Raw genomic sequence first — 72,089 nt, forward strand, 5'->3', positions numbered from 1 at the left:
GATGTTTCCCAGAGGTACTAAACTAAGCAGAATTAAAACTGCTGTTCAAAAAAGGGTCAAGAGACGATATGGGAAATCATCATCCCACATCTCTTCTTCCAGTCTTGTCAAAAGTATTCGAAAAAGCTGGCATCCAGATTCAAAATGTTATTGAAAACCATAACATTATTTTGAAAAATCAATGTGGCTTCCAGGGTGGAAAAAGAAATGTAGATGCAATTAACAAGTTTGTTGACAAGTTAAGCACATCATCAATAAAAATAAAGTTACAGGGATCCTCTGTGATGTCACAAAATCCTTTGAGTCAGTGTATCTTGCAATTCTTATCTGTAAACTTTATAGATATAGAATTAGCAGTAGTGTTCTGCAGTGGCTTGTTTCATACCTGTGCAATGGGAAACAGAGTGGTTGTCTCTACAAATGCACCAAATTATTCTTCCAAATGGAAGACAGTAATGCAAGATGTCCCTCAAGGTTATATACTAGGACCTATTTTATTTGTATTCTACATTGATAAACTATCAATTAACACTAATGCCCCATCGGTTTTATTTGCAGATGAAATATCCATATTAATTGAAGATCATGAGCCAGAAACTATCCCTATCTGCATCATCAATACTGAACGAGATGATGCAGTAGTTCATACACTGTACTCACATTCTGGAGGACGACAGTTCAAACCCACGTCCTGCCAACCTCTTTTAGGTTTTCTGTGATTCGCCTAAGTCACTTCATGTAAATGCTGAGATGGTTCCTGTGAAAGGGCATGGCCAACTTCCGTCCCCATCATTTCTTAATCTGATGGGACTGATGACCTCACTGTTTGGTCTCCTCCCCCCCAAATCAACCAACCACCCACAATCAATACAACAGATAATTGAGAAACATGGTTTCATCTCACTGGATTAACCCTGGACATTCCAAAAACCCATGGGATCCAGATCAGAACAAATCAGTCAACAGCCCAGGAAATCTAGAAGAAGTGTGTACTGTGAATTTTTTAGTATTAAATCTAGACAAGAATTTAAATTGAAACAGACATCTGGAATATTTAGTTAACAAACTATGTAGCTTTGTGTTTTCAGTGCAAATATTAGCAAAAGCCACTGACATGGATAGAAGGAAAATTGTGTACAATAGCTGCTTCTAGTTAGTTACAAGGTATGGTATTCCTTTTTGTGGAAATTACAGTAACTTAAAGTGCATTCTGAAATTACAGAATGGAATTCTTAGAAACATTTTCGCTATGCATCTGAGGAAATCATGTCGCCCATTATTTAAAAATCTGACATTATTAACTGTACTCCCTCAATATATCTACAACATTATACTTTTCTTGTGTAGCAATTTATAGTTCTGCAAAGACCACTACGTTGATCACACGTATAATAAAGAAATAGAGAAACTTTTGGGTCCTTGCACATTTTTTAAACTTGTATAATCAGACTCTCTAGTAAATGGGAATGAAAACTTACAACAGACTATAAAAGCCAACATCATTCTGAATATGAACCTAGATACCCTGAAAAGAAAGTAGCATGATACTCTACTTCAGCGATGCTATTACTCAGTTGAAGATTACATGAATGATGAACTAAATATTTAGGTAGATATAGTGTATCAGTTGTCTTGTTGTGTGAATATGGGAAGGTAATTATTCATAAAAAAGTTACATTACTGTTTAAATACAACTACATCTTATTACAGTTTTGTATCAGTGAAATTCTATTAAACATATTTTGGTGTGTCTCCTGTACTCTGATTTAATGATTAACATATGCATGTTATGAGACAAATAAATCACATTTGGCATTTCATTGGTTGTAATGGTTTTATCTTAAAAAAGGCCTACTTCTCCTTCATATGACAGCAGGTATTTGACCATGTTGGCCCAACGCCCACTGGCTATACCCCCACTAATTAATTCCTCCAGCCTCCCTTTCCCAACTCTACTGAAGTGCAGACACACCTAGTGCAGCCCCATCTCCCAGTTGTCTCCAGCTGCACCAGTGCAATGTGCATTTGGCCGCCAGTCATCAGCGTGATGTCCAGCTCAGTACTGACTAGTTGTACAGCACTGCCTAGATTAGACCTCTCATTTCATTAAAACAGCTCTACCATTTACAAATGGGTGTCACCTGTTAGAGAAGCTACCTTACTCATCTATGTTGTACGCTCTGTCCCTACCCAAGCTTTTCCCTACCCCACCCACTATCGCTATGTGATCATCCTGTGTGAAAAAACACTAAATCTTCAATCACTTGATCAAACCCATCACTTGGCTTGAAAACACTGGTGATATGATACTACTCCCCTAACTTCTCCTGTAACTGAGGGTCTGTCATGACTGCTACATAGCAGCAGTACTCTCTTTTTCCTAACATATATACCTTTTCCATCCTTCCTACTCATGGGCAGAGTACACTGCACATCCACCATCTTACAGCATATTTAGGCTCCTCTACCCTCACCTCTGGCAGTTGGCACCTATTGCTGGTTTTGCATTGTCAGACCACATCCTGTTCCTGCTAGCCCTTCGGGCAACTGCCAATTCCCAACCATCCAGCTCACCACTGCCTTCTCTCGGCCTCACTAGTTCTTTTCTAGCTTGATCTAAGTGTGCCTGAAGGGCATATACCTTTCCTTCTGCTCATCTATTAATCTATTCCACCTGCATATTTTACAATTCCAGGAAAAGACCTTGGAGACCTCCCCGGAGCTCTCCAAACTGTCTTTCCCCAATGAAATCATTTACTACAGCTTATACAATACATCCCACTAATTAGTTTCATATGGCAGTTCCCACAGTTTCTACTCACAGTCAAATAATACCTACAGCAAAAAAGAAAAACCTAAATATGAAACACTAAATAAATATTACGAAATCTATTACTTTTATCTCACTACAAAAAGAATGTAACCTCCAGTACTGTATTAAATTCGTTAATACTGTAAATTCAGTATTATTCTACAAGGCCAGGTCCATGTAAAAAAACGTCAGAGCTAATAGAAATTTAAAACAACTCAAGATATTTCCTAAACTTAAAAATGGTATTTCATGTCTTCCCTTGTGTAACAAGAAAAAAGGCACTAGCACAGCTGTTCATAGCAAAAGGTCCTATAAAAATTGTGCGAATATCTATAGTCCATTACAAGCAATGAGTTCAGTATGTGAATGGATGTCAGATCTACAAAACGACTACCAGTAAGTCAATGTTTAGACAGACCTACAACAAAATGCACATTAAATATACTGCAAAAGGTGTTCAAAATGTAAAAGAGACAGAAAAGAACAAAAATAAAATCAAAACTTATATTAGTAATGATGTTTATTATTTGTTTTGGAATAAATTTTGTAGTTACTAATGAATTTTATCCACCATCTGAGAATTACTTTTTTCATGTGTATTGTATCTTTTATGCCCTAGATTTGAATCAACAATGTGATACTGTATGATTCATAGGAAGAGAATAGAGAGATTTGGTAAGCAGTTCAAGAAAGAATTCTAGTGAAGGAGATGAAGGTGGACAACTTATCCCATGAAACAAGGACAAGAAACAAGAAAGAAGAAGAAAACTAATTAAATTTTTTACATTTCAATGTCCCCCACAGAAAGCAGACAACTATAGAAGTTAGGGTTGTTTCAAGACAACACAAACAGTGATTTTTTATAGGGCTTTTCGTAACAAATCAACACAAGTACTGACTCTGTTGGGCTTGTCTCAACATAGTTCTAACTCAAATACATGTTAACTTTTTTGTTGCATGGATATTCTGGCAGAGTCTAATGTATAAGTTTCATGTATGAAATTCTGGGGGGGGGGGGGGGGGTCCAGACTCAGGTGTACTGTATGAGTTAATTTGACTAATGTACATGATGTGCTACAATTTCATTACATACTGTATCTTTATTGTCATATCTGTGTTTTCATTTACAGAAATTAGTGTTAAATGGGGCTTAGAAATTGTTTCAATAGGACTTCTGTTCCAGAATTTGCAAAAAGCTGAAGACAATTCTTCATAAAATAAATATGAACTAATTGATAGTATTAAATAAGAGAAGTAATGGTGAAACTTATAAAAAAATAATAAGAATTGTCATATAAAGCTACTACAATTTGTAGGCTAGTGTAAAAAAAATCACGATTAAGCATTGAGGTGTGGGCAGGAAACAGTGAGAAGAACCTTCATATGTGATCGAACTTGGATTTTTTTCGGTCTTAGCTCTCCAGGCAGTTTGCATTGGAACGATCTGACCCCAATTTCGACGTCATACCTAATATATATCCATGTTTCATCACCTGTTATAACCTTCTTTAGAAGTTTGGGATCATTGTTGTTATTCAACAACTTCCCACCAATATCTAAGTGATATCTTTTTTGTTCGAAATTCGACAGTTTCAGAACAAACTTTGCTGCAAAACGTTTCATCCCAAAACATCAGAAAAAAGTACTTGGCATAAGCCAAAAGACGCTTACATCATCAACAACCTCTGACGGTGATTCAGCGATTTTCCAGAACCATTTTCCTTACTTCTTCCAAACTGTAATCAGTAACAGTTGTGCCAGGTCGTCCAGGGTGTTCGTCGTCTTCAGCGTCTTTTCGATCTTCTTTGAAGCGTCTACACAACTCGTAAACTCATGTCTTTCTAATAGCAAATTAGCCAAAAGCAACAGTCAACATTTCGAATGAGGTGCTGCACTTTATTCCCCATTTCCAAGCAAATTTTAATGAAAATTCTTTGATCCATCTTTTTCGAAAGTAAAAATTCGCCATGCACTCAACAATAAACTAAATATGCAAAACAACTGAAAATGCAAACAAACATCAGGAACGTGACGTGTGCTAACAAGATAAAAAATGAAAATAGGATGTATGAAACCTGCAAAATCAAAAAAAATCCTTTACTTTCGATCACACATCGTACATCAAAACGTGAAATATGAAACTAAACATGAAGCATGATACAACTTTTTTCATTTTGCAGATGACAGGCATTAATGTGAACACTGTGGAATATAATATAATCGCTGCAGATAATAGGGTAGTCTGCAACATCAGCATGTGGTTTTTACAGAAAAGATCAATGATTAACTGTAACAAAACGTAATGCATTCAGTTTCTGACATGAAAATCCTGTAGAAACAAAATTTTATTGTCCCAAAATGATCTAACAATCAGTGAAGTCAATTATTTTCAATTCTTGGGACTAAGTGTAGATGGAAGGCTTTCTTGGAAGTATCGTTTTTAATTTCTTGTGCAGAACCTAAATGTTACTATCTTCACTGTAAAAAAAGTACTCCACTGTTTCTGGCACTGAACTCTCAAGACTTGTTTTAATTGCTTACTTTCTCTTTATTGTGTTACAAGATATTGTATACTGGAGCAACTCTGTGCACTCACAAAGAACATTCTTAGCCCACAAAAGGATTTCAAACTGAACTGCAGTGCCAGTTCACGAGCTTCATGGAGGCCAAAATTTGGTGTCTCAGAATTCTAACTCTGCTATCCATGTTCGTCCTATTCATATACTCCACCATGGAAATTGTGGTTGAAAATATTGGTTCACTCATATGAGTCTGCAATATGCATCCAGTGAACACTAAATGGACAAATGATGTGCTCTTGGAATAATACTTTCTTAAGCACTGATCAGAAAGATGTGCATTATTCAGCAGTTTGCATTTTCGATAGGCTCCCATCAGAACTAAGAAAATTGAATTATAAACCCAGCGTATTCCAGTCCACCTTGTAAGGTTTCCTTCTCCTACTATTCCATAGAGGAGTAACTTGTAATGTATTAGTTTTAGTATATTCTTCAAAAACGTCTTTCACGTTTTATTAATTCTTTTGTTTATAAATTTTCTAATCAGCATTCTGTAAACTCGTCCCATGATAAAGTAGTTTTGGCTCACATGATTCCACAAAAACTCGTAAAGAAATAAAACCCCAGCACTTACCACAAGAAATCTAATTAAAGAAAAGAAAACCTAAATTAGGATGAAGAGATGAATATTACAGCTTCCATCCATCCAGATATGAGATCATTATGTTAAAAACCATGCAGCCACATTCTTGCTGTGCTCTGTCAGCTGATATCAAAATGATGAGGATGATGTTTAGTTTCTATTTTATGTGCCACAATTTCATAATGTGCTTGACTGAAAAATTTTGCCTCTATATAATGTGTGAGATGTTGCACTCAAAAAGAGTCTTGCTTTAATATTTTCATGAAAAGAGAAGAAAAGGATTATAGCGAAAAAATATGCTGTCAAGTGAGACAGAGTTTAAATTATTATTTACTTTCGCCACATTTTTTACTGTGCCCCTACTCCATGTTACACTAAAAGAAAAAGAAATTGCAACACCATGAAGGAGTTGTGTGACGTAAACGAAAGTTGATAAGCAAGCTTTTCATTTGAAAGACGATGTCTATTCAAACTTCGCGCCTGTCGCACAAGAGTTGCTCTGGTAGTGTCACTATAAGGATGTGAGTCAGGTTTGCTTTAAATAAACGCTGTAATGGTCATGAGGATTAGTTAATTTTCAGATTGGCCGTGGTGAGTTGATGTTAGTCGAGAATACCCTATAAAGCAACAGAGACGCCATTGTCAACACCTCAGTGTGTTTCAACAAGGTCATGTAATATGACTATGAGAAACTGAATGTTCCTTCTGTGATACTGCAGAAGGATTTGGCAGGCACGTAGCCACTGTATATGTCTGCTGGCAGCGGTGGTCGCGAGAATGTACAGTTGAAGAAGATCAGGCACTGGATGGACACATGTCACTATCGAGAGAGAAGATCATTGTGTTTGGCGTATGGCTCTGGTGCATCTGCAGCTGCACTTTCGAGCAGCAGTTAGAAGCAGAGTGGCACAACGAACTGTTATAAATTAGTTACTTCAAGGACAGCTCTGCGCCAGATGCCCAGTAGCCCAAACCGCCGCCATTTGCGAGTGCAGTGGTGTCAAGCATGAGCTCGCTGGAGGGCAGGGTGGAGATCTTTTATGTTTTCTGATGAATGCTGGTTCTGCTTTGGTGCCAGTGATGGTTAGAAGGAGGCCAGATGAGGGCCTGCCACCAACTTGTCTGCTCGCTAGACACACTGGACCCACACCTGGAGTTTATAGTCTGGTGTGCGATTTCGAATGACAGCAGGAGCACTTTTGTGGTTATCCCATGCATGCTGACTGCAAATCTGTATGTCAGTCTGGTGATTCGACTTGTTATACTGTCATTGATGAACAGCGTTCCACTGGGTGTTTTCGAACAGGATAAAGCTCGCCCACGTTCCACTGTTGCAACCCAACATGCCCTACAGAGTGTCCACATGTTGCCTTGGCCTGCTTCATCACCAGATCTGTCACCAATGAAGCACATATGGGATATCATTGGATGATATCTCCAGCGTCATCCACAACCTGCATTAACTGTCCCTGTACTGACTAGACAAGTGCAGCAGGCATGGACCTCCAACCCACAAAATGCCATCCAGCACCTGTACAACACAATGCATTCACATTTGCATGCTTACATTCAACTTTATGGCGGTTATGGCAGTTATTAATGTACCAGCAATTCACATTTGCAATGGCTTATCTCGAGCTTATGGTGACCTGCGATCTTGCAATGTTAATCACTTAATCATGTTACCAAGACAAATGTATTCCCGGAATTTCTTTACTGTACTCTACATTAATTATTTTTTGGTGTTACAATTTTTCTGTCAGTGTATTTAAGTAATCCTTCACTGCACAGAATGCATTACTTAATAGGAACTTTTTGGTTTTCATGCAACTTAATTTCAGTAAACTCTTTAGGGAATTAGTTGTATAATTTTATTTCTGAAGAGAAAACGCTATTTTGAGTTTTATGTTTATTTTTTCTTGGTACACACAAGTTCAGCATAGATCTTAGTCCATGGTCAGGAACAGAGCAGTTTGTGCAGTAATACGAGGGTGGTCTGAAAAGTTCTTAGAATGGATTAAAAAAAAAAAGTTACTTGCATCACTGAAACCTTTTTTTATTCTTCAATGTAGTCTCCTTGTAGATTAATGCATGTGGTCCAACGATGTTCCAGTGCCTTGATCCCATCTCGAAAACGAGTTTCATCCAGGCCAGCAAATAGTTGTCAACTCCAGCTAACAATTCTTCGTTGGAAGTCAATCAACGTCCACCAAGAAAAATTTTCTGATTTGGGAAGAAATGGAAGTCTGACAGAGCCATACAGGTGAAAAAGGTGGGCATAGCAACAATTCATACCTTAGTTCGTGTAATTTTGCCGTGGCAACGGAAGACGTTTTTGATCATCATCAAGAGTCACAGCACCCATCTTGCAGATAATCTTTTCATTTCTAATTCTTCAGTTAAAATGTGTTGCGACCTTTCAGATGACGCCTGTCAAGCGTGAGCGATTTCAGGCACTTTCAATTGGCGATCCTTGATGACCATTTTGTACACTTTTGCAATGATTTCTGGAGTAGTGACAAATTTGGCCGACCACTGCACAGATCTTCACTAAGCTCTCCTGACCAAATTTAATTTCATTTATCCACTTGGCAACAGCTGACTATGAAGGAGCAGGGTCCCTCAGTGTAAGTTGGAAACCTGCATGAATGTCCTTTGCTTTCATACCTTTCTTTATGAAGTACTGAACACTAGAACCGCTGATATTTTGACATACCTAGAACCGCGGCTGGGTCACTAATGACCCGCGATCTTTTCCTTTATTTCCCCTATGTCCATGGGTTATTGTTACTGCCAATGAATCTATTGTCAGAAGCACTAGGAAATTTAGAATGAAATTAACAAAAATAAACAGGGTTTACACAAATTTAAATTTTATATTTTAAAACTTACATATATTTGCTGAGTGTTTTTACTGGCTACGGTTACATGATGAACACAAATAATAGTCTTTTGATGTACATTTGTTGCACACAGTTTTCATGCAGATGTGACACTTTACAAATGATTTGTTTCCTTCACAGTTACACTTCACAAGGCAACATGTTCGCTTTTTTTGTCTGTCAGGAATATCTTCAGGTCTGAGAGGGACACTACTCTTTCTAGTCACTGCGTACTTCTCAGCAAGCTCCTCCCCCAGCTGCAGGATGAAATCCCTACGTTTCAATTTTTTTTATTTAGGGAGTTGAACAATACCCACGCATTTATCACAGCCAAATAGATCAAGTTGTAAAATGTGTGAACAGGCCAACGTCTCGATGGTGCTTTGGCAGAGTATTTGCGAGCCATTTGGTCGACCACGTCCACTCCATATTTAGAGCAGTTATAAAACGTAACTGTATCTGGCTTCTTTTTTATACCATCCTCAATCGCACATAAGGATGCATAGTGCTCACAATCAGGACATTCTTGTTGCTTTTACCCTGATAAACAGTCAGTGTGTTATCATCTTTTTTCAACAATACTGTGCTCTTGCCTTCTTTATACAGACTGGAATTTCCCTGCGAGATCGATTTATTGTGCCCACAAGACTCTTAGAACTGAGGTGAAAAAATTGTCAAATGTGACATTTATTCCTTTGTTGAGGTAAGGTTGCTTCAATTTTTTTACAAAAAAGTCACCAAGACACTCATCACTTCGCCTAGTGTCATCCTTTCCTAGATAAGGGATAGCATTCATAATATATTTTGAGTCTTTCTCTACCGCCATCCAGTACTTTTGCCCGTATTTGTCCGGTTTTGAGGCCATAAACTGCATGAATCTGCAACGGCACTTTGAAGGAAAAAGCAGTTCGTCGATTGTTATATATGGACCCAATATGTAGCTAGACTGTGCATTTGCAATGACCTCATTCCAGATTTCTGATACCAAAGCAAACTTGTCTTCTCTTAGTCGTTCTGATCTTGTGGATCTAATGTCAAATCTGAGATAATGCATTATCTCTCTGAATCTGTCATGAGCCATTTCACAAAATTATTTCCCCACTTCACTGACCACAATGTGTCTAGTTCTAAGCACTTAGCTCCAATAGCATCACGGACGTACAATATAGCTATAAAAGCTTCCAGTTCTTCAATTTTTATAGTCCACTCATCTGAGCTCAGTACACGACGTGCTTCAGCTTCTGTAGATTTTACAATATGTTTCAAAATTTTGTCCGTTATCATTAGATGCCATGCACTGTAACAGCTCTCATTCACGTTTCGTTTTGCATGCGGAGATGGTCCTGTCCTATCTTTGAAAACATTCTGTTGTCCATATCTTCCAACTGAACCTATTACTCCAACTTTCCAGGTTGTTCCATTGGGTGCTACAATATCACTACCTGAAGGAAACTGAAGTAGTCCAGAACCCTGGGCATTTTGTGGTCCACGCCGACCTTGAGGACGTCCACTTCCTTGAGTTGACTTAGTCTTTGTGGCAACTGTTCTTGTAATAGTAGTTATATGTATTAGAATGCGATTTAATATTGAATATATTATGTGATATTAGAACAAAAAAACACCTTCATAAATGTAATACATAACTTGTAAAAATTCAACATGAAGCAAAGCATAAACATTGTTGCAATTGAAATTAGTGTCTATGCAACATATACATAAACAAAAGTTATTATAAAACAAACACTTAAACAAGCATACCTTTCTCATCAGCATTCAGTAGAACACTCTCAGGAGTAACATCGTCTTCTGATGAAGAATCCGAAACTATTGGCGATGGAAATTCTTCCTCAGATAAAGACTCCAGTGGTTCGCCCTCAGATTCATTTTATAAAATCTCATTTAGAGCATTTATAATGTCCTCTTCTGTGCGTAGAAATTTGGCCATAATATATTCATAAGTTACAAGCACTATCGACACAGACAGAATGCACTACTAAACCCGTTTTCGTGGTACAAAACTCTGGGTGCGCAATATCTGCATACAAGGTCAGACCTGTTTGAACCTCTCTCCCTCTCGTTCCCTGCTGAAAACTGGAACGTCAGCCGGAAGTGAAGTAAAAACGAGTTTTGCGATTGTTGACCAAACACACACTAACAATAGGCATGAAGCTACACGAAAAATGCGATTGTTGTAGCGACTGCACCGGGTGGGTCAGAACTGACCCTTCTGCAGTTCTAGGTGAATCTTCATATTTCTCTTTTATGTTGTCGCCATAAAATGTGAAATGAAGTATAATCACTAATTACCTTATTTCATAAAAAGTCACAGAAATGTAACACTCTCGGCAATAATACAAAAGAGTGACGAACAAAAAAATTATCAAGTGGGTCACGAGTGACCCAGACACAGTTATAGTGTTAATGTCTGCTCGAATCTCGATTTTTTCCATCTTCGCAAATCACTACGCAGGGACAAGAGAGGATGTCACCACCACAGCTTTCTTTCAAGAGCGCTGACATGGCATGTGTTAACAGGCAACAGTCCAATGAGTATCACGTGAACAACTTGTTGCGCTAGTGCTGACCTCTCATGGTGATTCTGAGAACTTTTAAAACCACCCTCATATTCAAGGTTATTTTTCATGTGTATAAGTGAGTGGTAAAGGTACACACATGGTGGAGTTAAAATCCCTAATGTTTTGGAAACATGAATTGGCAGGCTCTTGAAGACAGACATCTATAATCCCTCAAAGGCTAATTAAAAAATTTCAAGGAGCACTATTAAGTGAAAAATCTAGAGATATTGTGTCCTCACATATCATTTACATGAAGACAAAATTAGACTGATTACAGCAGACACTGCAGAATTCTTCCTGCATTCCATATGCGACTGGAATGGAAATAAACCCTAACATGTGCTACTGTGCCAAGTACCCTCTGCCACGTACTTCACAGTAATTTGTGTAGTATGTATATAGATGCAGAACATAAGAATTTGTAATGGCACTTAAAATGGAGCATAGCAACCCATATTAATGGCGCCTCCAGGTTCTTAAAAAATTCTCAAAATTTTCATCTCTTTCTGCTCAATTAAACGTTTCTTGTTTGGTTTGTTCCACACTAAATAGCCAGAGAAACTGGTACACCTACCTAATATCGTGTAGGGCCACTGCAAGCATGCAGAAGTGGCACAACACGACATGGCATGGACTCGACTAATGTCTGAAGTTGTGCTGGAAGTTGTTGACACCATGAGTCCTAAAGGGCTGTCCATAAATCCGTAAGAGTAAGATGGGATAGAGATCTCTTTTGAACAGCATGTTGCAAGACATCGCAGATATGCTTAATAATGTTCGTGTCTGGAGCGTTTGGTGGCCAGCAGAAATGTTTAAATTCAGAAGAGTGTTCCTGAAGCCACTCGGTAGCAATTCTGGATTTGTGGGGTGTCACAGTTCCCTGCTGGAACTGCCGAAGTCCGTCGGAATGCACAATGGACATGAATGGATGCAGGTGATTAGACAGGATGCTTACGTACGTGTCACCTGTCAGAGTCGTATCTAGATGGATCAAGAGTTCCATATCACTCCAACTGCACACGGCCCACACAATTACAGGACCTCCGCCAGCTTGAGCAGTCCCCTGCTGACATGCAGGATCCATAAATTCATTACGTTGTCTCCATACCCGCACACGTCCATCCGCTCGATACAATTTGAAACGAGACTCGTCCGACTAGGCAACATGTTTCCAGTCAACAACAGTCCTGTTTCGATGTTGAGGGGCCCAGGCGAGTTGTAAAGCGTATATTGTGCAATCATCACAGGTACACGAGTGGGCCTTCGGCTTCGAAAGACATTATGTTTCGTTGAATGGTTCACACACTGACACTTGTTGATGGCCTAGCATTGAAATCTGCAGTAATTTGCGGAGTGTTGCACATCTGTCATGTTGAACGATTCTCTTCAGTCGTCATTGGTCCCGTTCTTGCAGGATCTTTTTCCGGCCGGAGCGATGTTGGAGATTTGATGTTTTACTGAATTCCTGATTCTCATGGTACACTCGTGAAATGGTCGTATGGTAAAATCCCCACTTCAATGCTACCTCGGAGATGCTATCTCCCATCGCTCGCGCGCCGACTACACCATCACGTTCAAACTCACTTGAATCTTGATAACCTGCCACTGTAGCAGCAGTAACCGATCTAACAACTGTGTCAGGCACTTGTTGCGTTATATGGACGTTCTCGATCGCAGCGCCGTATTCTACGTGTTTACATATCTCTGTATTTGAATACGAGTGCCTATGCCATTTTCTTTGGCTGTACAGTGTTTTTTCCATCTGTAATTTTCAAGTTGATGAACACTTGCTATTCAAGAGCTGCTCAGGACCGTTACATCTAGCCCCTTGTCTTTATTGTTTTACAAAAATAGTAGATTTGGTTTTTATTTTCTTTTGGTTCTTGCCAAGCGCATTTTTTTTTTTTTCGTAGAAGTGTGTTAAGGACAAGTACCGGGTGATCAAAAAGTCAGTATAAATATGAAAACTGAATAAATCAATCACGGAATAATGTAGATAGAGAGGTACAAATTGACACATATGCTTGGAAAGACATGGTGTTTTATTAGAACCAAAAAAAATACAAAAGGTCAAAACATTTCCGACAGATGGCGCTTCATCTGATCAGAATAGCAATAATTAGCATAACAAAGTAAGACAAAGCAAATATGATGTTCTTTACAGGAAATGCTCAATATGTCCACCATCATTCCTCAACAATAGCTGTAGTCGAGGAATATCTTGTATAGACACCTTTTATTAATCTGACACGTTCCACATCATTACTAAGTGTCGTATTCATGATCTATGGAACAAGTACTAATCTAATCTAATCTGAACAACACTGTAAAGCATGTCCGGAGTTATGGTGAGGCATTGGCGTCGGATGTTGTCTTTCAGCATCCCTAGAGATGACGATCGATCACGATACACTTGCGACTTCAGGTAACCGCAAAGCCAATAATGGGGACCTGGGAGGCCAAGCATGACGAAAGTGGCGGCTGAGCACACTATCATCACCAAACGATGAGCGCAAGAAATCTTTCACGCGTCTGTCGGAAATTTTGTCAACTTTGATTATTTTTATTATTATTCTAACAAAACCCCATGTCATCCCAAGCATGTGTGTCAATTTTTACCTCTCTAACTACATTATTGCGTGGTTTATTAAGTTTTCAAATTTATACTGACTTTTTGATCACCCGGTATGTTCCCCTTCTTAGAATGTATTTAAACAACAGTTGTTCCCAAGGTCCGTAAAAAAATGGGTTTTCTTATTTGCTATATTGCTAACTATCGACGAATGCTGACGACTCCTTTACATCTGATACAACTACTCTTATGTGACCCACCAGTTGGAGTCAAAGTGAAGAAATAAAAGAATTGCACGTCTGTTAACTATACTAAATTATCGAGAAAGTTTGTTAAAACACTGAATAAGACCATGGTATGGTCAGACAGCTCTCTTCATTCGATACTGCTATTGGCAGTTGCAACGAAATTTCGCCCTCAGATTTATTTCCGATTAGGTATAGCACTTGAATCCACGTGATTTACTCTCAATATCCTAAATACGTAAGAGTTTACTGAGGCAAATACCGATATTACTCGAGGAGTTTAGTAAACATCTGTTTTTATAGGCAAACTTTGTCTCATCTGTGAACTGTCCCGAAGAGTTCATCATTCTATGGAAAAACATAACTTGCAAAGTTTTCTCGTAATCTTATAATAAAAAAACAATTTGAATTACTTGCGATTGACGTTCAGAAAACAATAAATTATTTTAATGAGTTGCTACGTCTTGCGCAGCATTGTGTATTACTGTATAATTCGTACTATAAATTGAATGTATAAACAAGACTGTTGTCGGTAAAGGAAAGCAGTTCTATTTGTTTCCTTTTAATACGCATTTGTTTACAGTATGGACGTGGTAGCCGTCATACAGTAAATAAGCAAGATTATAGCTAATGATACAGTATTATTTATTATTTCGGTTGTGTAAGTTGGAAACCAGAGAGTGTTTGCCGCCAATTATCAAATGACTACCCGTGGCAGCGTTAAATGTCTGTGATGTTGATGTTTTGATAAAGGTGAGAGAAAGCGTAACACAATTTTCCAAGAGTTTGGAGTCTTTAAAATGACATGTAGCTAAATAAAATAGTACATTTTGACGTAAATATCTTTGTTGATATTAATTTATAGACGACGTAGTCTAATACATATGTGTAGATACTCGTTTGATTAACCATTTTCTATATGTTAGAGTGTTAGACGAAATTGAGAAGCATGAGGCAGATTTAACTGTTCATTGAAGACCCCTGTCACCACGACTGAAGCGTGCTAAAGCCCGTCGGCAGGATAAGTCAACAACAGCTGAATGATACGGTATGCTAATATGTTTACGTTCGTAGACGGTATGTAAGAACTGTAGGCCTAATAGGTATTTGTCCTGCAGCAACACTACCGGAAGTTACGTTTGTAAGATGATAGTTCTTTGAATACGACCCAAGTTTATCATCCAAAATTCGTCTAATACCATACTGACCTGTCGTGCATCTACGAAGTCAATTTCATGTCGGAGTGGGTGAGAGATGCTGTTGCCATTGACCTGTTATGTTGCTTCTGTTCACTTCGTTCTAACAGTATGCCTTTGTTTAAAATTTACTATTTACTAACAAAAGAAAGAGAAATATGTTATATCTTAGATAAAATGTGTGTTGCAACACTTGAGTTACATATGGTTCTCAGTTTGCAACAGTGATGATCTGTTTTAATTAACCGAATACCCTATTAGCCACTCCACAAATGATTTGTAATCAGATTTCTACTTGGAGGTATGAATTGGATCCAATAACCATAATTGCAAGTAGGTACACTTCACATTAGGGTCATTCCATGTCAATTCAACCAATTTGAGAAAATGTTCCAGCTGATAGTCTCAGATTTGGCTGAAATTTAGCACACCAATGCTACCAGGTGTGGAACACTCATGTACAAAATTTTTAAGTTCCCCTGCGAATTAGTTCCAGAATTATGGCTTGTGAAAGAAGGTGGCATGACCCGGAAATTGCAACCCGCCACTGGCAATCTATCTTCAGACCCAACTTCAGGTCTTAATAAGTTTGGAACTATTTCACACAGTCCACTGAAATTTTTACAACCCAGTAACATCCACTTAGAGAACACACTCTATGAATCAAAACACCAACATATTTCTGAGGGAAAATAAAAAATTCCAAAATGTGATTAAAAAATGTAATACGTTAAAAGGTACATATTGTAGGTGCCCTCTATGCCAAATACAATTAACTCAAAAAGGTTATAAATTTTTTTGGTGGTAAGCTTAATGTGGCCTAAACACACACAGAACTCATCATGCCCACAGTCACACAAACAGAGTTACATGCACATGAAAATACAAAAATTTGAAAAATTACCTGAAAGACGTGGATTCCCTAAGTGTGGTAGCACAAAAGGGACAAGTGATATCCAAGCCAAATTTGAAACACGGCATAAGTAGACCATAATATTATATGTGGCAAAATTTCAACTTGTTATTGCAAGACATTTGTGTACAATAAAAGTTGACAGAGATGTATTTGGTTACATTTCTTTTAATGCAATGTAGCACACAGCTTGTTTCAGATAAAGCTGCAGCAATTGTTGGGAATCATTAGGCAACAGAAAGTTAAACAATGGTAGTTTTCAGGGACAGAATGAGTCATTGTTAGGTAGGAACAACAAAGGAAACAAGCAACAATCACAGGTTACTCATGTTTTTAAGATTCTAGTTCAGACTGTCAGTACTGTTGTGGAAAGTCAGTATGGAGGCATAAGAGTGTGCTAGTGGTGCTTTTGATCAAACAAGTTGCAGTATTGGTAGAGCACAAGCATCTGAATGTAATAAAACAACATATGGAACAAAATGTGGCATTTGCTTTGTACTGTATGATCTGGATGAATCGGACCAAGATTTGTTGCTATGGAGATCCGGGATACACCATGTGGGCACAAGAAGTACAGTTCCAGGAAACTTTTAGTCTTTGTTACCATCATATGAAAGTGTTTCTGGATAAGTATTCTTTCCTACAAAGAAGTTGTTTTGATCCATTTTGGATTCATAATAAGACAGTGAAGTGTAGCCTCAGAGAAATTGAATCGGACTTAACATGAAACCAGGACAAAAGTTATGTTCCAGATGTGTTACATTACTAAAAAATGAAGAATATTCTGATAATTTACATGACAGTGACGAAGAGTATCAGCCACCTACAACCACAGTGGATGAGCAATTAAATACTTCAGTGACTGCTCTTGGTTTGTCTCCCATGAAGACACACAAAGTTGGGAAAAGAGACAGGCCCAGCTATGGTAGAAGAAAACAACAAGAAGCTCAAATGAAATTAAAACACAAAATAGCTGACACACTAATGGTGGAAGAGGAAGAACTATCTGCTCCAAAGGAACAGAAATCATGACAGAAATGCTCTGATTTGGACAAAATTGTGCATGATTTGAAAGAAAACATGCCAGAAAAAAGTAGCTATTCTTACCCTTGCACCTTCCAGCTGGTCTATTGACTACACTGCAAAGGAATTCAATGTTTCTACATATATGGTAAAGCAAGCTAGGAAAATAAAAACAACCCAAGGAGTGCTTCCACAACTTCAGCAGGCTCAGAGTAAGCAATTGAGTTCAGAAATAAAGGTGCTAGTGTCGAAGTTTCATGAAAATAATGACTACAGCCGAATAATGCCTGGAAAAAAGACTATGTAACGGTGAAAATGGGAAATGTACATGTACAGACGCAAAAAAGATTGTTGCTATGCAACATATCAGAACTATATGTAGAATTCAAGGAAAAGTATCCCAATACCAAAGTAGGCTTATCATCTTTTTTCAATCTTCGGCCAAAATGGGCTGTGCCTGTAAGTGCAAGGGGCACACACAATGTTTGTGTATGAGAGACCCATCAAAATGCTGAGCTGATGTTTGCTGCTATAAAGGATTCTGGTCTGGATTACAAAGGTGCAATGAAGCTGCTAGTGTCTGACATCAGTTCCTACCAGTGCATGATACACAGGTGTGAAAAGTGTCCAGGTAAGGCAAATCTTGCAGAACACATGAATAACAAACTGTATTGTGAACTCCTAATGGATGACGATGAACTTGTTTCTTATAAACAATGGACACACATGGATCGCAGAAGTCTTGAAACAAAGCAAAGTACAGTGGAAGATTTTGTTGAAATGTGTTGTCAAAAAACGGACAAACTGACCACACACAGCTTCACAGCAACAGCACAATTGGCTTATCTCCAGTTTTGTTAGGATAATTTGAAACAAGATGAAATTATAGTAATACTAGACTTTTCTGAAAATTATGCATGTATTGTTCAAGATGCCATCCAAGGATATCACTGGAACAACATCCAAGCAACTCTCCAGCCATTTGCGATTTAGTATAAAGGTGAATCAGGTGATGTGTCTGTCATGAACCTGTACGTTTTTAGTGACTGTTTAATTCATGATGCCATTGCAGTTCATGCCCACATTCGCACTGTTGTGGCATATGTGAAAAGCTGCCTCACACACATTTTGTGTAATACTTCAGTGATGGGGCAGCTAGTCAATACAAAAACTGTAGAAATCTCAAAAATTTATGCATGCAGTACCATGATTTTCAGATTAAAGCAGAATGGAATTTTTTCTTAAGTCATGGTGAAAATATATGTGATGGTATTGGTGCTACCATTAAGTGCATTGCATCACGAGCTAGTTTGCAGCATCCTACAGGAGGTCACATTCTAACACCTCTTCAATTATTTATCTGGGTACAGAAAAATATCTCTGGAATATGGTCATTCTGTGTTTCGAAAGATGAGGTAAAATCAGTCAAAGAGTTGCTAAAAAGCAGACTATAACATGTTAAAACTGTTGCAGGCACAAGGAGCCATCATCACCTCTCTCCAGCAGACTCTGACTGTGTGCAGATGAGCAGACTGTCCGGTTATAACTATAGGTTCAAGCACAACATGTGTCTTCAGTGTGTCTGACTCAGGATTCAGAAGCATAAGCAGCAACATACAACCAGGTTGCTATGTTATTGCTGTTTATGATGACAAATGGTACTTAGGATGTGTTGCAGAGTGCTGTGAAGCAGAAGGTGGTGTATTTGTGAACTTCATGGCACCAGCAGGACCAGCAAGATCATTTCATTGGCCACGTTTGGCAGACAGGTGTTGGATTCCTTTTGAACAAATTCTTATGACAGTTCCAGTTCCTACCACAGTGTCAGGAAGACAGTACAATTTGCCACTCAGTGTACAGAGTACAGTAGTTAAAGTGTGGGAGAACTTCTGTTGGAGGCACAATCGACTGGTTTTTAGCAGTTAAGTTGCAGTAAACATTAGTGATAGGTTGTGTTAATCTGTCTATATGTTGTTACTTAGTGATTAAACACTTGTGGGAGAGGATAAGAAGAGGCAGAACAGTTTACGATATGTTTTTACAAAATTGTATTGTGAAACAATGGCCACATCACAAATACATCTGTCAACGTCCATTGTACACAAATGTCTTGCAATAACATGCTGAAATTTTGAGATATATATCATTATGATCTACTTATGCAGTGTGTGAAATTTGGATTGGATACCACTTGTCCCTTTTGTGCTCCCACACTTCGAAAATCCATGTTTTTCAGGTAATTTTTCAAATTTTTGTGTGCATGTAACTTAATTTTTGTGACTGATAGGGGCATGATAAGTACTGTGTGTGTTTAGGCCACATTAATACCACAAAAAAAATTATACCCTTTTTGAGTGGAATTATATTTGGCATAGAGGGCACCTACAGTATGTACCTTTTAACGTATTACATTTTTTTAATCACGTTTCGGAATTTTTTATTTTCCCCCAGAAATATGTTAGTGTTTTGATTCATGGAGTGTGTTCTCTAAATGGATGTTACTGGATTGTAAAAATTTCAGTGGACTGTGTGGAATAGTTCCAAAGTTATTAAGACCTGAAGATGGGTCTGAAGGCAGATTGCCAGATGCGGGTTGCAATTTCCGGGTCATGCCACCTTCTTTCACAAGTCATAATTCTGGAACTAATAGGCAGGGGAAACTAATACTTTGTACACGAGTATTCTACACATGGTAGAATTCGTGTACTGAACTTCAGTCAAATCTGAGACTGTGCCCCTGGTTGAACTGACATGGAATGACCCAGTAGTTTGCAGAGTATGGGTGCAGATGGGTTAGTCTACACAGCAGAAGTACACTACAATGGCTGCTTTTTCCTGTTTGTGTAAAAGTTCGCTGATTTTTCAACCCTGGGCGCACTGCTTCAAGAGATTGATAAATTAAATTCATAAAGTAATTGTGAACACTAATCCTTAAATCTGCATACTTCTGTAGGAGCAGCTGAAATCATTTTCATGATTACGGTAATGACTTCTACAAATACAGTCTTTTTCTTCATTTACCTCCACAAACATATAGTAAAAAATAATTTTTATGTTTATGTAATATATAATTAATCTTGTCTTGACCAGAGATCACCACAATTAATGCATGAAAATGCATTCTAAATTCCCAGCCACTCTGACAGTGTGTGTGGAATGGATCGCATTATTCTGGAATGCCTCCAGATTTACGTTTTGTATCATTTTCCTAAATTGCTCCAAGTAAATGCCAGGATAATCCATTTGAAGAAGACGGGCCAATTTCCTTCCTGATGCTTTTGTAATCTGGGCCTGCGCCATCTCTGATGACCACGCTGTCAATAGTACCTTAAGTTTTAATGTTCCTTCCTTCATCAGTTGTGAATGTTTGCATAACCATGTGTTTGCTTAATAATAACCTTCATTTAATAACATAGTGAACACAATATCGGCCCTCGACCAGCTGTACAGGAGAGAACATAGCATTCAGAAGAGGGGCATTTGCTGCTGTACTCCTCCCCTCCTCCCTCCCATTTGAAATGTGGATTACAGAGTTTTTATTCATGTATTGAGTGGATAACCATCAATTCTCTGTGGTATCATATGTTTGTTTTTTGAGTCACCTACAAAATTTAGTTATTGCATGGCATGCGTCAAATCTGACCAATTCATTTATGTAAAGAAAATGGGAATTTTAAAGTCTTTCTCCCTTGGCCTCCAAAAATGCCCACAGATTCCCAAGCAATGGAAGTAAATTCTCTTGTGTCTCACAGGACCAAATCCACAATTTCAGAACTGGAATACAGATGCTAAGAATGACAGAACTAGAACTTGCAGACTATGGGAAACTTTTCCAGAGATGTAATGAATGCAGAAAGGATGTGATTGGAATACAAATAATGGAATCAGTAAAGGGGACCACTCACCATATTTTTAATGCATTGAGCAGTTGACAGGCATATAAATGTAATAGAAATGATTATGCTAAACCTTTTAGTGTCTTACACACTTTGTGTGTGTATGGTATAATTTTATGCCAATCGTTGCAGTTTCCTCGTAGACCCACTCACAAGTATGAGTCAGAGTTGGTGAATATTGAGGGAGTGTTTCATGGGCCAGTTATGTTGTGTGTGTGTGTGTGTGTGTGTGTGTGTGTGTGTGTGTGTTTTCGTAAGCATTTGTCATGAAACAGTTATGCTTGATGTCATAGGCGTTACTGTCACTAGCAGCACATACTGATAAAATTGTTTACATTGTAAAGTGTGAAACTGCCTATGCTTACAGAAAGGAGTAAGAAGTGACAAGATACTCAGTATTGATTTTGGCAGATATATTTTTCAGCTTCAATACAATGTTACAATGCATTCCATTTGATATCTTGTCATATGGCATCTGCTGTTTCATGACAGAAATCTAGTGATGGGTTTCTTCCGAAATGCATCATGAGACGATAAATAAAATTATTTTGGTGATCAAGACAAGTGTTTTACCATTTATAAACCTTCTGTTTTTCCATCAGATTGAGATCTACATATTTACACAAGTATCTTATTTGGTCATCAGCTGTGTGGTGATGTAATGCATTTTGAATGTGGTTAAATGGGCAGCTGCAGAATGGTTGTACATGTTTTAGAATCATGGGATTTGTATGAAATATTGTAGTTTCATACCCATTTAATGTTGTGATTTTGATTGAATTACCTAACAAGTACACAGATGGAAACTGTGTCAATAACGGCATGTCAATAGCCAGTAACTGATAGTCCTGCTATGAAGCTCACTACTGAGTATCACCAATGTGAATTTCATGGCCACATCATTAGAAACAGGTTTAAATTATCAGTGGTTAAGGGACCTCAATAAACATATGCAGACAACATCTAGTTGGCTCTAATCAGCATGTTCTGTCTTTAAAGTTATCACAAGACTTAGAGGACTAAAATATTGGTTTCTGCAGTTTTCAGAGATGAAATAATGAAGGCAGCAGATCATCAAATGGGTAAAAAGACAAGGCCTAATATAAATCTTTGGATAACACAGGAGATATTGAATTTATTGATGAAATAAGAAAATACAAGGTGGCACAGATAAATGTAGCCTATTTAAGTATAAAGGAAATACAGTGAAATTACAGAAACAAAGAGCTGAAATGGACTTATCATTTATTTATAATGAAAAATAAAGTGAAAATACAACAATAGAAGATGCTGAAAGTGACCCCCTGCGACTTCAGTATACGTCTGTGCATATCGAGGCATGTTCAGATACACCTGGTGTATAGTTTGGATGTCTATGGCAGCAACTTCATGTCTGATGATGGTCTTTGTATTGTGTGTGGATTTGTTTAATAGACCTTACTCTTCATGTGCTCCCCCCCCCCCCCCCTCTCCCCTCCCCAGGAAAACAGGAAAAGAAAAAAAATCACATATTGTTAGTTCCAGCAAATGTGGTTGCCAAAATGTTTGCTGGTAGTTCGTTCCTCATCATGGACTCGTTCCAGGGATACCATAGAAGTGTGGCATGTTGCCTTATATTGCTGGAACAACCAGTATTGTCTTTCATATTCAGAGAATTGAGCACAAAATGTATCAAAAATTTCCATATATGCAACCATAGTGTCAAAAAAAATCAGTCCAATAATACATGTTGCTGTTACACTGCACTGAATGTTGATATTTTCCTCACGAAGTGGTTGCTAACAGTGTTAGGGTTATCTGTTGCCTAGTACCCCATGTTCTGTGAACTCTCATGACCAGGAAGATGAAACTGCGTTTCGTCACTTGTGATGTAACAGAAAGGGTCTAATAAACCATCTTTGAAAGGAGGCTGTTAAGATGAATATAAACAAAAGGAAAACAAGGATAATCTAACGTAGTTGAATTAAATTAGGTCATGCTGATGGAATTGGAGTAGCAAGCAAATTGTAAATAAAATCTACTATTTTGACAGCAGAGTAACTGATATGGCCGAAGTAGAGAGGATATGAAACTTAGATTGGAATAGCAAGAAAACTGTTTGTGTTTGTATGTCCATATGTGACAGGTTACATTTACCATAAGTTCTGTTCTTACCGTATTACTACCAGGTTACGTTTAGCAGCTCCATGAATAAATGTTCATCCTAACAGTGCCAACACTGACTAAGACATTGTCTTCTGATCAACATTTTTTGCTTTGTGTCCCAAAGCTTCTGAATGTTAGCATTATTGTTGAAGACTCAGCTTTGTAAGTGGTATATCTTTCTTACTTCTGTCCATAGACTTCACTAATTCTCTTCCAAAGTGTGGGTATTAATGTCCTTGACTCTGATGACATATTGTTGGCTTAAACTGTGTACTATAGACTTCATGGCATAAAGTTACAGAAATATTTTTTCACTCGCAAAAATATCAATAAGATCATGGTGTTTGTATGAATTAAATATCAAGGTTTCACCTGTAATACGCGACTACTTATTGTTGCCTTTTCTCATCGCTGCTATTCATTACTGACAATAGGATGTAGTTACTGCTACAGTGTGTTATTCTAAATATTGCAAATGTACTTTTTAGGCCTTCTGAAATAGGCCACAAGAATTGTTGCATCTTCTGTGAAAAAAAGACATAAAAACTGGAATTCCTGAAAGGACATCATACATCATCAGTGCTGGCTGAACATATCTGATACAACAGGTACCAGTAAACAAGGTCTCTTCAAAAAATTCCGATGCTTTTTCCACAAAATTTTTCTACACTCACCTTTTAATTATTGTGAATGGTCTCCTTCGAATTACTTTCCTCATCAGTTGATACACCACTCTGAGCACCATTTCCACTTCTGGAAGCAGTCTTGGTACATCTCTTGCTGGTTTGCACGAAGCACTGTCTGCAAATTTTCTTTTATCTCATTTATTGTTGCAAATTTTCATCCTTTCAATGGGATTTTCAGCTTTGGAAATAAAAGAAAGCCCACAGGGGCCAGATCTGGAGAGTACGGTGGGTGAGGCAGCACAGTGATTTCATTTCTTGTGATCTTCATAGATTGCGAGACAAAGGTCTTTCTGATTTTCACTCATGAGCAGTGAACAAACTTGGTGGCAACACCATGATGCTGTGTGAGGATTTCATGACTTGATCCAACTGAAATGTTAACTTCATCTACGATCTCTCAGACAGGAATGTTTTGGCTTTGTGAGCTAAAACAAAGAACGAATGTGTGTTAATAGAACATAAGTGAACCACCTTTATGTTGTCAATCTGATTTCCTCGAGTGCAAATAAACCACAAACTCAATGAAAGAGCTTCATAGAGTAAGTTGGAAAGTGGGCCTGAAAAATCAGTTACTGCTGTAATTGATGTAATCTATCCTCACAGTCCCTAAGTGAGAAATACATAGAGGATTGTAGAATATTCCTAGAGTCATCACTCAAAGCTGGTTCTTGAAACTTCTCAGGATGTTTACATCTGTCTTCAGGAGTCTACCAGTTCAGTTTCTTCAACCTCTCAGTGACACTCTCCCACAGGTCAAACAAACCTGTGACCATGCTGACTTTCTCTGTATACGTTCAGTATTGCTTGTTAGTCCTGTTTGGTACAGATCCCACACAATTGAGTAATATTAGAATAAGTTGCACAAGTTATTTTTAAGCAGCTTCATTAGTAGACTGATAGCATTTCCCTAATATTCTACAAATAAACGAAGTTTACCACCTACTTTACCCCTAACTAAGTCTAGGCGGTCATTCCATTTCATATCCCAACAAAGTGTTACACCTAGGTATTTGTATGAGTTGGCCAGTTACAACTGTGACATATTGATATTACAGTCAGAGGATACCACTTTTTTTTCATGTTGTGAAGCAAACAGTTTTACGTTTCTTAACTTTTAAAGCAAATTGTCAAATCTTTACACCACTTTGTAACCTTACCAAGATCTGACAATATTTATGCAGCTTCTTTCAGACAGTACTTAATTATAGATAACTGCTTCATGTACAAAAAGCCTGGGCTACTACAAATATTGTCCATGAGGTCATTAATATACAACATGAACAGGAAGACAGCCAATGCTTCATCATATAGGTGGAAGTTGAATAACACACTGCTCTACCAAAGTGATATCTTGCAGGAGCTCACCATCAGTAGCACTGTTCACAGAACCATTCTGGACCTTCAGTACAGAGCTGAGTGGAATGCCTGATCAAAGGCTCAGACGGTTCTGCAAATGTGTGGCCTGAAGATTCCTTGACTTGCACCTTACATTAGAGGTACTGTGATCCACTCAATACCTCAGGGACCCATTACACACAGGAGGTGGCTGCATGGGTATCGGAGGGTTGTGTGGAATGGACTAGGTAGTGGCCCATGTTAGAGACACCTGGAAAAGGGTTCAGTATCAAAAGGTGTGGGTCAAACGAGGAATGAGGGTAGACCCAAGAAGTATCACTATTAAAAAATGAAATATGAAGTCTGGAAGCTAGGAAATGAAATGCTGGTGTACGTAAAATTGTGAGGGAGGTCATGAATTGTGCTTACATAGCTCAGTTAATAGAGCACCTGCGTGCAAGAAGCAAAGATCCTGAGTTTGAGTCAGGGTCTGACAAACAGTCGTAATCTCCCGTAAAGTTTCACATCAGCATACACACTGCTGCAGAGTGAAAAATTCATTCCGGGAACATCCCCCAGCTTGAGGCCAAGCCATGTCTGTGAAAAATCATTTCTTCCAGGTATGTCAATCCTGCAAGTTTCACAGGAGAACTTTTGCGAAGTTTGGGAGGTGGAGGTGAGGTACTGGCAGAAGTAAAACTGAAGATTGGAAGATTGATCTTGAGTTGTATTTGGGTTAGCTAAGTCGGTAAACCATTTGCTCTGATTGACAAAGATCCTGGGTTCGAGTCCCAGTCAGGCACACAGCTTTAATCGCCACGAATTTCACTTGTATTACAGTTGTAAACTGTTATAGCTGGGTTGCGATAGAAATAGTGCTCCAAGCTCTAATCAAAAGCACTGAAACACAAGTCTTTATAGGTACTTAAAGTTGGCTTAAGCCGGAGGCAACCACACAAAACTTTTACAAAGGACCTGACATTATTCGGAAAAGATGAGTAAATTCGGTTGACAGTGGCATGATTGTTGCTGTCAAAATTAGTTTCCCTTGCAGTGAAATTGAGATATAGTTGCTGTGAGTTAGTACGGGTACAGGTTTTATGGAACAACTGGAATAAATTATCAGTTGGTCCCTTTTACAGACACCCCCCCCCCCCCCCCCTTGAATGATAAAGTTTCTGAAAAGTTCAAGGACAATTTGAGTTTCATTTCAAATAGGTGGCCAACTCATATAATTACAGTTGGTGGCAATTTCAATCTACCCTCAATATGTTGGCGAAAACACACATTTGAAGTTGGTAGTAGACATAAATCATCATATGCAATTATACTACATGATTTCTCAGTAAAGTATTTTGAGCAATTAGCTCAAGAGCCCACACACAGAGCAAATAGTTGGGATAACATTCTAGATCTGACAATAAACAATCTTGAACAAATAGGAAGCATCACAATGGGTACAGAGACTATTGACCACAAGGCTGTTGTAGTGAGACTGAACACCATTAACATCCAAATCCATCAAAAATAAATATATTTAAAAAAGAAGAAAAAATTTTGCTTGGTATCTTCAAAAGAGATGGACTGTATTTCTTCCAATATCTTCAGATAACCTCCGGAAACTAGAGAGAATCTCTTCTGAGTCAAAGGAACACACATTAGTAATGACATGAGGCACCATCTGCTCTTGGTTGTATGCTGTGCGCTTCATGTCATCCAGAATAATCCAGTCCACACTTGATATAATTGTGTCTAGTATGCACACAGTGTGCAATTGTTGTGAATATCATTCATTGGCTAGGTAGATGTTGCTTTACCAAAGTGATACGTTCCACTACACTCTAAGACTATCAATATCCTCACCCTCTGTGAGTGCCCAACCTTGTAAACTGAGAGGCTTCCACTGAAACAAGGCTAATGACTGCATCTGGCTCAGGACCATCATTAGTGCCAGGTAGCACCTGAAGGCTGTTTGTCAGACAGACTGGGGAAGCATTTCAGCCAGTGACCTGGAAAATTATCATTGTCTGCCACATGTTGAAACAATCTCACACTCGACTCAGTGCAGGCAGTAACCAGTTTATTCACTGTAGTGGACATATCAGGGGACTCATGAGATGTGCTGGATATTCCTTGGAATCCCAAGTCCACTGATGCCCATTGGCAACAGTCTCTGGCTGTATGATCAAAGCCAGAACCTCATGGAGCTGTGAGTGTGAAGGGTCTTCAACTCACCTTACATGCAAACACAGCATTCACAGTCATGGTTCAAATGGCTCTGACCACTATGGGACTTAACTGCAGTGGTCATCAGTCCATTCACAGTCCCTAGCTATACTAAAGACATTGGAAACCTACACAACGCCATTACAAAAGCACACAGACAAAGCAAAATAAGTAAGCCACCAGAGGAGGAAGAGCAGTTCCCGACTTGTGGAAAAAGTTTTTTAAACCTCCTCCTTTCCTTCTCCAGGAATCAGGAAAACTGTCCAAGTAGTTTTTCTGGTGTTTTCTTCAATAATGCACAGGGAGTATCAGACAGACATTGAACTGTTAATGTATTTGGAATGCAGAAGGCTATGTAATTGATTTCAGTGAGGATTTGGGAGATACTATTCCATCCTGATAGCTTGCTCTTGCTTCAAATGCTGTGCAGCATGTTTCACTGTATGCAGGAGGTTCACTCTAGTGGAACTTACAGTATAATGCAGTATTTCAAATGTAATTGTCTTTCCTATTTTAATTAAAAATTAACCTTCAGTGAGAGAGAACATGTTCATTATTCTATGTTTGTGGTTTCTATTTTCCATTAATATTTCAGCTTTGTAATAATGTCACAGATTTACATTTGATAATCATTTGACTGCCACACTTATGGCACCTTGTGGCTTACTTCTCCAAACAAATATTTTTATTGGGTATTAACTGCAAGAAATGAACAGATAAAACCTGTATCATAAGTCGCCCCATAAATGCAAACAACTATCCCACATAGTGGCATTTAAAAAATGTATTCCTTACTTAGGCACTAATACACCATACTGTTGCTCACCGGGTAATTGCATAAATAGTTCTCTGTGAGTTGTGACGTCCTTTGAGACTTGCATTAGGAAATCTCATTTGTTAATTCCACACTGATTTTTCAACAGACCTGAAATATTTTAAACTTGACAAAATTAAATGAAGAATATGCTGTTGTCGTAAATTGTAGACCTACTTGTGATAAAGGATTCATGTTCCACATGGTATCCAGTGCATTGAAAGCTCTGAAGAAAACATGCTATGATTGGGGGGAGGATTTCTCTTATCTACTCCAGTTGCCTTAATGACTTACAGAATATTTCAATATAATGTAATTGAATAGACAAAAAATCCACTCACCAAGCAGCAGCAGAACACACACATGAAAGAAGGTTACACTTTTGGAGCCAGTGGCTCCTTCTGGCAGAATGGTTGGAGGGGGAGGAAGAGGGGTGAAGTAAAAGACTGGAAAGGTTTAGGGAAAGGGCAGGTTTTTGAAAAGTCTCCCCTGAACTGCCGTTTTCCAAAATCTTCCTCTTTTCTGAAACCTCTCCAGTCATTTTTTTCACCCCTCTTTCTTTCCCCCCAACCTCTTTGCCGGAAGGAGCAGCCACTGATTCTGGAAGCTTACATTAGTATAACCTTCTTTTATGTGTGTGTTCAGCCGTTGCTTGGTGAGTAGAGTTTATCGGTCCAGTTACATTAAATTATCAAAAACTGATTATTTTGTTGTTATATTAGAATACTTCAATAGATATACAAAACAGGAGAAATATCCAAAACGTACTGAAGTACTTTATAATACTAATACAAAAACAAGAAAGGATGTACATGGGTGTGCTGAAAAGTGACACCTCCAAATTTTCTGTTCTGTTCTCAAGATTGGTTGAGGTGTTATATGTCATGCATATTACTTGGCCGACTTTTCCGCTTTGCTGACACAGGTTGCAACCCTCTGCTGCTAGAGGGCTCTGAATTGAAGCATCTAATGTAACTATGTCAGTGTGCTGTAAGACTCTCAGAAAGCTGAAAACAATAATTCAAAGAGTTCATCCACACATGGAGCACCCTCTCCTTCAGTGTTACAATACCAGACCAGACGAGCACTATGTCATCTGCAAAGTTAGATGCGTTAGCTTTACTGTCATCAATCATCCTCCATACAGTCCTGACTAGGCCCCACCCAATTTTCATCTGCTTCCAAAACTTAAGAAAACCTTCAGGGATCACAGTTTTATAGTGATGAAGCGATGCAACAGAGGTTGTCGAGAAAGTCAAACATTTTACAGTGGCCGTGTCACCCAACTTGTTTCTCACTGGAAGGAATGTGTTTGTTACCAGGACGACTGTTGAGAAATAAATCTGTAGACATGTGCAATAAATATGCAGAATGTTAATAAAGTTTGTTTTATTTAAAAAGCTTTAAGGGTTTTCACATATAAAATTTGGAGGCATTATTTTTCAGCATGCCCTCATGTCATTGTGATGGCCATACTTTTCTGTTTAAACGTCAAATGAAAACTACCACCAAAATTGTTTGTTTTTACTTTCTGTGCTTCAGTTACAGCGATAGCACCAGGGCATCTGTCCCTTGATGTATTCAAATGCACTTCTGGGGAGTTGTTTAAAGAAGTGAGGCATTGGTGGATGGTAAAAATTCATGTTGTTTGATAAGTGTTTGTTAGGGAGCTGGTAAGAAAGCAGGACATACCCCATTGAAATATCTACCATTGAAAATAATAAGAAGTTAAATATAGTGTGAATTTAAAAACGTAAAATTAGTCAAAATATAGCAACACTTTCTTTTTTTTTTTTTTTAATTAAAAAAAAATTTATAGATCAATTTGATACAATAACTGGTGATAGCCGAACAAATACTTAATGTCTTAAATCTGGCTTTTGGAATTCTTTTGTTGGTGAAGACCCTTTCTCCACTTCAACTTTTTGGCATCCTCACAAAAGCAGATGTATTAGGTATATAAATATCCCTCTGCAGAGTTGAAAATCAGTTTAAATCTCAAGGTAAAAGTAGACATCTATATCCAATGAATTGCAAGTTCAGCTATACACAGAACGTCCTACATAGCACAAGTCCTAGCTACTTCCTGCAGGTCACTTAAGTGAGCATGCTTTCTGTGTACCTGGGAAAAAGAGTTAGAGTGCCCAGACCACAATACTTAAGAATTCACAAATACCTTTTATCCTTACATTTGATATCATTCCTTGCAGTTAATCAGAGCCTTTCCCAAAAGTAGAATGGATTTCAGAAGTGATGATTGTGTGAACCAAGGAATGAACCTAGGTGTGAAATCTAGCAAAGGAAGGAGTTGGTTGAAAGTGGTCCGGGTACAAAGGAACTCTTTTTTGGTTTGTGTCATAACAGTTAATATCTGCTCTCGCACACAGTTAATATCTGCCCTCACATGCCTCCAACCTGAATCTTTGAATCCCTCATAGTAGTGAAATAAGTAAAATGTCTAACTTTGTAGTGGGACAGTATCCATCTGCTCAATATTCTAGATGTTTTGTGGTTTCTGTATCTCTGTAATAGAGGGGGGGAGGAGGAGGTACTTTGAGCCCACCTTTTGTAAATATTGTAACTTAGATTGGTATTCCATATTTTAAAATTCTCATAAAAATATTGTTTTTTATTTCCTTCACCTGATTTTATAAATGTGTAAATTCTTTCATCAAAACTTAATGTAAGTCTAATGGCACTCGTCATAAAGTCTACCTCCTTAGTAGTAGATGTGACTTGACAACGAATGCCTTATTCCATAAATTTAAAAATTTTGGCAGTGTTGAATTTCTCTGTGTGGGTAGCAACAATGATCTCAAAAGTGATTCATGGTCTTGGGTTTATGATTGTTTCTTGTTACTTCTTATTCAGTGCCATTTTGTCCAGTGCTAGAGATAACTGTCGCCTGTTCCCGATTTATGGTCCAACACTTACAGAAGGTTTGTTTACTCTGCTACTATGAGTAGAAGCAGAGACCATGAGCACACTAAAATAGTAAAATTTGAGGAGAGAGAGAGAGAGAGAGAGAGAGAGTGCAGGAAATACGACAAGTTTGCTGCAATTTGAGAAGTATTTGATAAAATGAATGAATTACTACCAAGATTCTATTCTGCAGGTGTATGTACACTGTTGTTGATGAGATATTGTCATTGTTTCGTGGTAGGTGTCCCTTCAAGGTCTACATTAAGGAAAAACCTGGAAAGTATGGTATACATACAATGTTCAGACTATAAAACCAGATATGTTCTCAGCGTGGAGCCATATCCGGGGAGGAAAAATGACAGTCCACAACAATCAAATTCAGCTGCAGCTGTAGTGGAACATCTGGTTGTTCCTACACATAATTCAGGATGCAAAGCCGCCAGACATAGAGATATTACACTTCAGTTAATTTGGCCAAAGATTTATGGATGAATCACAAGCTCACTTGTGGGAACATTCCAAGCTAATAGGAAGCATATTCCTCAAGAAGAGAATTATTTTCCAGTAAATTTTCATGCAGTGATTCTATTACTGGAATCATCCTAATCACGGTTGTATCATATATCACCCATGAAAAAAAATAAAAATAAAAAGCCTTCCGTTGCTGTTGACTCAACATTATGATGCTGCGCTTGGTTCACATACTGACATTAAGAAGAAAGCAATCATAAATTTGTATTATAATGAGTTTAAAGGCAGCATTGGCACAGTTGATCAAAGGGTGAGTCAATTTCCAACTAAAAGGGTTACAAGAAGGTGGTTGCGATCTATTTTCTATACTTTTGTGGACATAGCAACGTTGAATGGTTGTACATTGTTTCTGTGCAGCTTCTCAGAGGGGAATAAGATGAAATCTAATAAGCAATGACTTTTTCTTCACGAATTTGGACTACAATTCACAAAATCATACATTGAAGAAAGGGCAGTGAATATTAGACGATTCCAGAACTGTATGGCTTCACTGAGGGACATATTCTCAGATGGAGTATCAAACAGAAGTTTGCTGCAAAGGAAGCTGGAGGAGGACGGGGAAGGTGTCTTTTGTGTTATAATGAAAGCCAGTCAAAAGCAGTGAAATACAATAAAGTGAGCAAAACAACAATTATCTGTAACAACTGTAACAGATACACATACAATAAACACAGCAAGAAAACTGTTGCATGTTCCAAGTGCGAAGACATGCCTGAAGAAAGGGATGAATAAGTTATCCCAGAAGCTATGTAATGTAAACTGCTGTGTTTTACCTAAAATATCTGTAATACTTTTTAATTATAATGAAGTTTCTTCAATAACTCTGTAATGACTTTTACTACCAATGTAGAGAGATGCTGCTCAAGAAAACAAGACTAAATAAACTCATGTGATGGAAAAAAGTGAAAAATACTAAATGCATTTTTGTAGAGCGTGCTAAAAGATATTTACAATTTCTGGACATTTATTACATATTATACAATATTTTGTTAATAAAGGTCAATAAAAGTGAAAGAAATCTGAATTATAAAATTTTTTGTGGTGGGCACAAAATACACCCCTCTCCCCTCCTCAATCCTCCTTGGCACTACATGCTATGATAAATACATTGGTACTGGAAGGGTTATGTGTCAGTGCTGCTCTTAGTAGTCCATTGGCTAGACACAGTCGTAAGTGCCAATCTTTGTAACGTGGGAATTGTGAGAGCCAGACAAAACAGCTTTATCTTTATTTATTTCAAACGAGTGAAGACTGTCGTGGAGCCTTTGTCAGTTCTATTTTACAAACGTATATAGATACCAGTTACATTAATTTATGTAAAAATATTACTTTATTGTAGGCACTGGAAAGACTTACTTACCAGCAACATCCTATATTTGTTTAAAAAAATAAAGGTAAATATCTGCAAGTATTGGATAATAATCAGAAAACATCATTTACCCCAAAAAGCATTAAAATAACTTTTTCTCAGAAAGCACCTCTGGCAAATGCCATATCAATTACTTCAGTGGGGCTTTGTTTGATTTATTCCCCTATCCTTTCCCAACTATGCTTGGTTTCTGACAAGACAATAAACTCTAGCCCTGCTTCTTCTGAGACACATGTTGTATACCACCCACCTACTGCCTCCCTTGACATAGATTCATGATTATCCCGATACAAAAGTGGATGTCGCCAGATACAGATAGTAATAACTGTTCAAATCATCTATGGTTATAGCAGCTTAGATAGTTACTATTGATTCATTCATCAGCTGGCTCCATCCGTGATTTTATTTTGCACTCTGTGTTGGTTTTGATTACTCATATCAGGTCCAATAACCTTATCGTGTATACAATACATGATCAGCTACCATCTTTTTTTCATTGCTAGAACTGAGCTTAGTATTTTCCTCCTTTTTTTTTTTTTTTTTGCCTTTGTCAACTTGATGTGCATCAATATGAATCATTTTTCGTTAAGAGGGCATTGTCAGCTATATGTACACATTTCATTAAGCCTGTGTAAGAATAAAGAAGAATTCTTGCTGCCTGTATACATGAATCATGCACAGTGGTAAAAAGGCTGCAGTATTTACACTGAAATCAACAAGAATTATTATATGAAGCACTGCATTCTCATTTCCCAACAGACAAAGAGGAATCTTGTTTATTTATGTATAGATGAAGTGAAATAGGTAACTATTGGTGGACAGAACAGTGATGTCCTCTTAAAGGTAAATAATTTTTACTGACAAATTTTGTATCAATCATGTATGGAAGTGGCACACATGTGGAAATAGGGATTGTGAATTAAATAACAGACTGGAATGAACTTGACAGGATCTCAAACAGCAGGTGTAGACATACTAAGGCAGGCATAAAAACTTTGAAATACTGCATTGATAAAGGCTAGTTACTATTCGAAACCTAGTTCTGCTTTAATAAAGCTAGAAAGGAAACTACTACTGATTGCTGCTCTCTATCACTTCGAAAGTCATATCGTGGTTGTTGAGCGCATTCTGGTCTCCTAATGGAAGACAATCTATTAATTAATGTAATATTATTCCCAGATACCTGTTGCTGACTTTCATTTTAAACAATGGAGGAGTAAAGTCAGCCTCTCGCCAAATAATTGTGTTTGAACAGGTGACAAGTGCGTAACGAAAATTGAAATTAACCTAGTTTTTGTACACAATAGACTAGCAAAACCCACATTCGTACACATAACACATAGTTGCGTCATCTTGGTGGTGCAGTACAACTGCGTGTTCGAGCTAATATAACCATGCATTTGTATGTGTTCTTGTTAGTTTATCTCCCAGGAAGGACATTGTTTGAAAGCCTAGCAATATTTTCATTCTTCTTTAGGTGCCTGTGCACTGTCCATCATCTCAACTATAGGAGAGTGATTACCCCTATTCCTTCCATTATTATTATTATTATTATTATTATTATTGCACCCAGGATTTTCAGGTATCATATTCACTTTCATTTTACGGCCTCTCACCCATCACTCATTTAGAAAGAACAAATTGGCGTTTTTTGTACAAGAGTGGACACACACACACACACACACACACACACACACACACACCAGGGTGCAAAGTATTTCAAAGTATTTGCTAACAAAGAAACTTGTAATTGTTTCAGAATTGTTCCTGTTCCTGCAAGGCGTCAACACTACTGAGAGGGTTACGCTGTAGTTTGCTTCGCAAGTGCATATAGTGGACTAGGTGTGTTGAGCAGACAGCCCCTAATTTGATTATTATGAATTCCAGACATTACATGATATTGATACATCTAACATAACTGTCACTTTTTGAAAACCATTACAATGGTACCAGTAAGCTCGGGGCAAAATATTTCACAAACTGGAGTCAACAATACGACTACTCCAGGAACTCCTAATAATCCAACAGGAGGATCTGCTAAAGCAAGTTCCGGGGTGAAACCTAACTATGCACTAAAGTTCACTCTTGCTGGTCACACAAAGGCAGTATCTGCTGTAAAATTCAGCCCAAATGGTGAATGGCTTGCAAGTTCATCTGCTGATAAATTAATCAAAATCTGGGGAGCATATGACGGAAAGTTTGAAAAGACAATTTCAGGACATAAATTGGGTATATCAGATGTATCGTGGTCTAGTGATAGCAGGTTATTAGTAAGTGCTTCTGATGATAAAACATTAAAAATTTGGGAACTGAGTTCAGGAAAGTGTTTGAAAACTCTTAAAGGTCATAGTAATTATGTTTTTTGCTGTAACTTCAATCCTCAGTCTAACCTAATTGTTTCTGGCTCATTTGATGAGAGTGTTCGCATCTGGGATGTAAGAACTGGAAAGTGTTTAAAGACATTGCCTGCTCATTCAGATCCAGTGAGTGCTGTTCATTTTAACAGAGATGGTTCCCTAATTGTGTCCAGCAGCTATGATGGCCTCTGCAGAATATGGGATACTGCATCAGGTCAGTGCCTGAAAACACTGATAGATGATGACAATCCTCCAGTGTCATTTGTTAAATTTTCTCCAAATGGCAAATACATCCTTGCAGCTACGTTGGATAACACATTGAAGCTTTGGGACTATAGCAAAGGAAAATGTTTGAAAACATACACAGGACATCGTAATGAAAAATATTGTATATTTGCAAATTTTTCTGTAACTGGTGGTAAATGGATTGTTTCTGGTTCAGAGGACAATATGGTGTATATTTGGAATCTCCAGACAAAGGAAATAGTGCAGAAGCTACAAGGACATACAGATGTAGTGCTTTGCACAACATGTCATCCAACAGAAAATATTATTGCTTCAGCAGCACTAGAAAATGACAAGACAATTAAATTATGGAAAAGTGATATTTAAGTTGTTTTACTTCCTATTATTGAGATAATGATTGTAATTGTTTATGGTGATTATTAATTGTACTGACAATCAGCTCAAGTCATTGACTGTGCATTCAGTATTAGTTTGTCATTTGTTTTATATTAAATGTAATCAATGCCTAAGATTTGCTGGACAAACAATAATATTTATGGAGTAAATGGCCTTTATAAGAAGAATTCCTTGAAATTTCAGTAATTCTCAAACATCTGACAACTGTGTTATAGGGATCCTTCGTATGTGTAGAGAATCAAGTTACATTTAACCTGTATATAAGTTACTCTTCAGCCGAAAAGTTTTATTTTGAAAGTTGCATTTCTACAGTACTTTCTTTGTTTCATTGTGTATTATTTAATGTAAAACTTAAAAATCAATAATAATATTGAAATAGCACTTTATTTCATTGTCCATTATTTTTGGACTCATTTTAAATCACCACACAACAATACATTGAAAAATTATTCCAAAATTAATTTAGTCTGTGGAAAACAATAATGTTGTGATGGTTTGTCCTCTATTTATTCCAGCAGTTCCAAATAATTTGGCAATAGTAGTTCTGCTGATATGATAATGTAATATCTTATGTATTTTTAAATGTAAGAAAAATGGCTGATGGAATGTAAGAGCGCGCAGTTATATTGCAGTGACTGATGATGATTACCAGATTTTAAATTGCTCTATACAAAATTTTTACTGTAAGACTGTGGTATGTTATATTTTTAATTAACTGCATTTTGTAGCCATATTGCTGACTTTGTCTGCAAGAATGTTTTGATTGTATGTACTATCATGAAAGAAAAGGAATCAAAGATGGAATGTAGTGTTAATGACTTATCAGATACTGATAATGGATGATTATCATTAATAAAAATTTGTTAGCCTTATGCCTTCACAAGTGAAGGAGAACAATGTTAATGAAATATTTGTGAAGTAGTTTGTGTTACTGAGAGGCATAATACATGTAACTGCAAGTTTGTTAGATTTGTCTACCTCTCTCTCTCTACATGTAACACATTCTGGTTCCAAATCTCTAAGGAGTCATAGTAATAAGTTACTGTTGATGATACAAGTTTGAATTTCTGGAGTTCCTTAGATATGGCTGTAATGTAGTGCAGTTGGCAGTCAGACATGTTACACAGCCGAACAGTAATTTGAAACTAAATGTATGATTCTTAGAGAAAAGTTTTTCTGATAACTTGGTTATTTGCTTGCCAGAAATTTAGACAGTGAAATAGTGTCCAATAATATGGAAAGTTAATGAAATGTAAATAATTAAATGGAACTATGTGGAATAAACATTGTCGGTACAGTAAACCCCAATCTTTTTTCCCTTTAGAGTAAAATGTAAATCTACACTAGCGATGTAAGAGACTAGTTTGATGTGTTTATTAGTAAACTGCAGTGCATTGAATGAAAACAAACTGCTTAATGCTGCTGTCTGCTCACCATGTCAACAGTAGTGTAATCAGTAACACAAAATTGCATCAGCATAATTACAGCTTTAATTTACAGTGTCTGTGGTTATGTTTCTTGGTTGGCCACTCAGTTAAACAAGATTATTCTTTGGCTTGTAAATATATATACTGGAGCTGAGAAAGATATATGCTATTAGTAAGACTTGCATTGATATGAGGTATGATTTTCAAAAGAAAACCAGTTTAATGTTAAATAAGAAGTTGAGTATAGCATTTTTCTTGAAGCAGGTGAGAAAGAGCAATATCGTATTAATAGCACGCATAAGGTAGTCAAGACCTTGGTTTCAGCATTGGACTGTGCTCAGAACTGATAACATTTAATCCGAAGACACTGTGATGTTTTTTAAAAACATATTGACTTCTTTTAGTATTGAGTAGGGTACATAGATTAAGTCTTGCATATATAATACTGAATGGTGGTAAAATAATTGGGAAGAAAAATAAAAATTTACTATTTACAGTATAGTATGTACAGGAAAAGCAGTAACATCAACTGAAGTACCACATTGTTTAAGGCACTTACTCATACTCAGGAGTAGTATTTAAATCTCTCTAACTGTCCAGATTTAAGTTTCCTATGGTACCCTTAAATCACTTAACACAATTGACGGGTTGTTCCTTTGAAAATACCAAAGCCAATCCCCTTTATACCTCTGCTATCCTGCTTGTGCACTCCCATAATGACCATGCCATTGATAAATTGTGAAACTCTTATTTTCCTTCCTTTGTTATCCAAATATCTGCCAGAAGAAGTCGATAAAGTTAAACAGAGATCTGATATTTTAATCTGATCAGCATTCAAAATGGTGAAATCATACTACACTTTAGATTCAAACGAAAGCAATGAATATCTAGTTGGTGGTAATCAGACAGAAATAGGTGAATATAAAAGGAAAAATTCGTTATGAAGTCTCGGTTGAATGAAAAGGTCTTTGGGAGAGAATCTACACTTTCTTCTGCCTCTTTGAGTTTCATTGAAGTGAGGAAAAAAATTACATCCAATATCAGGGATGATATCTGTGTTACAGTTTAGTGAAAACAGTTTCCATTACTGTAAAGAGTCGCACATTATCAATGACAAAGGCCTGACTTTGAACTTAACTTTATTGTTTTATATCGTCGAATCTGGATTTTTGAACCCGTGCAGATGGACAAGTGCTTTTTCGATACTGCTGGTGTATCTGTTTCACTGTTGTCACTTCTGAATTATTAAATATGAAATGTGTGTGTGACTCCCCGTGTCTGTCCAAATCACAAGGCACCTTAGTGCTGAGCTTATTACATACTCATGTGCACTATTACCATTTGGTGCATTTGATACCAGGCAATTTATGTTAACCCCCCCTCCCCCCCCCCCCCCCCCCTCAGTTATCTATTTTGCTGCCTGTTGAGTTAATTATTTAGATACCATGAATATGCTCCTCATTGCTTACTCACTCCCCCCCCCCCCCTCCTCCCCCTTGCCCACAAAAATCTTTTCCTTAAACCATTAAGCCACCATTTCTTCTTGCATTGTCTTTAGACTGCAAGTAAGTGCAATAACAAAGAATTAATGTAGTAACCAGAATATGTGCAAGAAAGCACTGTATTCCTTCCCAATTCATTAAAGAGAATGTTAATATTCCATACAGATTTGATTCTCGAAATGCTAAAGAAGGTGTAATTAATTTTCATATTTCAATATTTCTTTCAGAATCAAATCATCTGAAAATAAAGGTGCAAAATGGCCCAAAATCCTGCCCGAAAACAGAAGAGAAAAACATATACAAAAGAAGAACTTCAGGAGTTGTCAAAAGAAGAACTGATCTCAAGAGTTCTGCAGTTGGAAGCCTATAACACACAATTAAAGTGTTCACTAACTAAACGACTGAGTGAAGTGGAGAATACAGTCAGTATTGAAGAAACAAAGCGCAAACGAGCTTTTGATTTTTCAAATTGCATTAAGAGGCATATTATGTTGAAAGTATTGTATCTTGGATGGAATTATCAGGGTCTAGCAACACAGGAGGACAGCACTAAAACGATTGAACATGAGCTGTTTGCAGCTCTGTACAAAACTTGCCTTGTTGAAAGCAGGGAGACTGCCAATTATCATCGATGTGGTCGTACAGATAAGGGTGTAAGTGCTTTCTGTCAGGCATTCACATTAGATGTTAGAAGCAACTTGACTGAAGAGGAAGTACACTCAGGAAGCACTAACTCAGAACTACCGTATCCAAAGCTTTTGAACCGTGTTTTGCCAAGTGACATTAGGGTTCTATCCTGGACACCTGTACCACAAGACTTCAGTGCAAGATTTGATTGCAAATCTAGGACATACAAATATTTTTTCCCTAGAGGAAATTTAGATCTACAGAGGATTAGTGAAGCTACATGCTATCTGGTAGGTAGCCATGATTTTCGTAATTTGTGTAAAATGGATGTAAAGAATGGAGTAATCAATTATATAAGGGATATTCTTAGCATTGAACTGAAAGTTGTCTCCGAGGATCCTGCAAAAGTAGTATCATATGACGTGTGTGTACTAACGGTAAAAGGAAAAGGCTTTCTTTGGCACCAGATTAGATGCATTGTCGGTGTTTTGTTCTTAATTGGCCAAGGCAAGGAGGAGCCCACTGTTATAAAGGACTTACTAAACGTTGATATTAACCCACAGAAACCTCAGTATTGTCTTGCTAATGAAGTTCCACTTAATCTCTTCCATTGTGAATTTGATGAAATGGGGGAGATAGTGGACAATGATACACTAATAAGTGTGATACATGAACTCCAGAGAATTTGGACAATTAATGCTGTTAAAACAACAATGGTGCGTTCTATGTTGTGCTGCTTGCAAGAAAATATAGAGCAAAATGCAAATGAACAAAGTTCATGCCTTCTTGATGGAGTGAAACGCAAAGTTTACCAGCCGCTCTTTGAGAGGCCAAAATGTGATAGTTTGGATGAGCGCATTCAGCATTACATAAAAAAGAAGAAAATTGAGCTTCCAGAAAATGAGATAGAAAATGCGAAGTAGTGATCAACAGTTTAGTTTGACAATAGTATATTTGAAATAAATATTGAACTTTTTTAGTAATTGGGTAAATATTGATGTAACATAACAAAATGAAAAAAAGTTGATCTGATGAGAAGATATTTGTTCAGCTTTTCTACATACTTGCTTCAGCAGAGGCAGGACATTACTAATGGGGAAAAATAATCATCTTGTCCGGTAAATGAATTTGTCCCTTTTTGCTGCCACAGTTTTGATATTACGGTATAGGAGGAAAACATTGCATCTTTTATGAATTATTTTTGTTGCAAACCCTGTAGTAAAATTTGCAAGAGTCTCTTCTTCCTAAAATATTTAGTGAATTTTTAAATAGTATGAAGCCCTAAATGAGATGAAGATAGTTGTCTGCTTTCTTCACATTTGTGATGTATTTAAAACATTCCCTACAACATCTGGTTGTGGAAGCATGTTACATTTTCTTTATTCGTCACTAGTGCATGACTGTTGGCCTTCAGTGTGTATGGAGAAAGAAAGTCATCATTGGATTCCACTATTTCTGTCACATTGTATGTGCAATGAAAAATCAAGAAGCTACCTGTTTCCAAGACTTGGGCTCTATATGCAGATTTTTTTGTGTGAGTAGTAAACAGCAAATGATAAATGGACTGTTTGACCAAAAATATCACCTGTTGGTTCCACATTTGTTCCTTCTTAAACTGTATAGAGAAGGAAAGTATCCATTTCTGTGAGATTGTGACCTGCGTCATATCCTTACTCCCGGTGGAGACTGACACATTTGGCAATTGGGAACATCTGTTCTATTCAGTTTTCTTTATCCTCATCATCCACTATGCAAGTGGCTCATAACTTTGGCATTCTTCCTTCTAACGCCAAACCTTTAAACTATCTCTGGGAGATTACTTTACACCATTTAGTTGATTCTTGCCACTATGTTTCCCTCAACATACACCCGTAAATCTCCTTTTCATTCATACTCCCTTGCTATTGCTATCATTTTTCCAATTTTTTGTTGTGATTTATTTATTGTCTGTCAGGCGTTTTCAGACATTATCTGCCTGCACCATTTACTACTTCTTTCCTTTTCATCTTTGTTGCTCCATTAATACCTCTGTTTTGTGTTTGCCCATCCACTGTCCTGAAAACTGCCCAACCTACCGTTTCTACCTTGTCAAGTTCACAGATCTCGTCTGTTGCTGTTAATACATTGGAGACAGAATTCAAATACGCCAAACAGGGTAGCTGAACTCCAAATTTAGCACATTGCCTTGCCACAATGAGTGCAACAAATTCGAATGATGGGCTATGGAGTTCATATCTGGTCTGTATGTTCATGTATGTTATATCAGTTTTTAACGACAAACATACGAAAGCTTTTACCGAAACTTCTTTTTTTATCCCAAGAAAAAAAGGAACTTGTACAAACTGTTCAACATAATTTAACGTCTTGTTTGTTATGAAATGCACAAACAAAGATAAAAATCCTAACCAGGCCATTGCCTGAATGTTTCATTTCAGACACATTTTGCTTCCTGCTCTTAATGACGTCAGCACACACTTTGCAGAAACTTGTTGGGTGTGAATATTATTATTATTATTATTATTATTATTATTTAGTATGTGATTTGTTTTTCTGGAAATGTTTTCCACAGTTTGGAGAGGGTAAACTTTATCTTTCATCCATATTTCTTGTCTTGTGACACCTGCCATGAACAGAAAAAAGCAGTTGTTTCCAGCATTTGTAATGAGACTTCTTGAAGGGGTAATAACCCATCATTAGCTTTTATTCATACCTCCTACTTTACTCTCACAAGTGTGCTACCTCCAGGCTGTGCATTGCACAAGCAGTGAACCAGCAGGGGTTTAAGCTTTGAGAAGAAATGGTATGAGACTCGGAACAGAGTGGTGTTCCAGAAAGTGCTGTTGGGAACTGCAAATTATTAAGAATATGGGAACTGTATGGCACAACAATGCACAGACATTATATAAGTAGAAGTTATTGTACTGGGTGGAATAGAAAAAATGGAAGGAATAACTGTATCCACTTACTATGTAGTTAAGGTATTTAGTAGGAGCCAGACTTATATTAAAAGGTAAAAGTTAATTTATTTGGTTTCAGGAACAACTATGCCATTGAAATTTGTTTCTGTAATGTTAAAATGCAGAGGTAGTTCAGAGATGTCTGTGCTTGTTTGCCACTCATTGGCTCAATTATATGGTGAGGATTTGTTAGATTTTGGACTGTATTATATTATATAGCATTACAACAGTGGCTATTCAACAGACTAACACATTGTTATAGTGATATAATAATCTTGTGGTAAATTCTTGAATGTCAGTGTATGATATGCAAGGCATTGCTTTAATTTTCTCACTAACTAATGAACGTAATTAAAATCCTTTTGTTTAGTGATTGGTTACACAGTATATTTCACAGTGATTAGAATAAGTTATTCACATATTGATAGCCTCTTTGTAACTGATAAAATACCAGTTCCTTACTGGTAACTGTAATGGAAATTCCTGGATAAAAGCAACAAACAAAAACATGAAGAAATGCAACCACTAAACTACAGTAATTCCTTTCCTCATGTTTCAGATAGTGAGTAGTCTTTTTGTGGTGTACCATTATTATAATGTTCTATGCTTAAATTTGTTGAGCAAATATGTAACTCTGTGACTACACAGGCCCTTGTTGACTCATTTGTCTCTTGTTCAAGCCTTATCTGCCTTTTCCATTAATCCAAGTAGAACTTCAAGAATAGTTTGATCACTGGCTTTGTTAGTGGACCTTCTTTTTAAATTAATTGCATTTTCAAGAACTCTTCCAATGTCACACCTGTAACTCTTTTCCAACAAATATACTCATTAAAGTTCGTAATAAATTAAAGTTGTGTGCCTGAAATGGACTTGAGACATCAGTCTTCTGACTGATTTGATTTAGCCTACCATGAATTCCTCTCCTGTGCCAACCTCTTCATCACAGAGTAACACTTGCAACCTATGTCCTGTATTATTAGCTGGATGTATTCCAATCTGTCTTCCTCTGCAGTTTTTGCCTTCTACAGCTCCTTCTAGTACCATGGAAGTCATTCCCTGATGTCTTAACAGATCTTCTATTACCCTGTCCCTTCTCCTTGTCAGTGTTTTCCACATGTTCCTTTCCTCACCAATTCTGTGCAGAACCTCCTCATTCCTTACTTTACCAGTCCATCTAATTGTCAACATTCGTCTGTAGCATCACATCTCAAATGCTTCGGTTCTCTCCTGTTCCACTGTTCCCACGGTCCAGATTTCTCTACTATACAATTCTGTGCTGCTAACACACATTCTCAGAAATTTCTTCCTCAAATTAAGGCCTATGTTTGATACAAGTAGACATCTCTTGGGCAGGAATGCCCATTTTGCAGTGCTAATCTACTTTTGATTGCTCCATCTGTCACTGGTTATTTATTGCCTGGGTAGTAGAAGTCCTTAACTTCATCTACTTCGTGACCATCAATCCTGGTGTTAAGTTTCTCACATTTCTCATTTCTACTCCTTCTCCTTACTTTTGTCTTCCTTCACTTTTAATCTCAGTCCATATTGTGTACTCATTAGACTGTTTATTCCATTCAGAAGATCCTGCAATTCTTCTTCACATTCACTCAGGATAGCAGTGTCATCAGTGAATCATAACATTGATATTCTTCTGCCTTAAATTTTAATTCCACTCCTGAACCTTTCTTTTATTTCCATCATTGCTTCTTCAATGTACAGATTGAACAGTAGCGGTGAAAGACTACATCCCTCTCTTACACCCTTTTCAATCTGAGTACTACAATCTTGGTCGCCCATTCTTATTATTCTCTCTTGTTCTTGTACATATTGTATATAACCCGTCTCTGCCTATAGCTTACCCCTTTTTTTCTCAGAATTTTGAACATCTTGACATATTTTACATTGTTGAACACTTTCTCCAGGTCAACAATTCAAGTGAACATGTCTTGATTTTTTTCTTTAGTCTTGTTTCTATTATCAACCACAACATCAAAAGTGACCCTCTGGTGCCTTTACCTTTCCTAAGCCAAACTGATCATCATCTAACACATACTCATTTTTCTTTTCCATTCTGCAGTTCATTATTCTTGTAAGCATGAGCTGTTAAGCCGATGGTATGATAATTCTCACATTTGTTGGCTCTAGCAGTCTTCGAAATTGTGTTGATGATATTTTTCCGAAAGTCAGATGGTATGTCGCCAGACTCATACTCTCTACATACAAATGTGAATAGTCGTTTTGTTGCCCCTTCCCCCAGTGATTTTAGAAATTCTGATGGAATGTTATCAGTCCTTTCTGTCTTATTTGATCTTAAGTCCTTCAAAGTTCTCATAAATTCTGATTCAAATACTGGATCCCCTCTCTCTTATATATTGACTCCTGTTTCTTCCTGTATCACGTTAGACAAGTCTTCCCCCTCATAGAGGCCTTCAAAGTACTCTTTCCGCCTATCCGCTCACTCCTCTGCATTTAGTAGTGGAATTCCTGTTGCACTCTTAATGTTACCACCCTTGTTTTTAATTTCACCTAAGGTTGTTTTGACTTTCCTATACACTGAGTCTGTCCTTCCAACGATCATTTCTTTTCCAATTTCTTCATATTTTTCATGTGGCTATTTCATCTTAGCTTTCCTGCACTTCATATTTATTTCAGTCCTCAGTGACTTATATTTCTGTATTCCTGAATTTCCCAGTACATTTTTGTACTTTCTTCTGTCATCGATCAACTGAAGTATTTCTTCTGTTACCCATGGCTTCTTCACAGTGAACTTCTTTGTACCTATGTTTTTCTTTCTAACTTCTGTGAATGCTCATTTTAGAGATGTCCATTCCTCTTCAACTGTACTGCCTACAGGGCTATTCTTTATTGCTATATCTACAGCCTTAGAGAACTTCAAGCGTATCTCATCATTCTTTAGTACTTCTGTATCCCACTTCTTGCATATTGATTCTTCCTGACTAATCTCTTAAACTTTCAGTCTGCTCTTCATTACTACTAGTTTGTGATAGTCTATATCTGCTCCTGGATATGTCTTAAAATACAGTAGCTGATTTCGGAATATCTGTCTGACCATGAGGTAATCTAACTGAAATCTTTCCATATCACCCAACCTTTTCTAAGTATACCTCCTCTTCTTGTGATTCTTGAACAGAGAATTCATAATTACTAGCAGGCCTTACATTACGAAAAAGACCATTTCTCTCAAAAGACAGGGTTCTATGTACGAGACATGGTCCAGTACATAGTGTTAATCTTTCAGGAACTTTCAGTATAACATATATTCTACTGGAGCATTAAAGATTAATTCTGAGACCACATCAATGTTGACACACTTATCTCAAATGCCTCAGCATACTATCCTCTAAGTACTTGTTAAATATAGAGAAGGCAGCTGTTGATACAGCAGAGTAAAGTAAATCGTTTTGGGCTGGATCAAGAAGCTCAGTATCTTACAGAATTTTAAAAGGTTTTGATGAAGACTGTGTAAAATGTTATATTATCATTAAAAAATACTACTGGGTGTGAAGGACACTTAAATCACTGTAAAGCATAACAGCATCTCCAGTAACTGAAATAATCAAAATAGTCAACTAATATTTTTAACACAAGTTGTTGAAGTAAACAGAAGGTAAACCTCTGTTCAAGAAAGGGTCAAGTGAAAACAAAGCAAGCTATTGTCCAATTTGTATTCAAATCCTGTCAAAAACGGCTACAATCCAGTTACAAAATTTTTTGCAGAATATGGTATTATTCGAAGAATCTTATTTAGTACCGTAGAAAACTGGTTCCAATTAAATGGGTTGAAACTGGAACTGCAAACAAAATCCCATAATGTACATATCCAAAAGAAACATTTAAATTGCTAGGAGATTAAAATAATTTTGAACAATTGGGTTAGAGAGAAAGATGATACAGTTAAATTTCTTGGATTAAATTTGGACAAGAATTTAAGATAATCACACATCGATTTTCTTAAAAATAAATGAAGTAATTTTGAATTAGGCGTACAACTTCTACTGACATCTATACATTACAAATAGCATATACTAATTACTGTATTTATCATTAGGTGTAGAATAGTTTTCTGGGAAGCTCAAATAGCATCTGTGGATACTGAAGCTGCAGAAGAAAATTATTAGATGCTTTTGTACTGCACAGCCAAAACTATCTTGTCCACTATTATCAGAAACTACAAATCATAATTGTTCCCTGCCTATACATTCGTGAAATTGTGATGTATTATTCTTATGCAATAGACAAATTATTTGAGAAAAATTATTTTGACAGCAGCAGGAAGAGGAGGATACCATTGTTAGCATTACTGTAGTTGCTTTCTATTTTAGGCGATGTTTCATTACAAATCTGTAACATATACCTATATTAAATGATTGATATAGAAACATTATGAGACTAATAAATCACACTTCACTGACAGCTGTTTGTCTACTGGCAAAGTAAAAACATGTTTTATATATTAGAATTATGTGTTGTTTACATCCATGATTCCAAATATTCAGATAAACTTTAAAGTAATGGGATACTATGGTAGTATTTTACTTGTTTTTGATTAGCTGAGTATTTCGTATTTCCTTCCTGATATATGTTGATAACGTCCTATAGAATTTTGCACCAGAATGTAGAAGTCCATTCTGAACCCTGGGTATATTTGCATAGTACATTATTTTTGTTTCTACTATTGTGGTTGTGCATTACACTATTCATCATGAATTCTCTCTGTTATAAACCACAGATACCAAACAATGGAAAATCCAGGATGGAATGTAACAATATTATGGAAAGAGAAGTTACCACTCTCCATATAGTGGAGACGCTGAGTCGCAGATAGACGTAACAAAAAGACTGTCACATACAAGCTTTTGGCCAGCAAACGCTTCATCACACACACACACACACACACACACACACACACTCACACACACTCACACGAGTGTGGCTTCAGTTGCCAGACTGTAGTCATGTGCATGTGAGTTGCATTTTCGTGTGTGTGTGTGTGTGTGTGTGTGTGTGTGTGTGTGTGTGTGTGCGCGCGTGCGTGCGTGCGTGTGTGTGTGTGTGTGTGTGTGTGTGTGTGTGTGTGTGAGAGAGAGAGAGAGAGAGAGAGAGAGAGAGAGAGAGAGAGAGAGAGAGACGTCTATTTTTGACAAAGGCCTTGCTGGTTGAAAGCTTATTTGTGACAGTCTTTCTGTTGTGTCTATCTGTGACTCAGCATCTCCGCTATATGATGAGTGGCAACTTTCCTTTTCATAAAACCACAGATACCGTTAGAGAACATAATTATGTATTGACACAAGACTGAAAGAAATCTTAAGTCTCTAAAGAGGCTTTAGTGAGATTTTTGAAAATCGGTTTTACGTAAGTCTCTTACTGTGTATTTGTACGGAATAAATACATTTTTTATGGTAGCTTCATTGCCCCAGAAGATTACGACATTGGAGAATATCTGTAGGAAGTACACTAGTAAGGTAGCATCTTCACCTGCAGGTCAGTAAGAGAGATTTCTAAGTGCAAAGCAGGCAGACAAAGATATCATCAGGAGTGCCCCAGGGAAGTGTGACAGAAGCATGTTTGTTCCTAGTGTACTTAAAAGAATTAATGGGAGGGTGAGCAACAATCTGCAACTGTTTGTTCTAAAGTGATTGTAGAATTTGTATTTGGTGTGTTGAATGGCAGCTTGCTCAAAATGTGCAAAAATGTGAATTAATGCACATGAGTAGGAAAAACAGTCCTGTGATATTTGAATATGTATTATGGTGTTCTTCTTGACACAGTCACATCAATTATATACCTAGGCATAATGTTGCAAGGCAATGTAGAATGAATGAGCATGTTCGGTTGTTTGTGGGGAAGGCAAATGGTAAACTTCAGTTTGCTCAGGTAATTCAACAAAAGTGTAGTTCTTCTAGGAAGGAGACCACATACAGAACACTTGTGTGATGCATTACTGAGTACTGCTAAAGTATTTGGGATTCACACCTTTTCGCATAATTGGTAGAATCAAACTTATTCAAAAGTTTCCTGGTAGATTTGTCACCAGTAATTTTGATCAACTCCCAAGTATCACAGAAATGCTACGTGAACTCGATGGAAATCTTTAGGGTGATGATCTTTTGAAAAACGCTATTGAGAAAGCTTAGTGAATGGACTGCAGAATGATCCTGTTGCCGCCCACATACATCGTGAATAAGGATCACAAAGACAGGATCAGGGAAATTAGCATTCATATAGAAGCACATAGACAATTGTTATTCTCTGGCTCCCTTTGCTAGTGGAACAGGAAAGGAATAAATAGTTATGGTACAGATTACCCTGTGCCATGCAATGTATATTGGTTCATGGAGTATGTATGTAGATGTGGATGAACACATTTTTGGTTAACTTATCCATATGCTGGTGCCATCTCAGTTTATTATCAATTTGGATACCGAGGCAGTGTAGCCATGGAGCCTAATCTAGCATGCACCCATTGATTTTAATTCCTGATAACTTACGTTACTTTGATTTATTTATACTTGCATAATATGAGTTTTTCTAAGAGTAAGTGTCAGTGTGTTTGCTGTGGATCAATTGTAAGAATGTTATATTACTCTCCTTTCTATATCTGATACGGATGTGTTTGGGTCCTTTATCAGCATACTAGTATCACAGTTTTTTAGGAGCCCTAAGTGTCCCAGATAAATCACTTACATAGACCTATTACAAAATCTTGGAGCACACCTTACTTATAGTTTGCCCAGTCTGAATTGAGTCATATTTGTGTCACCAGTTGTTAGTGTGATCTTTTGTTCTTTACTGTCATTGTAACATCATCCATATGTACTATTTTAGTTTGCGAGATCATATCTTACTGACTTACAAGAGAAAGCCTTTACAGATACCAAAATTAGCTGCAGCATTCTGTTGAAGTTATCTTCTCAGAATTTTTTGAGAACACAGGGGAAGGGTATGTAATTAAAAGTTACTAGTTTTTCTCCAATTTTATAAATGGGTGGTACTACCACACATTTCGGTCTTTCAGGAAATACACTTTTACCAGTAGACTGGTTACAAATGTAACTTAAGCCAGAACAAGATTTTAGTTCTTGCTTGAAATACCAATATAGCCAGCAGGTCACTGCATTTTAGTGACTAATAGTTGTGGTGTCAGATGATTTGGCAAAACTGGTATTTGCTGGTGGTGTATACAGTATATATCTAAGTCCAATGGATCTGCTTTCAGTCATCAATTTTTTGTCCATGTGTTTCAGTGTTTCATCTTCTATTAAATCTTTTGTTCTCATGTATCATAATTTTTCTCATTTGTTAAAATTCTGTCTTCGGTAGATTAAATGGGAAGAGTATTAATGATTCATATTCATGCACTTGGATTAATGGTACTGCTGTGCTTGCTTACTTTCCGTGTCCAGAACTAGGCTTCAGACTTCCAAAAATCAGCAGCCAATATGGCCTTGTCATTTGCCTCCCATAAGTCATTCATTGTGCAGGGCTGGTCTAAATATGGACAGATAAGCAGGTGTTGAGGATCCTGGACAGAACCACACAGACAGTGTGTTCTCATTCTCTTTTAGGAAACCTCATTGCTGCAGGTTTGTCTTGCACTTCGGCACTTCTACCCTCACACGGTTTAGGGTTCTCCAGACTATGTATGGTAGGTCTCCACCAGGCGCCAGTTCTTCTTTTACATCTTTATGGGGGTTTCTCGGGTCAATTTCCCACTTTTCAAACGATTCTCTGCAGCCGACCCTTTCAGGGCTCAGGTACGTGACAGGAAACTCTTCCTCGAACAAAGCCGTCAGTCAGCAGGCTGGTGTCCATATAAAGGGTGACGCATGTCCTTTTCTTGCTTTGTTTTTTCCGTCTTCGGCAGCAATGTCACGTCATATGTTGGGCGGTGCGATCCCCATGATTAAGTACATCTTGTGCACTGGGGTTGGCCTCAAGCATCCGGTAACAATCCGTGCCCTTTCATTCACCGCGACATCAACTTTTCTCGCGTGTATTGATGCAGACCATACTGGAGCAGCGTATTCCGCGGCTGACACACTGAGCGCAAGGGCTGAAGTTCTCAGGACTTTTGGGTTTGCACCCCAGGATCCGCTGGTTAGTTTCCTGATGATGTTGTTTCTAGTTGAGACTTTTTCCCTTGTGGCATTACAATGATGTTTATAGGTCAGTGTGCCATCCAACGTGACACCAAGATATTTGGGCATTTTACAATGCTCGAGACGTTCACCTCTCCATATTACATTTAATTCATGATTTGCCTCCCTGTTCTTTAAATGGAATGCACAGACCTGCGTCTTGGAAGGGTTCAGCCTTAGGTGGTTCGCCTCATAATACTGGGAGAGAGCTTCCAAGGTACTGGTTAATTTCTCCTCTACATCCATGAAATTGTTACCTTGGGCTGCAACTGCAGTGTCGTCGGCATACATATATTGGCGCGTGATATTTGGCACTGGTTGGTCATTTGTATATATATTACACAGAGCTGGGGTGAGGACGCTTCCCTGAGGTAGGCCATTCCTCTGATTCCTCCACCTGCTCTTCTTGCCCTGGAGACAGATGAAAAATCTCCTATTATGCAGGAAAGTACCTATCTGTGATGTCAAATGGTGATCTCTTGTCTCATTATATACTTTCCTAAGGAGCCTCCGATGGTTTACAGTATCATATGCAGCTGAAAGGTCTATGAATACCACTCCTGTGATCTCTTTCCTCTCAAACCCATCCTCGATATGTTGGGTCAGGTTCAGGACTTGACCGCAGCACGATTTGCCTGGTCGGAAACCTGCCTGCTGTGGGATGATCTGTTGTTCCTCGACGCTTTCTATGCGACTTAGCGTCAGGCATTCCAATATCTTAAAACAGTGACATAAAAGAGACACAGGTCGGAAGTTTTTTGGATCATCAGAATCCTTTCCTGGTTTCAGAAGTGCAACCACTCAGACTTTCCTCCACATCTTTGGAAAATGGAGCCTTTCTACACATGCGTTTATCAAATCTAGCAGCCACTGTAGGGTATTACTGCCAAAGTTTTTAATTTGCTCAACTCCTAAGTTCATCGATACCAGGAGCTCTGTTAATCTTCAAGCTGGAAATGGCTGCGGTAACTTCTGACATTGTAAATGGTGCTTTGAGGTGATGATTTTCCTCTGCCGGATCACGTGCTAATGGTTCCTGATACTTTCTGCTGTGGGTTTTGCCATTCATAAGGAGTGCAGTGGCAACTTGGTCTGCCATGACATTAGTAAATTTATAATTTGACTTTGTGGCATCACCGTTAAGGTTCTTTAACAGTTTCCAAGCCCGCCTACTGTTCACTTTCATATCCAGGTTCTCCACGAGGTTACACCATTTGGCTTTGCGGTTCTCGGCTATGACTGACATGAGTTCATTGCCTGCTAGAAGTGTCTCATCATCAAATGGGTCATTATCGAAGAGTTTCTAGTATCTTTCCAGTAGTGGCTTTGCGTCCTCAGACAGTCCCATAATATACTGTGTTCTGCATCCTCGCGGTATTGTTTTCCTAGACACTTTCTGAACGAGTTTGACAAAAGAGTTGTACAGCTCAGGTTGTGGGGGGATTTTTGTTATTTCTACATCAATCAGCTCTCTAAATTTCTTCCAATTGGCCTTTTTAAAATTGAACCTTCTTTTGAAAGAAACTTGTTCAGGCTTAACAACTGCATTGACCGTGCAAATTATGGGCCGATGCTGCGTATGGGGAATTGGCTCCCCAATCAGTTTTCCACATTGGCCAGCGAGTTTCTTGCTAGCAAAGATGTTATCGGGATTGTACCCTTTCTTCCATCTGCCACTATTAAAGGAGCTTGGCAGTTTCGGGTCATGTATGAGCAGTAGATCATGTACCTCAGCCCAGGTCTCTAGTTCCACTCCATTTTTGTTAGTTTTTTTATAGCCCCATGTAGTACTCTGACAGTTGAAATCGCCCAATACAAAATTAAAGTCTTGGTAGCTGAAATTACCAGGCTCAGTGAAGACAAAATCTGATTATGGGGATTTGTACACTGAGGTAACGTTATATTGCTGAGTTCGAACAGTTAATATCTCAATGTCTTGCCTGTCGGTCAGTGATGCAGAAGTGACTCTAATTCCTGGCCTGGCATAGATGGCACTACCGTACCGTTCATGTGGTCTTTCCAAGATGATCTTCATTCCATCTATTTTGGGTGTGGGTCTTGTACTGCCCCGATGAGTTTCTTGAATCAGGAGGAAGTCAAATTGATATTCTTTACACAAGTCAGATAATAAAACTTCTTTGTCTCTCGATATTCCTTCAATGTTTATCGACATCATCACAAGTGGCCTTAGAAAAGACTGTTTGGGTAGGGTCTTATTGGTCTTCATTTTCTCAGAAGTCCGTTCCGGTTGTTGAAGTATTAGCTGCTGATAGATCAATGTTGCCCGGGGTGTGCCCGATTGCGGTTCTCGTTTGTGTATTGCTGTCGCAATCTTCAGGGAGGCTCCTTCAATGCACCCCACTGCTGTGCTTAGGTTGATGCATACCACATTGTCATGCTACATCCTGGAATTTTGGATTCTGTTTCCTTGTATTGTGATTTTGGACACGTATTAAAATTCTATTTGTTATTATTTAAAGGGAAAGATCATTATTGATTTGTTCATTTGCACACGGATTCAGTGAACAATTGCATTTATTAGGCAGAATAACAATTTGTTTTTAATGTGCAGTGAAATGGGCATCTTGGAAGTTTAACCATCCATTTGATGGCTGTGTCGTGTTGATTTGACTTGAGTAAAGTCCACTGTAGTCATGCAGTTTTAGTTGAAGTGTTATAAATTTTAAACTACTTCAGCTATGAGACCTCTTTCTAAAGATGTAGGTGAAATCATACAAAATCAGTCGATAGGATGTTATTTGCTGCCATAGCATTTGATTGGTGCATGTAACCTAGTTTTCACAAGAGGTGTGCTGCCACAGTTGTTGGTGACTGAACCTAAACTTGTCTGTGAGACAATGTGATTTCAAGATGAAGGTGTACCATTTATTTATATTTATTCTTCATAATTACAGTCTGTGGCGGTTTCCTGCGACTATAGGAAGCCGTGTGGTGCTGGTGTGCAAGACTCACACGCCCCCTTCATCATTGGACTTACTTGGGGGTACTTTGCCGATCTTCTTTTCAGGATAGCCGGCTGTGTCAATCTCCCCAACTTCTTCTTCGAAGATATAATATATAAGATATAATTTTCTCAACTCTCAAAATGATTCTGTACACTCAAAATACTTTTAAATCAATCCCACTATATTGTCACTGCCACAAACAGAACACCACGTAATAGTATTCACATAAATAAACAATTTTTCGTAAGCCCAATGACTCGCGGACCGTTAGAACTATTAAGTACTTTTACAGTAAATTCAGTTCCAGAAATCTCTCGAAGTTCTCGCAAGCCTACCATCAGAATCTCAAGAGAGTACGTAAGTGTCTCCTTCTTTTCATATAACGTAATTCAACTGTTCACAATAATGGCTGACATAACACCGTCACTGAGTAAGGTGTGCTTGCTCGTTGTGCTGGGTATGTAGCTCCTGTGGCAAGTGCAACAACCACTTGCCCGTGTCGATCAACCGTCCACATTGTAGCATTCTCTTGATACACGTCCACCCTGTGCACACAGAAAACTGGTGCGAGGTAGACTCTCTCCCGTCTCTCACTCTCGTACGTAAAATATCAGGCGTTTGAGATGGTGGAAAGCCAAGGGTCTCTAGAACTGATGTAGAAATTCTCAAGGCACTACATATCCCTCCCCTTATCTTGAACACACAATATTTTATACATGTTCATTATGTACATCAAGATCATATTCTCATAACGTTAATTTACATTTCAGTCAGTTTATATAACCTTTTTTCTAGCGATTGTGTATTTAACACATAGCTCTTCTTTTTTTGTTTTGATACTAACTATCTGAGCATCTCACCTAATGTTGAAGTTCATACTTTTATATCTAGGGATCATGTGGACAGCATTTCTGATTTCCAATCACAAACTCCAGGTGCCGTAGACTTTTGATTACATCATTCTTTAGTATAATTCCCTGCACTATTTTTTTCTTTTCATACTTAACAGTTTCATTCCGTACAGTAGCTTGTAGTCTGGAGGCACTCTGGGCAAATGAAAATGCTTTTTTCGACACTTGAAAGTTCACATAAAACATAACAATGTGAGTGGAATAGAGAATCCAATCTTACCAGAACAATCTCTACAAAATGTGTGACTTCTGTCACGATACTGGCCTTTTTCCTTTAGGAACGGTACCTATACCTTACCTACAGGTTGACCCTATGAATGCACTTCCTCCTTCCATTTTGGTAGCTACGCCCCTTTAAATTCCTATTCTACTATGGTACAGGTCAATTCCCTTCTTGGTGCCCCTGATCGCACAGTGTCGGTCAGCCCTTCTTGGGTCTGCCTAGCTGCCCTTTTCCATCCAATAAATGCTGGGTGTGCCCTCCTCCTCCTTCCTGAATAGGCTTCATTTTTCATTTCCCTAGTATACCTATTATACTATAACTCAAAACTACTTGGAAATATTAAAATCCACCTCACTCTCCACTTGTGCTTCTTAATACTTCAGTTCATGTCCTAGAGTCCTCCATTACATTTCCAATGTAATACCATCATAATAAACATTAATCCTCATAGTTCTTACATATATAAGCATATCCCTGTACAAGCCTATATGCAGTGTGGAACTGTCACCGTAACACAATGTGCGCATACTTCCTTATGTGCACGTACTTCCCTCTACAACACTTGACGGTTCTCACATTATCTCAAACTGTACTTTTCCTGTTTGTGTCTTCGTGTTTCTTTGTGTGCAAGTGTGTGGGTAGTCGTGTAGCCTGATTCTTTGGCCTACTTATGTAAAATAAGTTGAAGGGTATAGAAAACCACAGAAATTGAGAGGGACTTCAGCGGTAGAAGTGTATGCATATGGAAAAAGGGAAAGATAGACCAGTACTCAATAGAGAAGTAAGAAAGGAAAAAGTAGAAATGGTTGCTAAGATCGAAGAAGTGAAAGAAGATAGCCCAAAAGACAGGAAACCCTTCCCACTTCCCTTCGCCAGAACTTCGCTGGTACTTGAGTGAGAAGCCAGAGGAGGTATGATGTTAAACGTCTCCTGCAGAATGGACATTCTCGCCTTCACCTTTGAAGTCCCCGAAGAAAAATCTTAGCAAGCCCTATGGAATGGCAAATGGTGAAGAATTAGTCACACGTGTTTGCGAGGGTTGTCTTCTGATAGGAGTGGTGTGTGTGTGTGTGTGTGTGTGTGTGTGTGTGTGTGTGTAGCCTAGTGTAGTGTAGTGTAGTGTTAGCCATGTTTGTACCTGCACTACCCACCCCTTTCAAAGCTAATACAAACCCTCCCCTCTGCATTAAATCCTACAAAAGATATCGAATATTCTGTATTAAGTATAAAACTATGTATCATATTATCACAAATATATAATTATTCATACTACATTGTATACTCCAGCTATCTAACATCTTTCGCAGTTTCTTTACCCAGGTTTCCATAAACAAACTGGAGAAGAGATTACTCTCCAAGAATAGCTTGGGCCAGAATAAGACCTAAGTATACACTGGTTGGCTAGGCAAAAATATGACCTAACTATATGCCGAGACTGTGTTGGCTGCTGTCGACATTACAGTTGAGACTGCAGGACAAGTCACAAAGACTGGCAAGGGCGCTCCTGGAGTAAGCGAGGAGGACGTCATAAAATGTCCTAGTGGGCCCAACTCGCTACCATCTAACCACCAAAGACGATTTAAATACTTTCAAATACTCAACAGGTTCAATTCTCCACTTTTTTTTAAAAAAGTTTCTTATCCATTGCCATTCATCAATACCTCTATACACAGGTTTGTATGGAAAACTGATGAAGAGATTACGTACAAAGACTAATTTAGGCAAAAATAAAACCTAAATATATGGGGACGGCGTTTATATCATATTATGTGTTGTGTTATGTTTCCTCTAAATCTCTATCTCCTGTGAAACTAATATTTCTTGGTAACACCCATAGACATAATTAAAACCTCATTATTATCGGATTCTAGATCCTTGATGACTAGAGCTGAGTGTGCTGTCAACTCACATTTACAACAGGACTAGAGCGGAGTGTGCTGTCAACTCACATTTACATCAGGACTAGAGCGGAGTGTGCTGTCAACTCACATTTACATCAGGACTAGAGCGGAGTGTGCTGTCAACTTACATCTAAATTAGGTATTAAGTGTTCTGGATGTAAATGCGGATATACCTAATCGGCAATCCACTGCAGGCAAAGCTTAAGATTATCGCTGATTAGAGCGGAACGTGCTATTGGCTTAGATACACAGAGTAACCTTTTATTTAACATTACGCTGTTGACTAGAGCAGAGCGGGCGGTTGACTTGCATATTATGAGACATTACCATATGCTCCAGTCCTGATTTGATATAACAACAAAATCCATCAAGGTGATTATATAATGGCGAATCACAGTGTCCATAAAACAAGCAAGATTTTGTATAATGACGAGATCACTGATTTGCTGCAACTCTTGCTTGCCATGTTGAGACGAGTATGCAGGAGTAAGTAAACTATACGACAGTATAATAATTTGAAAATAGAATACAGGATAGTATAAGATTTGAAGAGAATTTAGTGTGGAAAAACGAATATGAAAGTAACACCAAACACAGCTCGGGATCCGATAGTCGTCATTCCGCCCGTTAACACAAAATGTTAACATCCCTGGGGTATATACAACTTTAGGTCTTTTACATTGTACTTTCCCTTTTCTGATCCATTTATGGGATCTACTAAAAATAGTGTCTTAGCACGAATTATTGTTTGATCTTGGAAAGGTCCCTCATACGTCGAAAAAAATTTATGCGTTTCTTTCTTTAAAACCGAGCTCTGAAGATGCTGCTTCACAAGAACTAACTCATCAGCCTTATATTGCAGTTCGGTAACCTTCTCGCTATATTTGCCCATTCGTTGTTGTGCTGTGTCAAGTATGTTCTTACAGACTGACTCATGGGGTACCTATTACCTCGAAAGGTGATAAGCCTGTTGATAAATGTGGTAACTCATTTAAAATAAGCTCAGTCTTTCATTTTCGTTGCACATGGTGTATGTTTTTCATGACAGTATGTGTGGCATAACTTCCCAATTTCTTTCATAACCCTTTCACAAGGGGTAGAAGAGGGATTACAGTTGGAAATTGATATTGGAGAAATATTTTCCCATGCTATAAATTCCTTAAACTTGTTACTAGTAAACTGTGGTCCATTGTCGAAAGGAACTGTTTCGGTTTTCCTGCCTGAAGAAAGTACTGTTGCAGACAGTGTATTACTGTTGGTGTGTTTGCTTCCTAAATAGGGTATAACTTAACATACTTATATCAACACTCTATGAGGACAAAAATATATGCCGCTCCTGTCTTTCCTTTTGGAATTGGTCCAAAGAAATCTGCAGCTGTTAGGTCATGTAAGGTTTTAGGAATGATTGGATACATTTTATATTTAACGTGAGTGTTACCCTCTTTTACCTTTTGACAAATTTTACAAGTTTTAGTGGCAGATGCTATTCTATGTCCTAGCTCTTTAAAATAATAGAACTTATTCATATGAGCAAAACATTTCCTTATACCGATGTGTCCATATCCCTTATGAACGTACCACACTAACTCATCTTCTACTAAACTTGGTGTGCATAAATGTCAATGTTGGGTTGTCTTACTGTCTCTCCAGAACAAATTATGTCCTACAATCTTCCATTTTCCATCTTGATTAGGAGGGAATGACTTCTCAACACACATAGCAAAAATATCTGTAAAATAAGGATCATGTGGGATGTTATTTGTTATTTTCTGAGCCATTTCTTGCACCTTGTTAAGTGGATATTCTAGTGTTAAAAAATTAATCACAAAAATTGCGCCAGGTCCTTCCGTACGCTTTAGTTCTTTCATACCTACTGGTAGCCAAGACAAAGCATCGGGTACAATATTCTCCGAACCCTTTATATACTGGATTTTAATGTCATATTCTTGAAGAAGCAACATCCACCACATCAATCTGCTATGTAGTAATCAACTATTCATTAAAAATGACAGAGCTCGGTGCCACATCAATCTGCTATGTAGTAATCAACTATTCATTAAAAATGACAGAGCTCGGTGATCCATATAGACATATATTTCGGACCCCCATATTAGTGTTTGGAATTTTTGTATACTCTATAGTATGACCAATAATTCTTTTTCTGTTGCTGTATAGTTCAATTCATGTTTGTTGAGACTCCGGCTAGCAAAAGCTGTTGACCTGTACTTTCCAAACCCCATTCACCTTGGAAAAGTTCTGCGGCTATACCATAGTCTGATGCATTGGTTGAAATCTTGAATGGTTCACCCATCACCGGATGGTGCAGTATCAGTGATTCTGATAGTGCCCGCTTTACATTTTCAAATGTATCATAAAAGTCAAGGGTCGTTCAACTCTTGACTTTGTATATAGCGTCTGTAATACCCTGCCATCCCAAGAAGTCCCTTCAATTGTCTTATGGACACTCCTTAATAGCCTCTATCCATTCTGGATCTGGTTTAATTCCTTGCAGACCTACTACATGTCCCAAGAATTTTAGCTCTTGCCACACAAAGTGCAATTAAGACAGTTTTATTGTAATACTTTTTTCCTCAAATCTTTGTACTGTTTTCTTCAAGGTCAGGCAATGCTCGTCCCAGGTGGGTAAGATTATCAGTATATCATCTATGTATATTATTAAATCCTTTAATAACTGTCTCCCTAACGCTTCATCTAACATGCGTGTAAATACTGATACCGAGATATTTAGTCCAAATGGTAACACATCAAAATGATAGGATTTCCCATCAAATAGAAATGCTGTGTACTTCTTTGAATCTGGATGTAACCAGCTTTGCCAATACCCAGCAGTCAGGTCCATCGAGCTAAAATACTGTGCTTTCTCAGATTTGGACAATAACTCGTCGATGTTAACAGGTCTAGCTCTTTCAGTTCCTATATGTTTATTTAGGGTGCGCGCATCCAGTACCAACCGCACACCTCCTGTAGCCTTTTTCACTACTACCAAAGGATTATTTATAACGCTCGTGCTGCGTTCTATTATTTTATCTCTCTCCTCCTTAACCGTTTCCTATAAGCTTACCGGTATTGGGTAAGGTTTATGGAAGAATGGAGTATTATCTTTGATCTTAAATTTACATACATAATCACTGATACTACCCGAATTATCGGAAAAAGCCACAAATGGTACACAACATTTATAGTCTCCCTTTCCACAATAAAGCAAATTTCCCTCAAAATTTAACACGGCAAATTCTGATAGCCAATCTAAGCCAAATAACACATCCCTATTAATATTTTCTACTACTAGGAGTGTTTGATGGCACATAATATCGCTGATGGTACAATTTACTTGGTTTTTGTATTTGACAACCTAACTTTTAGTTCCAGTTATACCGATTATATATACTCCAGTCACTGGTATTATAGCTAAGTCATGCGTAGTTCTTAATGTGTTAAAGAAACCCCGAGAAATAAGTGACACTTCACTACCCGAACCTGTAAATATGTTAACATCACGATCAATTATAATTGGTCGTGGATTAATGCTGTTAACAGTATGTTCTTCTAGTAACAACCATTCTTTGGTGGGTATCTTATTCATAAAAGTGACATATTTATTATGATTTAGGCCTTCTAATGTATTTCTATGACCTGGGCCCCGACCCTGGGTCCAGATCACACTACGTTTTCCTCACTTTTTGTAATCACAGGTTGCTTACCAAATCGAGGTATGACATTCCCATTTTGTACTCTATTATTACTAGGTATAAATTCCTCTGTAGTTACTGGGCCTATATTGGAATGTGGATATCTTTTTTTGATAATTTTTGTTACCACTATTCTGATTATACCAGTGTAATCTAGCCAAATTAGTTTCATGTCTTTTAAGATTATTATTATTATTATTCCTTCTGTAGTTCTGATTCCAAATTTGATGAACATTCTCATTTCGGTCCTTATTTATAGCACCAATTGCGTCTACAAAGGATAACTGTTCTTCTACCTCCCTCCACCCACTACATAATATGTCTTTCCTAGCGTAAGTGGGTAATCGCCTTATCAAAATTATTACCAATCCCTCTTCCTCCATGGGTTTATATCAATATTTTGCTCGTATAAAATGCCAGTCAGAATATTTTCTCATCGTACCCGATGTACTGTTATAATACTTTGGGTCCCACAAATCGGATATTAACTTTTCTTGGTCGCTTGTTGACCAATATTTCTCCTTAAACCTTTTCTGATAGTCGGCCCTAGATGAAAAACTCTCGATGTTTACCATGCCCCATTATGATGCTTCTCCTAAAAGATAACCTACCCCCATGAACCACGGACCTTGCCATTGGTGGGAGGCTTGCGTGCCTCAGCGATACAGATGGCCGTACCGTAGGTGCAACCACAACGGAGGGGTATCTGTTGAGAGACCAGACAAACATGTGGTTCCTGAAGAGGGGCAGCAGCCTTTTCAGTAGTTGCAGGGGCAACAGTCTGGACGATTGACTGATCTGACCTGCAACACTAACCAAAACGGCCTGCTGTGCTGGTACTGCGAACGGCTGAAAGCAAGGGGAAACTACAGCCGTAATCTTGCACGAGGGCATGCAGCTTTACAGTATGGTTAAATGATGATAGCATACTCTTGGGTAAAATATTCCGGAGGTAAAATAGTCCCCCATTCGGATCTCCGGGCAGGGACTACTCAAGAGGACGTCGTTATCAGGAGAAAGAAAACTGGCATTCTACGGATCGGAGTGTGGAATATCTTATCCCTTAATCGGGCAGGTAGGTTAGAAAATTTAATAAGGGAAATGGATAGGTTAAAGTTAGATATAGTGGGAATTAGTGAAGTTCGGTGGCAGGAGGGAGAAGACTTTTGGTCAGATGAATATAGGGTTATAAATACAAAATCAAATAGGGGTAATGCAGGAGTAGGTTTAATAATGAATAAAAAAATAGGACTGCGGGTAAGCTACTACCAACAGCATAGTGAATGCATTATTGTGGCCAAGATAGACACGAAGCCCATGCCTACTACAGTAGTACAAGTTTATATGCCAACAAGCTCTGCAGATGATGAAGAAATTGATGAAATGTATGATGAGATAAAAGAAATTATTCAGGTAGTGAAGGGAGACGAAAATTTAATAGTCATGGGTGACTGGAATTCAAGAGTAGGAAAAGGGAGAGAAGGAAACAGAGTGGGTGAATATAGATTGGGGGAGAGAAATGAAAGAGGAAGCCGTCTGGTAGAATTTTGCACAGAGCATAACTTAATCACAGCTAACACTTGGTTCAAGAATCATAAAAGAAGGTTGTATACATGGAAGAATCCTGGAGATACTAGAAGGTATCAGATAGATTATATAATGGTAAGACAGAGATTTAGGAACCAGATTTTAAACTGTAAGAGATTTCCAGGGGCAGATGTGGACTCTGACCACAATCTATTGGTTATGAACTGTAGATTAAAACTGAAGAAGCTGCAAAAAGATGGGAATTTAAGGGGATGGGACCTGGATAAACTGAAAGAATCAGAGGTTGTAGAGAGTTTCAGGGAGAGCATAAGGGAACAATTGACAGAAATGGGGGAAAGAAGTACAGTAGAAGAAGAATGGGTAGCTTTGAGGAATGAAATAGTGAAGGCAGCAGAGGATCAAGTAGGTAAAAGGACGAGGGCTAGTAGAACTCCTTTGGTAACAAAAGTGATACTGAATTTAATTGATGAAAGGAGAAAATACAAAAATACAGCAAGTGAAGCAGGCAAAAAGAAATAGAAACGTCTCAAAAATGAGATCGACAGGAAGTGCAAAATGGCTAAGCAGGGATGGCTAGAGGACAAATGTAAGGATGTAGAGGCTTATCTCATGAGGGGTAAGATAGATACTGCCTACAGGAAAATTAAAGAGACCTTTGGAGAAAAAGAGAACCACTTGCATGAATATCAAGAGCTCAGATGGAAAACCAGCTCTAAGCAAAGAAGGGAAAGCAGAAAGGTGGAAGGAGTATATAGAGGGTCTATACAAGGGCAATGTACTTGAGGACAATATTATGGAAATGGAAGAGTATGTAGATGAAGATGAAATGGGAGATACGATACTGCGTGAAGAGTTTGATAGAGCACTGAAAGACCTGAGTCGAAACAAGGCCCCGGGAGTAGACAACATTCCATTGGAACTACTGATGGCCTTGGGAGAGCCAGTCATGACAAAACTCTACCATCTGGTGAGCAAGATGTATGAGACATGCGAAATACCCTCAGACTTCAAGAAGAATATAATAATTCCAATCCCAAAGAAAGCAGGTATTGACAGATGTGAAAATTACCGAACTATCAGTTTAATAAGTCACAGCTGCAAAATATTAACACGAATTCTTTACAGATGAATGGAAAAACTGGTAGAAGCCGACCTCAGCCAAGATCAGTTTGGATTCCGCAGAAATGTTGGAACACGTGAGGCAATACTGACCCTACGACTTATCTTAGAAAATAGATTAAGGAAAGGGAAACCTACATTTCTAGCACTTGTAGACTTAGAGAAAGCTTTTGACAATGTTGACTGGAATACTCTGTTTCAAATTCTAAAGGTGGCAGGGGCAAAATACAGGGAGCGAAAGGCTATTTACAATTTGTACAGAAACCAGATGGCAGTTATAAGAGTCGAGGGGCATGAAAGGGAAGCAGCGGTTGGGAAGGGAGTGAGACAGGGTTGTAGCCTGTCCCCGATGCTATTCAATCTGTATATTGAGCAAGCAGTGAAGGAAACAAAAGAAAAATTCGGAGTGGGTATTAAAGTCCATGGAGAAGAAATAAAAACGTTGAGGTTCGCTGATGACATTTTAATTCTGTCAGAGACAGCAAAGGACTTGGAAGAGCAGTTGAACGGAATGGACAGTGTGTTGAAAGGAGGATATAAGATGAACATCAACAAAAGCAAAACAAGGATAATGGAATGTGGTTGAATTAAGTCGGGTGATGCTGAGGGAATTAGATTAGGAAATGAGACACTTAAAGTAGTAAAGGAGTTTTGCTATTTGGGGAGCAAAATAACTGATGATGGTCGAAGTAGAGAGGATATAAAATGTAGACTGGCAATGGCAAGGAAAGCGTTTCTGAAGAAGAGAAATTTGTTAACATCGAGTATAGATTTAAGTGTCAGGAAGTCGTTTCTGAAAGTATTTGTATGGAGTGTAGCCATGTATGGAAGTGAAACATGGACGATAAATAGTTTGGACAAGAAGAGAATAGAAGCTTTCAAAATGTGGTGCTACAGAAGAATGCTAAAGATTAGATGGGTAGATCACATAACTAATGAGGAGGTATTGGATAGAATTGGGGAGAAGAGGAGTTTGTGGCACAACTTGACAAGAAGATGGGACCGGTTGGTAGAACATGTTCTGAGGCATCAAGGGATCACAAATTTAGCATTGGAGGGCAGCGTGGAGGGTAAAAATCGTAGAGGGAGACTAAGAGATGAATACACTAAGCAGATTCAGAAGGATGTAGGTTGCAGTAAGTACTGGGAGATGAAGAAGCTTGCACACGATAGAGTAGCATGGAGAGCTGCATCAAACCAGTCTCAGGATTGAAGACAACAACAGCACTGCAAATTTATTATTATTATTATTATTATTATTATTATTATTATTATTTTTTTTTTTTTTTTTTTTTAGTCTTCCAAGTTTTTAGGCAAGGCTTGGTTAAATTGTTTCAAAAAATGAGTTAGGTGTATGTCCCCGTCTGGCTTAAATTTTTGGAACTGCCTCAACAATCTTGAATTCGCTCCCCATTGTAAATCTGTTATGACTTCACTAATTAATATAGCGTTAGGAGAAATCACCCTGTTACTTACTCTATCCTGCATAAGCTTGAATTCTTTCCATAACTCACTGACATTTTTCTTAGTGTCATTGAGTTCATAAGAGAGACTTGTAGACAAGTTGCTGGAGGTTACCCTCACGGCAACTTTTCTGTCTATCATTTCCTCGACGTGTTCCTCCAGACCACTTAAATTTAGTGTGTCTGAAGTTACCACTTTTTCATTAAAATTTCTCTCTACGTCATCAACTCGAGTGTTGATGCCTACAATTTGCGATTGGACAATAGGGATCATCTTATCCTGCCTTTCTGTGCTGTCTTTTAAGGCATGCAACCTTTGCTTTAGCGCACTGAATGTAAGATTGCATACATTTTGAAATGATCCAAATTTTTTGACAAGTCCCATTTCTACATTATTACATTTATCTTCAATGTCAAATTCTAATTTTTTAGTTAAATCCTGAAAGTGCTCATCCTGTCTTTGGTTAAACTCAGTCAATAGTTGTTCATCATGAGTATTCAAAGAACTGGTAAGTTCACTCTTTAAATCTAATTTCAGATTTTCTACCTTATTATTTAAAAGAGTCAAATTCAGTCTTTAACAAAACTATATTAGCTGCTTGATTGTTCAACATTTTTCTTTGGTTACTTAATATTTCACTCTGAGCATCTAACTTGGTGTTCAATTGTGTATTTACTGAGTATAACTTAAGACTTTGATCACCTAGTTTTTGTCTTAAAGAAGCACTTTGATCATTTAGTTCTTTTCGTAAAGAAGCATTTTGAGTATTTAAATCTGCTCTTTGAGCACCTAACTTAGCATTTAGTTCTTTTCTTAAAGCCACTGAATCTGCACTCTGGGCTTTAAAATTCACTAACTCAGACCAGTCCATTAGCTCTTTACTCAATGTCATAGCGACGGCTAGTTCTGAAGTTTCCCCTGTTTTTTTTTTAATGCTATCCATATCTCTATTGATTTTCGATCTAGTGATCATATAAAACAAATCCCCCCACAACTATTTTTTTTTTTTTACTTGAACAATTATTTTTGTTCACTCACCTGGCATAGAGTTTCATGCTGCGTCAGCAAGCAGGTGTAGAATCGGCACCAGTGAATAGCACAGGCACCGGCAGCATCAAATATTGGTTGCGGCGTTGGCGAGCGGATGTGAAGTCAGCAACAGTGAACGACAGCCATTTCAGACAGCAATGGTGGCTGGTTACTGCGTCGATGTTGGTAGCTGGTTACTGGGTCGATGTCGGTGGCTGGTTACTGCATCGATGTCGGCGGCTGGTTACTGTGGCGACATCGGTGGCTGGTTACTGCATCGGCGTTGGCTGGTTACTCCATTGATGTTGGTGGCTCGTTACTGTGTGTGTGAGAATTGCTTCCTCCCCACATCCAAATCTTCTTATCCGAAGTATTTTCTTCACCTCCTTTTGTGTAGTATTTACTAAATCATTCACCCTTTTTTCCGTTTGGGCCGCACCCATTTCTGCAGAACATTTTCTAAGTCTTGTTACTATTGGTTGCTATGGCAACTCCCAATATCTTCTTGTCTCAATTTACTTCAAAAATTTCTCCTTTAAAGCATGTGGTTCTGGTGTGCAACACTCACACATCCCCTTCATCATTGGACTTACTTGGAGGTGCTTTGCCTATCTTTTCAGGATAGCCAGCTCTGTCGATCTCCCCAGCTTCTTCTCCGACGATATAATGCTGTTTGGAGGAATTTTCTCTACTCTCAAAATGATTCTGTAAACTCAAGATACTTTTAAATCAATCCCACTATATTTTCACTGCCACAAACAGAACACCACATAATAGTTTTCACGTAAATAAACAATTTTTCGTAAGCCCAATGACTCGCGGACCGTTAGAACTATTAAGTACTTTTACAGTAAATTCAGTTCCAGAAATCTCTCGAAGTTCTCGCAAGCCTACCATCAGAATCTCAAGAGAGTACGTAAGTAAGTGTCTCCTTCTTTTCATATAACGTAATTCAACTGTTCACAATAATGGCTGACATAACACCGTCACTGAGCAAGGCGTGCTTGCTTTGTGCTGGGCATGTAGCTCCTGTGGCAAGTGCAGCAACCACTTGCCCATGTCGATCAATCGTCCACATTGTAGCATTCTCTTGATACACGTCCACCCTGTACACACAGAAAACTGACACGAGGTAGACTCTCTCCCATCTCTCACTCTCGTGAGCCAAGGATCTCTAGAACTGGTGTCGAAATTCTTGAGGCACTACAAGTCTGTTATCTGAAAAGCTAAAATAGGTCATACAAATACATTTCCTTGGATAGAAATAAATGATTTATTAATTATTTATTTCAGACACTTAATTTTTCAAAAAGAGAGAGAGAGAGAGAGACAAAAAAACTGCAATTACTTCTACTACTGCAAAACTACATTAACAATTTTAACCAATTACCCAGCTATTAATCTAATACAAATGCTACAAAATTTGTTCTCTGTTTGTTCATTTATTCTGGTGCACTTAACTTGTAGATGGATGTCTCCACTACTGGATCTGCCCTCATACTAACCTGGTCAACAGCCATAGTCTGCTGGATTCACTGGGTGTCAGGCAGCACGTCAGTAGCATTTCCACTATAGCAAATAACTCCATCCATCACCATTGCTTCTTAAAGTCCATCCTTCCATGATCACTTGCACCAACACAGTGTAAATTCTTGGGACAGTAATTCATTCGGTGGTCACTGACCTCAGTTATCTTCATCCCATGTGCAGAGTATGTTGTCTAGTCTGGATGGCACATGACGACTTATTGTTGAATGCCTCATGAAGCCTTCTGTGGCCTTCCTGGATACTGTGGCTGCAGTGTTGTGCAAGATGCACCAGGTCACTCGCTCCTTAGTGCTGCTTTGGGATCCAATATCCTTAATACCTGACATCTATTACATGCTGCATCTTCACAGAGCATGCAGTCCCACAATGTGTGTTCTGGTGTGCTCACACTGCTGCAGGTGCAGCTGCCATTCATCTGTCTTCTGTTTTTGTATATATATGTGGCATAAGGGCCAGGACCAGTCAGGTAATGTATCAATGCACTTGATGGGTTAAAAAATTTCATTGTTAATCTTTCCCTGATGTTAGAGAGAAGTCCATATGTTGTCCTTTCAGTGCCTGAAGTGTCACATTCATTTTGCCACCAGTTGTAATATCCAATCTTTTAATGCCTATTTCAAAGTAGCCTCAGTTCCAAGCACCCTTCATACTTCCATTTGATTGCCTTTCCTTAACGAGTGAAAGGCTCCCCTTTTACTAATTTTCAAGTCCAGTGGGCGTATTCCTAGGATTACTAACAAAGCATCACTCAGAGTAGTGCAGTGGGTGTCCATTAATCGTTGCAGCACACCTCATTGAACTCTTCTCACTGTCGAAGCTGGCTTCACTAGCTGCAGTCTGTGAGCCCAGATGCTTGCACTATCCTGGTGGTATACTCTGACTCTTCAAGGGAGCTGAAATTGCCTATTTGCAATGATTATAATTTTATTCATTACATCTGTATCTTTTCTGTCTGTTTTCCCTATGTGATGGGCAAAGTTATGACTTTTGTCCAGAAATACCCCTAGATATCTCACTACTGTCCTTGATCTTATATTTGAGTCTTATGTGCACGTTTTCTGTGGCATCTTGGATTTCCCTTCCAGTGATGGTATAGTGTATGGTATTACGGCCACTCAGTGTCATTCCACTCGAAACCTTTCAGCCTTTCACACAGCGCATTGCTGCTATATTTGCTAACTTGACATCACTAACTTGACATCACTATGTAGCATACCATCCCACTTGAGTATTTATGTCTGTGAGCACTTCTAACAATTCATACAGTCAGCATTTGGTTAGAAGTGGAGGTCCGCTCCCAAGACCAGCATGATTGGTGGACATCACACATGTTGATTGGTTCCTGTGGAATTACATGAAATCCCAATAGAAAGGACAGACAGTTGCTTAAAGGATAGTGAAAAATAAAAATCAAAATTTTATGCTCCATTCAAAGGTACATTGAGACTGACACTCTTCATTTTATACAATTGCTTTGAGCATAAAATGTTGCTGTAAGGTTTTAAGTTATTTTATCTGCTCCTTATCTCAGACTAACAAGTTTTGGATGCTGCACCATCTGTGCTGTTTTCCCTATAAAAGTTCAGCATTCCCTGCACATAATTCCGTGTACACAACATTAGTGTCTGCTTTGCCACCCAATCAAGAAGTCCCCCATGAGTTATTTAAGCTAGAGTATCTTACAGTAGAGAGTAGAGGAGTTCTTTGCAACCTCACAGATCGTAGCACCCATTGTCACAGTGGGCACATGTGCACATGGCTTGTATGTGTGTATGGGGGGGGAGTGCACACACACGCGCACGTGCATGTGTTTCGCTGTCTATGTCTGATGATGGGCTTAGTCTGACAGTTGAATAATATATAGCAGTCTTCTTCATTGTGCCTGTCTGACACTCAATGCCTCCTCTGTGTGGATCTACTCTATTTATATTTTTAGGTGAAATGTTATGCCACATTTCTATCCCATGTTACACATATTACTTACAAACTCAGTGCTGCCTAAGAATGCCTTTACAGTTTAATTGGAAAACAGAACTATACAAGGTTTTTGACCAACTAAAAGTTAAATGAAAGTACTCTCTATGTCTGCCAACCCATACACACAAGGTAAGTAAGTAAGTACTATCAGTGCACAGTGGGGGCAATTTTAGTTCATCAAAAGTATGCTCAGTCTGAATAGCCAATTGATTTTGCTTCATAAATACTGATGTCACAAGCCAACTACTCTTAAACTGAAAACATGAACTTAGTTATCACATATGGTTTTTTTACACAGTGTCCATATGTATTTCAATGGCTGGAAATTTCACCTGGTCAGGATCCACAAAATTCTAGATGGAATTTTTGGTCCATATTTATGATTTTCAGAGATAAGCATTAAGAGACTCCAATGTGGTACCATTTATAATTATCAAATTCCTCTCAAATAGGCAAGCCAGACCTCAAATACTGATGTGGTGTCTCATTTACCAATAATATTTGAATGCTTAGCCTCTGTCACACTTTGTAATAATATTCTAAAACATGTCACATACTACATCCAAGTGAGTGGTTCAATAATTTACTGATCACCGCCAGTGCTCCTATCTATGATTGCTTTTCACTTAAGCACAAATTATAGCAGGCAAAGGGATGACACCATATGGAAAAAAAGGTTACTTGGTTATTCTTCTGGTCTGTGATTCTCACAGTTCTACATAAGTGTCACTAGGGTGTGACCCACATTAGAGAGATTATAAAGGCTTACTAACCCACATGTAAGCCTCTTCAGTCATATTCATTGGCCTGGTACTGATGGAAATGAACACATTGTATTCACCTGTCCAAAATGGATAGAAGATAAAGCAGTACACTTGCATACTTTTACACTCTGCTGTGTTTAATGGCAGCTGTTGGATCATATCCATCTGGACTGGGCTGGAACTTTTTGAAGACAGTTTCAGTAAGGGCGATAGATGCCCTGTCCAGATACCTGCACGTCTGCAATATGGAGTCCAGCATCAAGGAAACTACTTTGCGAGTCTTCACTTACATTTTAAAGGTGTCAAAAACTACTGCAACAGTCAACTCATCCACAGGTGTAAGAAAGCACTGTTTTAGCTCACTTACCATATGTAATTTTTGGTTAGAAATACAAATTTTGGCTGGAAATAGGGAAAAAATATGTGAACTAAGTTAAAATGGCAGTAATCTTGAATAAACAAATAGCATATGGCAAAAATGTGTGACTGACACATGCACCTTCCACAGATTGTAAGTGAAGCAGTCTTAAGTTTGTTTTTAATAATCACTTTAATCTCCTTGGGCAATTTATTTTATAGTTATAGGCATTTGAGGTAAGCTCACACACTGTCCATCCCTTTCCTAACAAATGTAATTTAACTTTCAAGTTGGAGTTTTGTTTGAGCATTGCTATCCTTTCGTGCTTAGTCTATTCAAATTTCTTAGTCATTGCTTAAGGTTGTGTTCCAGGGCCTCTTGAGGGTGACTATCCTGAAAAGGGAAAAATCTGGTTTGTGTTCCCAGGAGGGGGGGGGGGGGGGGGGGGGGTTGGGGTTGCAGTGCTGGACTGCCAGTGTGACTGGGTACTGACTCTCCCTATAGTCTGAGTTTTACATTTCTTCTTGGTAAAATATGAGTTCTAACTCGCAATCCATTGTCATGGGCAGAGCTGTTTGTGCTGTAATTATCAGTGCTATGTCTGATGCATCCAACTGATTGACAGATGTACTCATATAGTGTAGTTAAAATCCCCACTGTTTTAAACAGAGTGAGGGAAATGTTGAATATGTCATAAATTAGTCTTTGACACTAATAACATCTTTATTCTTCCACAAGGTGCGAATGCTTGTGTGCTCTCTCTGTAGTTAATCTGTTGCTGACTTCCATGTTGGGCAAAGGTGTTTCTTTTGTGCTTGTGATATAACCTCTTTCGCTGCTACAGACATGCTCTCAGCATTCCATGCTGAGGAGTCGTTTATTATTGCTGAACTGTACTCTTATACACATCCACAGCACTTGGGAGAAGGTGTAGTGGGATGGTTATAGATACCCACAGCAGCAGTGGAGTTATTAAAGCATGTAGAAGTGTATCCCATGGTACAATACTGGATATGTATCGGTGTTATAGTTTAATTTCATCACACTTCCTGGATAGAAGGCATACTGCTACACAACACTGCACTGGCACCAAAAATGGAACATCTACATGACCATACTTTTCTTGGGCAAATTCTTTAGAACAGGGACTCCCTTAGTGAACTGCAAATCATTTTCTCTGATCATCTTGCAATGGAAGTGTAATGTGGAAGTGTCACTTTGACAAATCACGCAGGCAGCACCAATAGTGGTGGACACAAACACAAACAATACAGAACCTACTTGGCAACTTCACAGTCACCAGACACAGTGCTACATATCAGGATCTTGGTCAAACAACAAATCTCGGACTGCATAATGAAAGCTCACATGTGCTTTCCAATTTATCTGCACTGGCCTTGGGCACGCCAGATCCATTCATTGCATAATACAGAGCCCAGCTGACTGTGCCTCACAAAAATGTGCCTTGGTTTTGTACCCCGGCCACAAATGTGCCAAGAGCACTCCCCTGCCGAGTTCAGACTAATTTGCCATCAAAGCACAAACACGACTTAAGTGGAGTCCTGTTAAGACCTGGCTCCTCACCTAACCTACTG

General features: G+C 38.2%; 2 protein-coding genes across 4 annotated transcripts; both read left to right on the plus strand.

The window, feature by feature from the left end:
- Positions 1 to 14,842: 14,842 nt before the first annotated feature.
- On the plus strand, positions 14,843 to 40,898 carry LOC124590047 (tRNA pseudouridine(38/39) synthase). Of its 3 annotated transcripts, none has more exons than XM_047131617.1 (4): positions 14,843 to 15,002; positions 15,176 to 15,297; positions 35,065 to 35,147; positions 39,461 to 40,898. In XM_047131617.1, exon 4 carries the CDS (start codon positions 39,491 to 39,493, stop codon positions 40,781 to 40,783), a length of 1,293 nt encoding a protein of 430 aa, XP_046987573.1. In that variant the 5' UTR covers positions 14,843 to 15,002; positions 15,176 to 15,297; positions 35,065 to 35,147; positions 39,461 to 39,490; the 3' UTR covers positions 40,784 to 40,898. The 3 variants fall into 3 exon arrangements, with proteins under 3 accessions (XP_046987573.1, XP_046987575.1, XP_046987574.1); XM_047131618.1 differs by having other exon boundaries at positions 14,987 to 15,084; XM_047131619.1 differs by lacking the exon at positions 15,176 to 15,297.
- On the plus strand, positions 35,249 to 36,274 carry LOC124594103 (WD repeat-containing protein 5). Its single transcript, XM_047132454.1, has one exon. It carries the CDS (start codon positions 35,249 to 35,251, stop codon positions 36,272 to 36,274), a length of 1,026 nt encoding a protein of 341 aa, XP_046988410.1.
- Positions 40,899 to 72,089: the final 31,191 nt, after the last annotated feature.

Source organism: Schistocerca americana, chromosome 2 (assembly GCF_021461395.2).
Source record: "Schistocerca americana isolate TAMUIC-IGC-003095 chromosome 2, iqSchAmer2.1, whole genome shotgun sequence".
Taxonomy (NCBI): domain Eukaryota; kingdom Metazoa; phylum Arthropoda; class Insecta; order Orthoptera; family Acrididae; genus Schistocerca; species Schistocerca americana.

Bases quoted from the DNA above. Each gene is read 5' to 3' on its own strand.
- LOC124594103 (XM_047132454.1), top strand. From the start codon at position 35,249: ATGGTACCAGTAAGCTCGGGGCAAAATATTTCACAAACTGGAGTCAAC.
- LOC124590047 (XM_047131617.1), top strand. From the start codon at position 39,491: ATGGCCCAAAATCCTGCCCGAAAACAGAAGAGAAAAACATATACAAAA.